Raw genomic sequence first — 72,089 nt, forward strand, 5'->3', positions numbered from 1 at the left:
GCAGTTTACCTTTTTTTGGCATTTATGTTTTGTAGGTAATTTTGAGCTGGAGAGTCTTGAAACCATTTGACTTGTGGAAGAAAATTGCTTGGAGCACTATGAAAATATCATTGAGACCATGTGGTTTTTAAACTCTTTTGCACTGGACTCTGTTTCCCAATTATTTCCAGCTGTGTCTAGCCACTAAGCATACCTTCACAGTCTGACTTTTTTTTTTTAAATAGTTGTGAAGTGCCATTATTCGTTTATTTGTTCAAGTGAATGTCTAACGTCGGGTAGAGGTGGATTCAGTTCTATGCAGAGCTATCACCACTCTTTCTCCTGGAGCTTCATGCCTCTCTGTTTTCCCTGATTTTCTATTTCTGACAAGAGTAGGAAGTAAAAATAGAAAGAAGTCTCATTAATTCTTACTCCACTTGTTTTACTCTTTGGAAATATTGATGGCGATAAAATGTCTCTTACACTACCTATGGAAAGGAAGGATGCATTTTACAAAGGAAAGGTCATAGCTAAATAAGTATATTAACCTCCTGTTGGGATCATTAGTTTTCTAAGTCATTAACAGCATCACCTTGCCCATGAGTCATATGCATGGATTCTTCACCTGACCTACTTATAAAATTGCTAATCAGTAATTTCTGTGGCTTGCCATTCTATTTTTCCTTAAAAGTATTCTGAAACGTATACCCCTCACCTATTTTGCAGTGCTTTGAACCATTCCCCACCCCACCCCCATCCTTGAATTGACTAGACATACCTTCACTCATTCAAATTCCGACAAAGATAAACTTCTTCGGTACATGAGCCAAATGTACAAGTATCAAGAGTACAGCTCGGTTACCTATTCCCAGGGCTGATGTTGAAGATACATAATGACCGGGAGAGCATGGGCAACAACCAATCAGAAACAGATGCCCTGTCCAATCAAAAGGAACACCAGCCATAACCACCAGCACAACCCAACAGGTGCTTACCAGCTGCCAGTCAGCATTGCCTGTTCCCAGGGGAGGTCCACAGCTGCTTTCAGACCAAGGAGATTAGCAAGGGACAGAGAATACAAGTAATAATGTGCCTTCTCTACGACTCGATTTTGTCAACATCTCTTTATACTTCACTTGGTCCTGTTTTAACTAACTATGGCATTCCCATAAAACCAAGACCTTTTTCTATTAACTTCCTAATCCTAAAAAGAATTTGAGTCATTATTTGATGCTGTGTAATATTTCCAAGGGAAAAAGATTCTCCCCATTCCCAACTTAGAGCATGCTGAGATATTTAGAGGCAGGGTGCAGGGAGTTTTATATGTATTAGCCTTACCTGGATGGAATGATGTCCTCAGTGTGACTTCAGCACTCTGTTTAAAATTGGTTTCAGAAGTAACACAAACATATAAAAACAAAGGCTTAAAAATGCATTCCAAAGAACATCATGGATTGTTTTTTTTTAATATTATTTATTTATTTATTCATGAGAGACACAGAGAGAGAGGCAGAGACACAGGCAGAGGGAGAAGCAGGCTCCGTGTGGGGAGCCCGACGTGGGACTCAATGCCAGGACCCCAGGATCACGATCTGGGATGAACAGATGCTCAACCACTGAGCCACCCAGGGATCCCCTCATGGATCGTTTTTAAATTATCTCCGCTTCTGCTCCATTAGTGAAAATAATAGAAGTCTATCCACATAAAAAAAAATCTGATATTAAGTACGTGACTATATGCACACATGATATTTATTTTTATACCCATATGAGTGAAGCCTACGCATAATCTGTATGTTATTTGTCTAAATTTAGTTTCAGTTCTCACAGAAAATTCTATATGGTGCAGAAAATAACATTTATCCCTTATGATAAATTTAGTAACCAAAAGTTGGCAGACTATTAATAGATGCTAGAGGTCATTGCTCTCTTGCAACCACTAAAAACATGTTCTCTGTTATAAACATTTGAACAAGGTTTAAATTTGGTAGATTATTTATAAAATGAGAGCTTTACAGACATTCCTCTCCGACATCCTAGGAGAACGGTCATCTCTTCCATCTTCTGTATTCTAAGAGATGTACGATGTGCTAGAGGCATGTCTCTCAAATGCCACATATGCTGGGAAAGCATAAGCAAATCTCGTTCCTAGTCAGGCATTCTGCAAGCCCATGCATTCCACAAATCACAGTGAAATGACCCATTTATTCATTCTTTTGCTTATTCCTTCCACATAATTTTATTGGGTGTCTTCCCAAATAAAATTTGGGATCCTGATGCTGTTTTGATGAATACAACCTCACCTCTGTCTTCTAGCATATACTCTAGATGCAAAGGCAAGACACATGTAAGTAGAAATTAATCTACATGGAAATGTATGCTAGGATCGCAATAAGGACTAGATGCTATTCAAGGACAAAGAAAGAAAAGTTAAATGTTTTAGGGAGATGGGGAGGACTGCAGTTGTCTGCTGAGGACTCCTGAACAGGTCATTCTGAAATAATAAAAAATAGCCAGGAGTGCCCAGGGGGCTTCAATTGGTTAAGCCTCTGATTCTTGGTTTCGGTCGTGAGGTCGTGATCTCAGGGTCATGGGATGGAACTCCACATCCAGCTCCCTGCTGAGTGGGGAGTCTGCTTGAGATCTTCTCTCTTCCTCTCCCTCTGCCCCTCCCCTCTCAAATAAATAAATAAATCTCTGATAAAGTGGCCAAGCCATTGGATGAGTGAGAGCCTGCAATGCACCTCAAACTGACATAATTTCATATTTTGTTATCCTTTAAGGTGAAAATAAAGCTTCTCTGAAGTGATTATGTACGTGAAGAAAAAGAGGATTTAATTCACAAAAAAATGTTAGCTTCAGGTCCAGGGATACATTATGTCCTGATACAGGATGCCATCAGTCACTTAGGTGGGACCAGCGCCCGCCAACATGTGCAGTCCATGGAGATTGTCCCTGGCTTTTGTGCCCTACCTTACCCACCCTTTGGTCCCTTTCTCCTTCCTAACCTTCTCCTTCCTCTTCTTCAGCTTCCATTTTAGTCTTAGACGTGAAGATGCAAATTTAATCCATGGAGTTTTCTTCGTTTATATTTAGTTTGCATGAAAATATGCTCCAGGGAAAGCTTCACGTTTATCATTTCAATATTTTAATAAGAATCTGATGGCCTAGGAGTGCCTGGGTGGCTCAGTGGTTGAGCATCTGCCTTTGGCTCAGGTCATGATCCCAGGGTCCTGGGATCGAATCTCACCTCGGGTCCCTTGCAGGAAGCCTGCTTCTCCCTCTGCCTGTGTCTCTGCCTCTCTCTCTTTGTCTCTCGTGAATAAATACATAAAATCTTAAAAAAAAAAAAAAGAATCTGATGGACAGAAAATGTATTCCCAATCCTGGGATTCCAGGTGCTAATAGCATGGCTTTTAAGGAAAGAAGTAAGAGAATAAATTATGATAGTTTAGTTATTATCAATGAACGTGTTTGTGCTCAGGCACGTAATATGTTTATAAGGTACATATAAGGTGTATATAAGGCATAGAACACACCCATGTATATGATCGACTAATAGAAGGCTGCTGTTTTAATTATTACACCCCTCAGAACTTAACATCATGCAAAATGACTTGCAAGTGATTGTTTTTCACATAGAAAAAGTCCATTTCTTCCATTTTGTTTCAGAGCTCCCCACTGTTTAAAAGAAAATTAAACACAGCAAAAATTTCTGTCAAATACTCCAGAGGGGCCTCCAATTCTTTTCTCTTCTGGCTATGCTGCACAATTTCAGCGAGCACTTTTTGGAAAATGGTGTGTGTGTTGGGGGGGCGGGTGGGAGCGGAAACTTTGAACTCAGTGGAAGACAGACACAAAATGTCTCAAGCACTCTAATTGTTTTTCTGGGAAATTTAGTAATTATAGAGAAGTTCTGTTTATTTTAATGGCTTCTTATCACCACATGCAACTCACTTAATGACCACATTTTCTCAAGGGACCTCCATGACATCATCGAGTAGCTCCCGAGCTTTCTGATTCTTTAAAATACTGTCACAGCCAATTTTCAGCTTTGCAGAGGATTGTGGGATTCCTGGAAAGGCTCACAAAGCTCCCTTACAGACATACATGTGCATGCATGTCCATACCTGCACCATGCATGGTATTTCATCACACCCCATACAACCGGTAAAAATAAAGCATTTAATTGGTTCACAATTCACAGGGCAGGGAGATGAAGACTGGGATCCCTTTAAATCACTGCTGTATCTGGAGGGCCTGAGGGGGTGGCTGCAGACCAGGCCCTGAATGAGAACATTGCGCAGAGAAATGATACCAGCCACGTGCTTTGTCCTGTGCATGGCACAAGTTTGGCACACGAGAGTGAGTACGTGAATGGAGGCCTGATTGAGTGAGGGTTGATTTATCAGAGGATGGGGATTGGGGAAGATGTACAAAGAGCATCCCAATCTCTGGGGCTGCCCTGCTTGAGGACTGCTCTTCATAATGGTTCATCATATTTCTCTGGAGGTGGTTCCATTTTTCACCAATCATCTCTGCCATTCAAAGTTTTATGCCAAGAGCATGGCATCTCTCACGATGGCCTTCTAGCACTGGGACACCATGGCTTGGAGAGATTAGATGGTTTGGGGGAAGGAATAAAAAACATTTCACCACATTTAAATCACATAACACCTTTGGCCTCTTATTTCTCAGCTTTGAAAGAATAACCCCAGATTCTCTCTAAGTAGATGACAATTACTCTGTGCAAAACAAATCAATTCCCTTTCCCACGGAGATCTCAGTCTCCCTGTGGCTCTTCATTGGCTCTCCCTGGGCTCATGCCCGCAAGTGTGTGCTTCTCATAAAACGAGGAGATAAGGGACCCAGCCAGAGGCAGCCTGGGGCAGGGTTGGGGGGGAGGCTGTTGGGCTGAGGGGTCAGTGAAGGTTGTGGCTTTGGAACCCTGACCCCCCGCACAATGTACAGCATAGCGTTAGTGATTTTCTCATTTCCACTGAAAGCACTGGCCCGCTTGCGACGGGAATATCAAGTGTTACCACGGGTTGCTGCAGCTGTGAGCCATTATTTCCAGTGGCAGTGGAAATCCATTGAGAGATCTCCTGGGAGATTGTGCAAAATGGTGTGGTGGGTTTAATATTAACCCTTGCCACCGCTGTAGCTAAGACTTCCGGCAAAGCCCAAATTTTACTGGTCAGCTGCTGCCAAGTTTTAGAAAAAACAGACTTCATCACATGCACGCTTGAGTTTGAGATGGAAAGCAAGTGCCTTCTAATGCAACACTAGCCCCTTGGAAGCCTTTTGTCTCCGTTTGACAGTTTCACACCCCACAATGTCTGTTTCAGAGAGGTCTAGAAAGCTCTCGAGGAGGGGAGAGCCTGTGATGAGGAATACAGCACAATTCGGACGAACCCAATGCCTTTTTCTTTTATAGTTCAATATGTGCCTTACAAAAATACAACACTTTATTACATTACCAGGCACACTTACTTTTTATTTCTACAGCTTTTTCTCTTGTTTTTTTTTTTTTTTCCTCCTCCCTTACTTAATTTGAAAGGTCTCTATTATTTTGTTTCATTTATTGTTTAGGGCCATTTGCATTCTAGACCCTCTAGATGACAGTTTTCTCTTTGAGGCGCACATTTTAAGTGAATAATAAAATCGTGAAAACCACACGAATATGACCAACGCAGGAATCGGTGTGCCAGTACAGCATGTTGATTGGAGGCCACATAGTTCCATTTAGACGTAATTTTTAAGATCGATTAGCTGCATTTCATTAGTAGACACGGTCCTATGATCTGATGTCAAAAGACATCAGTCCTGTGATCTACAGCAGGATTTCTCAACTTTGGTACAGTGACATCTGGGGTGGGATAATTCTTTGTTACGAAGGGCTGTCCCGTTCATTGCAGGCTGCTTTGGAGCAATCCTTTTGGCCTCCACCCTCTAGATACCAGGAGCATCCTTTCTCCTGGATGTGACAACCAAAACGTCTCCCAACATTTCCAGCTGTCACTTGGGAGCAAACTCACCCCGGTTTGAGAACCACTGCTTTAGAACCAACGCTCAGAAGGAAAGAACATAACACATTTGTTTAAACTATGAACAACATCCTCATAGTGTAGGATATTTTATACCAGGGATCTAAATCCCTGATCACAAATCCTTAATTGTTCTGATTCCTATCCAGTCTTCACGCTCTTTTTCGTCTCCCTTTGGTGGACTTCAAAGAAAAATATCCTGAGCTCTTTCCTTACCCATGGACTGTTGAAATCTTCAGGTGGTTCCCAGCTTAGCTTTTCATTTTCACTTAGAATTAAAGCCTTCAACACTGGAACTTAGCTCCCAGCTGCGGGCTGACTCTATCTCAGCCCGGGACTCTATCTTACTCGCTGCTATCCAGGGAAGCACCAGGTGGGGGCAGATGGAGAGCCCAGGCTACCCAGAAGTCACCAGAAAGTTTTGCTACCCCTTCCTCAGCATGGAAAGGGGTCCTGAGCATCAGCTGGTGTACCCCGCGATCAGCAGCAGGAGACCTGGTCCCTGTCACTGTCCACCAGTAAAGCATTTCCATACACCAATTCTTATTCTTGAGAGATCTTCATTCCAGTGTATCCTTGTGTCTTTAAACATCGATGGCCCTTCAAGTTGGAGGTCCTGCCACCAGCTACCATTGCTTACACCCAGGTTGAGATTTAGATTGCTCTGGGACTAGAGTTCCTCAACACTGTTTTTTGTAAGATCCTGTATTCCCACAAGGACATAACATTGTTAAACAGCAATTTCAGCTGAAAGTTAACAAGGTTTTAAGGTAGTTAAAAAACTGTGAAAGCCTGACTCCCAGTGTGAAATACAAAACCTGCGAAATTCAAACATGCAGGAACGCTTTCATTTACTCAGAGTATGATTAAGGCTGAAAATGTTTCTTTGTTTAAAAAAATAAAAATTAAAAAAAAAATCCATAGGCCGGAGTGTAAAGAAATGTAGGATTCTTCAACTTGCTATTTCTTTTTTCCTTTTCAAATTATGAGCTGAAAATAGTTCAGTGCATATATAATCAGGTGTTTTTATTTGTATACACTCTCTGTATACTCTCCTTGTACTCTAAATTTCTCTCTAAATGTATGTATATGTATATATTATACTTTTATATTAAGCATAGTTATGCAATTGCACATATGAGAAGACCTCAGCAGGTTAAAGGAACACATTATTATTTTTAAGAGAACATATGATTATGTTCTGATGGAATGGACATTCGAATTTGCATCAAAAAACAATATTCGGTTCTCAGCTTGCTCTGGAATAGAATAACTACATTATTTTATCAGCATTTCAGCTAATTCTAAGTTTTCTCATACCTAATGCTAGAATCCAAATTCCCTCAACATTCTCTGCATGCTCCCCAAATCATAAAAGGCCTCTTAAAACTGCAAGGTATAGAAAACATACAGAAAATAGATCTTTATATAGATATACACCTCCATGAACTAAGTATTCTAAAAATTTGTAACGGCAACTACTACATGAAATGAATTCTGTATTCATTCTGCAGAGGGTGAAGTATACAGTTATTTTACAAGCAGTACAAAAGTTTTTATATTATTGTGATAAAGTGATTCAGCACACAGTTTTTGAAAACTAGGATTTCTGGAAAGTGAGGTGGGGGGGAAACAGCTCTTTTCACCAACAACACTTTCTCTTAATATGAGCTTCCCCCAACTTCGTTAAGATTTTAAGTATTATGTACATAGCATTCAAATTTAGTTATTAGGAGTATGATTTTGAATAACATAATGAAATATCTGATCTCTCACTTGAGCTTTGTACCGTCACAGAAATAGTATTTCAGGATAGTTGCGGGTAATGAATATTGATAAAAATGGCATGTATTCTATCTTTCCTTAACAAAAAGGGTCAAAATAATTTCATTATGCACAAAAATGCATTCATCTGTAGCAAATATTTATATGAAGGGAAAGATACAAACTTCACTTTTCTTTATTCGTGTTTTTAAAATAGTCTTTAAAGTATTTATTTCATCCCTAAAAACATGCAAAATTTTCCTTATCTTTTAGTTTTTTATTGCAGTCACTATTTATTTGGACTTGTAATGAATCTAATTTAAAAGATACAGAACTAAAAAAAAAAGATACAGAACTTTCAATTCAAAAGACTTGGAATTGTAAAATCTTTTTTGACTTTGGAATCAATATACTGAAGTGTCAGATAAATCAATGATCTACAAAGAAAAGGAGGTAAATAAGCTAAGTCCATATGATGTGATAGTAGTTATTTAAAATCACAGCCAGAAAGTAAAGATCTGGGGAAGTCTTCGAAGCATATTAGGTGAAGTAGGAAACTTAAAAAATTCTATAGTTGGTATAATCCAATGTTATTAAATATATTTCCACAGATGATAGTTCTAAACGTAAAAGCACATGTATGTGTGTATATATGCACAAACGTATGTGAAATATATATTGATATATATGTGAAAAATACACATCACATCATGTGAAATGTGTATTTTAGGTCCACGTGTGTGAAAAAAATGGGATAGGAAAACATTATCACTCTGATGGCATATCCCTGGGAGATAGAAGTATGGGCAATTTTAATTTGATTTTATATTGGTGTCTATATTCTCTAAATGCTCTGCAATTATTGTTGACTATTTTATAATCAGAACTTAATGGATGTTTTAGGTAAAATGCTATAATCTTAAAAATTATGAAGAAAAAAACCCCAATCTATTTATAACAGAATTAAAACCTGGAAAAATCTAGATTTGAGATGTTAATTCAGGAACAAATTGATATGTTAAAGTAATATGTGCTTCTACATCTAAGCGTGTGTGCTATGAAGAGTATAAAGTAAAAACTCAATTTGATCACAAGAAAAGTGATCTGACGAAGAGACTAGAGAAGAGGAAGTCTTAAAAACGCTTTGAAAATCGGATGCTTTGGTATATTCTCTGTTTTCAAAGAGTTTAGGTTGGATTAATTTTTTAATTGGTGTCCAAGTCATAACAAAAAGGTTTCATTTTCAACAGGAATGACTGTATTCTCCTCAAAGATCAAGGAATTTCAGGTATACGGAGAATCAGACAGGTAAAATGGTTATGTCTATTTCTATTTACATGGAGTAGAATATTCAAATTTTTATATTCAGTATATGGGCAAAAATACTGGGAGCTTTTCTGTGTTTTGAAATTAATATATTACAGAAGAACATACAAATGGTCATTAAAAGAACAATATTTTAAAAGCAGCCCAGTGAAGTTTCTCCGAGTTACAGAGATAATGAACATAAATTGTCTCATCTGAAAGGCTTCTGTTTGCTAACTAGCTTTTTGTTTAAGCCTAATTTTTATAGGATTAATGTTTTAGGGGTTAAGTCACAGACGCTGCAGGAATACTGGCCTTACTAGGGTCTGATTTTTTTTTTTTTTAATCATTAATGAATCCAAAAAGTAGAGGTGGAGAGGTGGGGCCACATATGGTGTCAATACACTTTAATTAAGTGCAATAATTCCCCTTTTCCTGAGGTAGCTGTGTTAAAACAGATTTCTCTTCAGAGATTTACATTCTGGGGATCTATTTTTCAGCACAGGGCCATCAGATTCTTCTGTGGAATTCCACTGCCCTCTGTTGGATCACTGTGAAACTTCAAATGCCTTCCCATCCTGAGAATCAGAAAATTTGGGGTTCAGTTTCTTCGTTTTTGGTATTTTCAGCTCTTGCTATAAATCCTCTGAGGACAACATAGTGTGAAGAATCTTGAGGTTCAAGGAAGACCGCCTCACCTCCTAAAAGGCAAATTTCATTCAGAAACACAGCTTTATGTCTTGAAAATAAGCTTAGACTTGTATCACCATCTATTTATATGTAAATAAAATTGATAACATTTATCAAAAGCTTTTGCTTGCTGGGACAGAATGAAAGACTGTTAGACAAATGCCGTTGAAGTGTGGCAACATCACTTTCTTTTTTCCTCTCTGAGGAACCAGATAGAAAATATGGTAATCTAGGCTGATTGATTATAATCTCAGGGTATTACTGTATTTTCCTTTCTTTAGCTAACTATCCTAGAGACCAGATTCTTTTAAGAATTAAAACTCATCAGTGTCTGCAATTCATTTTTTGAGTGGTTTTCAGGGAATGAAGTTTCGCAACATTGACCCTTGTTTCGATGAGGAACTTTGGAGATGGATGCCTTTGATCTGCGGAGCAGACGGTGGTCTGCACGCTTCTAGCACAAATCCTCCACAAATATACAAGAAGAAGTGACCTGGAAAAGTCACCTCACTGAGGAGAAAAGAAGTGACCAGAGGTGGACTCTGAAGGCTCAATGCTATCTGGCTGGAGGCATTGTTACCGATTGGCTGTCAGTTTTTAATTCTTTGGATGGTGCTTTTCGGCTAGAATTTGAAAATCTCTCCTCCCTGCTCAACATCTGGTTTAGCAATTCTTTGAGAGACAAAACAGCCCTTTCTCTCTCATCCCATCTATTAAAATGTACCTAGGTCCTGAGACAGGAATGAATGACCATGTCAGAACTGAATAGTTCTCCTCCAGCATTCTGCTAGAAATAAGTCCTAATGCCCTAAAACCAAAATATTACAGTAGGACAATCTTCGACAGTGCAATTGATGGGAAATTAGCTTGGTTTCCTGCTTGATCCCATGAAGTCATTTGTTACATCAAAACACATGAAATATTATAATCAGTTCAATTTATTTCTTTATTTAAAGAACAGCATGATCATGTAAGTCCCTATATTGGATCCCTTAGTGGCTGTTAATATTTTAATTTATAATCAACTCTTCGAAACAGTTTTTTTATAAAGTGTTTCTTAATGGTACTTAACGTATTAAATATGCAGGAAGACCTGAACCTGGATGTATTCGTCATGCTTCAATGTTACAACACAGGGGTGGCCATTTATGAGGACACTTGTATTTTAACAGTAAAGAATTTTAAAAGTTAGTTATAATGTGCCTCTTGCATCAGTGCAAAATTTCTTAAACTAATCCAAACTCTTTCAGTAATACGAAATCTTGGGCTGAGGGACTAATTTTTACATCTCTTTTTATTTTTTGATCCCCCCACTTAACTGACATGCAACGAAACAGAACAAACTGAGAATAACAAAAATCTATTTATGTCTGTAAGTTGTTTATCTGCCATATGATCAATGTTTACTCATGTTTCTTTCATTTACCAAGACAGATATGCTTGAAGCTATACCTAATTACCATATCATATATAAGTATCATCATTGTTAGAGGAAAGAGATACTGATATATTTAGGGTTTTTATTTTAAGACTAAAAAATCAGTTGCGAATTACGATGTAGATTATTTCTTGGGTCTCCACAAGCATAAGTCAAAAATGTGGATTGAGATGTTGTCAATAGTCTTATATAAGTCATAAAAATTTAAATCCTATGTGCAATTTTAAATAAAGTTATTATTATTATAGAGATTAATCATTACTGTAAAGGTGATCAAATTGTTTTAAATACAAAAGTGTTATTGTTGAAAAACGCGTGAGATCAGAATTCATGAATATTCTAAAAAAATTTTTATGCAGACCCTGAAATTTATCTAAATCTTCTTTGTTTAAAATCAAACTTACTGCCATCTGTAGTTGAAGCATATTATTTGGTGATCTATGAAGCCGAGTAGGAAAAATGCATTCATACAAGGTTTATAAGATCTCTTACAGTTATTGAGAAGAGAAGAATAATCATATATTTCTTTAATCTAAAGGTTGTCTTACTAAATTGTCTTGGCAAGGGGTATTCTCTATATAAAAAATAATATTCTCTTACAACTGTATAGTCAAGATTTATGGGACCAGAGTGGAGCAGAGATGCCTGTCTTTCTAACTGTTCACCACCTTTTAAGACATATGCTTCATGTAACAATTCATTCAATGTATCAATTCATTTTTTTAAAGATTTTATTTATTTATTCATGGGAGACACACACACACACACACACACACAAGGGGGTGGGCAGAGAGAGAAGCAGGCTCCATGCAGGGAACCTGACACGGGACTCGATCACTGGTCTCCAGGATCACGCCCTGGGTTGAAGGTGGCTTCAACCGCTGAGCCACCTGGGATGCCCTCATTCATGGAAAGTTTTGATCAATGTTAAATGCAGAAAGCTAGATCCCGTTCTAAGAGTTTTACCTATGTCCCCACCCTCTCGTTCTTCTGTTCTAAAGAACTGTCTAAACATCTTCCTATTGCTATGACCTCCATCCTATGTACTGAAGGCACTGGATAATAACTCATCGACTAGAGTGCTTATTTGTTCCTTTGACTGGATTTACAGATACAGAGTGCCACCAGTTCTTGCAAACTCTGGGAATTTCCAATGGCAGGAAGATTGTTTTCTCTCTAGAGCTGATCTGGGCCATTTTCTGTTTCCCCTTCTTTGTTCTTCTTAGTCTTTTGAGCACAGAATTCCTGATATCACAACTACATTACCGCCACCTAAGTCCATGCTGTTTCCTACTTAAATTTTAACCAAAATAGACAGTGAGAAAGTAATGCAAAAATTCCTCTTCCTTCATTTTATTCCAGACATATGGGGAGTTTTCTGAAGGAACTTTATGGAACAAATTTTTCAGTTTACTGTGCTCCAGACATTGCATTTGGCCCTTTAGAGACATTATCTCCTATGATCCTGTCAATAGTTCTATGAGTCATTATCATTCCTTCCATCTCATACATGAGATGCAATTCGCATAGAGGAAGTGATATGCCAAAAAAAATCATGTAGCAGTCTTCAGACATAGAGTTTCCACAGAAACTTCTCACTGCATTGTCTTCTACTTTCCATACCTTCCTAGCAAAATCTCTTCTCCCCTCCAAATCAGAAACACTTAACGTTTGTTAGGCAAACTTTTGAAGGAAGGAATATATTCCTTATATTCCTTAGAAGGGATATATTTCCTTAGTAGGAAACTAGTTTTTATAAGTAGAATTTCAAGAAAGAATTTCTGTCTAGCCAGGTTGAACATGGCGCCTTCCAACTTTACGTCTTACCTCAGGTCTGTATATTGACACCAGTGTCTCTGGACTATAAAGAAGTTATCCTGAGTCTTGGTATCTTTCCTACCTTGTGACTAGTCTACTCCTCTGTTTCAAAAGATCTTACAAGTCACCATATTCACCTTTATAGCTCTGGCATCCTTAGAAATCTTAACATTGCCCGGAATCATATCTGGTAGAGCATGTAGATGAGTTACATTACTACTCCATTTTGTATGAGCTACATTTAACCACTAGTGAATTCATGACTCATTCTGCTAGCTTTTACTAGAACCCTGGGTAGAGTGAGGCTGTGGACACAGAAATCTGATGAAAGGCATCCTCTTGAACCGGTTGGTTTGGAAACAATTCTGCTTTCTGTTTCTAAGACAACCTCTCTTGTTCTTTTATGCTACCTGATAAATTTCTGTTTCCTGTTGGAGAGATAATGCTAATAGTTCAACGGAAGAACAGCCATGACTTGGTTCACTAAGCAATTAAATGCCTTCATTCCAATCCTAACTACTTCCCTCAGTTCTTTGATACCTTCTCCTGAGGCAGAGATGAAGGATGACGCTTTTCCCCAGGTTCATTCATGACACACTCTATTTAAACAATTAAAATATGCATAACATGTAATTACCCACAGTAGCAGAATATTATTTTACAGACTTTAAGGTAATTTCATAGTTGGTTGGTGTCAGAAGGGACAAACACCTATGTTTACGGGGGCTGATTTCAAACAACAAATTTACTCCAATTTTCAAGAGTTGGATATAGCTACTCCTAATATTCTCACCTCCATTTTTTTACATTGGATAATATTAGAGGCCTTTTAAAAACTTTTTAACTTAAAAATTGTTACAAAATATCTCCTTACTTGGTAATATATCAAAGGTGCTTATAATTTAATAATGCATTGTGCAATTGTAAAGCCTTAACTCGTATAGCCAGCCCTCTGAGTGTCACATGAGGGGTTCGAAGCTACCTTTTCTGATTCCCGATAGCCTTTTTTAAATTGTCCTATTGCTTATAAACACTATGAATCCATATAAAGAAAAGATAAAAATGAAGCTGAAAACACAGTTTTCAGGCTCATAATTGAGGCAAAAAAATAACTATTCTAACGTTACTATAAATGCTAATGAAACACATATGTGTATTGCTAATAGATTTTTCAGGCAAATATATCTTATGCCTAATATTACTGAGTCCGATTCAGTAGACAAATTCCCATGATGGCAGACTCTACCCTTTGCCGAGGAGATTTCCTATTAATTTATATCATTGGTCATACATAGGATAAAGAAATGAGCAGAGAGAGAAGGATATGGTATCAGTCCTTACAAACAGGAGAGGTTGTTACTTGTTAAAAAGCTCTCCTATTGTACTGACAACTTATTTTACATATTCTAACATTGGCAGCTCAGTAGCAGCACATTTGTGGGCAAGATATAGTCAATTATAGTAAATACAAAAAATATTGAGGTGATTTTATGAACTCTCAGGGAAATCAGGAGTAGCATGCTTAATAAAAGATAGCTGTTTATTTCCTCACGATTGCCAAGCGTGCATTAGTACTTACAAGAGAGATTTTTTTTTAAAGGTGGGGGGATCTCATTTTCTAAATGGTTTCCATGGTTGTATTTTGTTTGTTTTATATTTTCTTGGTACATAAAGGAAATTATCTGAGAGTAGAGAAAATGAAGATGTAACAATACAATAATCCTCTTCCAGCAAAGAGTATTTTAAATTCAGAAACCATCTAAGTTTAATTTGTCTCTCATTAGAACCAGGAGAGCAGAGAGATGGGGCAAGGGGAGCTGATTTAGGAACGTTGCAGCTCATTCTTAAACATCGTGGTATTTTTCTTGAAACAGAAGGTAGTAATCAATGAGAAGTTTTTCAATGTGGTTCAGCTCATATAATACTTTCCTGGTGTTAGTCTAACCACTATTGCTTTGCACCTTTTTTTTTTAAAAACCTTAGTAGACTCTTCAAGGTCACATCTGTTAGGGCACATAATGGTTTTTAATCACACTTTTCTAAATGACTAGAACACAAGTATGTGAGGGGAGCAGCACTTAAACCGAAGCCTGATCCCTGTTGTAGGATATTTGGGTGGTGATTTTCTGGAGGATTGAATGCAGAATGGCAGAGACCCCTGCTGAACCCACGCCAGTTGATATACAGCTGAACAATCAAATGCAGGCAAACTCCCACTCTGAATAAGTCTCCTTTCCCTAAGGAGGATCATGGAGAATGCACTTTCAATTTTCGGGAAGCAATGAAGGCTAGAATAATATATTATCTTTACAGACTCTTGTCTTCGATTCCAAACACCTCTAATGCACCTTAAGTCCACATCAGATCAGTTTCAACCAAATTATAATAAGTATTCACAGTGCAGTGCTTTTTTTCTTAAATTTGAATTAGGTGCTAAAAACAAATTTTTCCTCTTTTTCAACCTATATTTAAACAGATCATTAATGATGTGCTACTGACTTCTGCAGTCTGACTTGGAACAAAATCATGTACTATATTACACATCGTATACTATAGACATACGTAATACCTGAGTGTACCACATACATTCTCAGTAGTCACTTATATCCTGGAGGCATAGACAAAAAGAGCTGACACTTATTTCAAAATCCATTTCATTCAATAAATTAACACTGTTTCAGGCAGTGAGAAAACCACAGCTGCAAGGAATAAGGACCCTGTTCTCAAAGACCCTCTTATCTATCTATCTATCGCCTATCTATCATCTATCTATCTATCTATCTATCTATCTATCTATCTATCTATCATCTATTCCATTGGACCAGAAAACAAAAACAAACTAGATAATTTTTTGGATGGTAAATGTGATGAGACAAGTAACACTGAGTGATGGAATAGAGCAAGACAGAAGGAAGCTACTTATGTTTATCATTAGGGAAGATATTTTGAAGACACATTCACACTGGGAGTTGGATGACAGGAAACCAAATCAGCTTTGAGAAGGTTTGACAGCAAAAGTAAGAACAAAAACTTTAGGGCAGAAACAACCATGCTAGAGAAACTATGCAAAAGGCTACTGGGGCTGCACCCTGATGAATAAGAGAAAGGATATTAACTGGTGAACTATAATATTTTGCAGAGTCTTGAAGGCCAGAGTGAGTTTTTCACATGGGCCGCTAGCACAGTTAAACAGGGCTTTACTTACTATTCAATATTCTAGATTGTAATAGTAGTTTCTGTTTTAACCAAGACAACTTGACGTCCCTATAGCCAAACCCATTCTTAGTTGACAGTATATCACATATCTAAATAATCCAGTCCCCAGGAGCACCAGACCCACCAACTATGGGGTGGCTCAGTGGTGGAGCATCTGCCTTTGGCTCAGATCATTGTGATCCCGGGGTCCTGTGATTGAGACCTGCATCAGGCTCCCTATAGGGAGCCTGCTTCTCCTTCTGCCTATGTCTCTGCCTCTCTCTCTCTGTTTCTCATGAATAAATAAATAAAATAAAATAAATAATAATCCAGATCCCAGTTTCAAAGAGGCAGGAAGATCTGCTTCTAATGAAGAAATACATCACTAGTGACAGTAGTAATCTTGAAAAGTCATGCTACTTGCTTATTAATTCAATACGGATTTCAATCACAGTAACAGTGCACTGCCACTAGAATACAGAAACGAAGAAAATATTTTCAGTCCTTAACGGAGTTTATAATAAACATATGTTATTTTCACTATGTAATGTCAAGGTCAAAAGAATATAAAACTTGGTTTGATCTTTTTATTTCCTCATTCTCAAGATGAGGCCTTTGAATTACTGACTGGACAAATGACCACAATTATAACATGTGACATTTGAAGCTCTGAGAAGGAAACACTGATTTCCTGGCTGCATGTGTCTATGGCAACTACACCAAGAGTATCCATAGGCCAACCTAGCCATGCCAAGGAAAGAAAGCCTGGATTACTATAGCCATAAACTCAGATTTAAATTTTGAAAGATTGTCCAAATGATTGGGTGCCAATTCAATGCAATGAGTATTTATTTATGATCTATCATATGAAAGTCAGATAGTATTCTGGGTGGAATGATTCTAAGATAAAAACTATTCTTAAGAACTTTCTCAGGGGAGAAAGACAAGTTAGCTGTTAGAAGGCAGTGTTAAAAAATGCTTTAGTAAAATAAGAGTATATGAGGCTAAATAAATTAACAGAAAAAGGAGAAGAAATTTATTTTTCTTTTTTTTTTTTCGAAGATTTTACTTATCTATTTGAGAGAGAGAGCAGACAGAGAGGGAGCAGAAGGAGAGGGAGAAGCAGACTTCCTGCCAAGCAGGGAACCCCTCCAGGGGCTCAATCTCAGGACCCCAGGATCGTGACCTGAGCTGAAGGCAGACGCTTAACCCACTGAGCCACCCAGGCACCCCTCAGAAAAGGAATTTCTAACATCCTGGCAGGAGGTGGAAAGAATGCAGGAAGGCCTCCCTGGAAGGAATTGACTTGAGCCTTAGACCAGAGAACTGTGAGTCAGAAAGGCAGGCTTGGTGAGAACAGAGTGAACATGGGTAGCAAAAAAGTATCACAGGCAGAGGGAACAGCAGATGCAGTCATAAAGATAAGATGGTAGAGCATTCAAGGGAATGTATATAGATTAATATGAGTTTAGATATTTCCATTTTTACCTATTGAAGCAACAAATGGGACAATTTGTTATTCTCTTTGAATGCACATACTCAAAATCAATCATTTTTCAAGATTTTTTACATATGTAGTATATACGTAGACGTTTGTTTATTTATTTATTTTAGAGAGACAGAGTGCTTGAGTGAACACGTGAGCAGAGGGAGAATGAGAGAATCTCAAGCAGACTCCTTGTTGAGTGTGGAGCCCCACCAGGGGCTCGATCTCACAACCCCAAGATCATGACCAGAGCTGAAAACAAGAGTTGGATGCTTAACCGACTGAGCCACCCAGACGCTCCCAAGATAATGTATTTTCCCACTTGGGTCAGCTTTTTCCACAGTGCCAAGATGTATGGCTACGGCAAGATTCTCTTACCATTATTTACTTCAATGTCCATTTGCACTTGCAGCAAACGTTAAACAGGAGAAACAAAGGAAATGAAACTTAGATCCATTTTCCTGATTCCTAGTTAATAGATTGACCTGGTAGGGATTTTGATCAACAGTTTAAATCCCATTATAAAGTAGCATGATAGATATTCAAATCCTCTAAAATACTAAAGGTCCTAAACAATCTTTTAAAAAATTCTCTAAAGAGTAGTTTTGTTTTTGAGAAATAATAAGTTATCCAGCCAGAAAATGCAAAAACTCATATTCATTACCACAAAAGAACTTATTTTTGAAAGCTTAATATTTTACTAGTTGTGTAAAGTCTCATCCTTAGTTTTAATACTTCTTGTCTTCAAGGCCAATGCCTACTAGTTTTGGCGCCAAACTAATTCAATTGATCTGAAATACACTAATCCAGATTGTTTTATATAAATCGACTGCAAAAGTCCTTCCCTTGAGGGGTATCTTCAGTAACTAGCTGGCAGATCCTGGACCACCTATACAATGGGAACTTTACAATATATATATTTTTTAACTTTGAAGATAAAAATCACTAATAAAAGGAAGAGCCTGATCTCGACCATCAGTCAGTAAGGGGTTCTGTTTCTCATAAGATATGCAGCCTATTTGATTTGGCACTATAGACTAGTCTGGGCATATTCAAAATAATCGTGCATTTCACTTAATACATGGAAATATGTGCAAGAATCTAATTTATAAAAATCTAAAAAGGGAGAAATGGGATATATTTGTTTAAAAACTTGATTTGATTTTTGAGATGAAGCCACATAATTTGTATGAAGGAAGCAGAAAAGAAGACATGGTGCTTCTTACCCAGGAAATCAAAAGGTAGGTCCACTTGAATGGAGTTGCTTCAAGGGAAGGCAAGTGACAGATTAATGATGCTAGGAGCTGCCCTGGGAGCAGGATTTATTTCCAAAATCTTATGGGTGCCTTTTTCAACTGATACCCTTTAAATAACCTTTAATTTTTCTGTGTTAAAATCTCTATTATAACAGGGAAAATTGAGGAAGACACTTATTAAAAAGAAGCAGCAACACATGTGGTATTATTTTTACAGCCATTTGGTGTGTTGATATAAAGTAATGCATTTGAGTCAAACATCATCTGTGTGAGTAGTTAAAGTGAAAACCGATCTGACTTTGCACTGTGGCTCAACTGGCTGTCCAATTAGCAAAATGATTAGCCAGGCTAATATCAACAGACCCGTTCCTGTGTCGATGTGACAGTTATATCACCACACAGATTTCAGCTTTCCCTGGGGTCTCCGACCATGATCCATATATCCTTCAAAGAAGCACCATTCATTGGATTTCTATCAGAGGCACGAGTGTTTTCTCTACAACTCAAAAATACTTCAACATTTCCCCCCAAAAATTGCAACGTTTTGCTTTTAAAATATATCATTAATTCAGCCCATTTCCAAATTATCCTAGAAGAGTTTGTAATAGAAGAGTTGGTTGTATAACAAATGACTTTGAACATGAAGTATGTCTAACTTGCAGCTATAGTGAATTAGAATAGTTTAAATATAAACCGTTTAAATACTGCTGTTTGAATATACACCCTCACTTAAAACTCTTAAATCCCATAAATGTATTTTAAAATAAATACTTGCAAATCATTTCCATATTGATGTGATTGCCAAGGGTGAATTTCTTGACAAGAGTATTCTCTTGATTGTCCGTATGTTTTCCAGACAATTGATTGGCTCAGAGGCCACAAAGTTAGATAAAAACCCTCCTTTATTTTGCCAAAGAAAGTAGAATTAAAATATTCACGTGAGAAAAAAAATAAGATCCCTAAACGTTGTTAATATACAGTAGACATTCTTAACCTGGATCTTTGGATAGGCTCAAGCAGTTTCCTAAGGCTTGCTAAAAGTGCAAACCCCATTGTGGTATCTTTGTGTGTGTGTGTGTGTGTGCACATGTGCATGTGTATGTGTGTGCATGTTCATCTGTGTTTACAGGTATATTTGAGGGTATTGAGAGATTATAGTCTTCCTCAAGTTCTCAAAATTATCTGAGGCTCACAGAAATTTAAACAATTGCTTTAGAGTGTTTAGCAGACAAAAGTCAAACCTCAAAGGAGAGAGTGCTGGACATCATCCATTTGGTCCTACAGATCCTTTATCTGCTCTCCCCCTGCACTACCCCTGTGCTGGGGAAGCTGGCCTTTAGGGACTGTGTTAGCTGGCTTTCTTTCAGACTTATGTTATATTATATTAGAGGAAGAGAGGAGAGTGTATCCAGGTACAGGTCTAACATCCACTTGCTTACGGTAAGTGTGCCATCTCTTCCTTTCCATAATTGCAGCTGATAAATAGATGATAATTACAATCCCCTGCTTTTTTTATTGTGAGGTGGCTGGAGTGAGCAAGGAGAAAAGCAATGTGATAGGAGAGAAAAGATTATCATGTTGGAGGAATAGATGACTGTTACCTGAGGTGAAACACAGAAGTAGGTCTCAATGGACAGAACTTACTCTCTAAATTTAAAAGAGAAAAAAATATAGACCAATTTTCTCATGGCACAGAAGGACATAAACAAAATAATATTAATAAAGTGAAAATGATTATTAACTCCAAATAACCCCCCAAAAAGAATTTGCATGTCCTACAAAATTGTGTTGATTTAACATTTTTTTTACAATATTGAGACCTTGAATAATAATTATGAATGGGAAAATGTACTTTACAATGGATCCATCTGGCTGTCCAACTCTAACCAAGTTTCCTCAATTGTAGGCAACTTAACATTATATGGATCCTAATTGGATGTGATAAGAGATATACAAAAAAACATGTTTTGTTAGCCATAAGCCTGCTTCCAAGTATACCATCAGTATGTCTATATTTAATATTAAATATTTAAAAAACAGAAAAATGAAAGGAAAAAATAAATATTTCCTAATAGCATGCTATTTACAAATAAACACTTTTAATTCTATATCTATATACGTACACATATGCATATATACACAACCATATAAATATGTGAATGCATAAATTTGGAAAATAATTGTTTTTTAACACACAAATTGCTATATCTAACTCTTGTTAAATCAATGTGTGTATGAATTACATTTGATATTTAGTGGAGTTTTTCTAAATAATATGAAACTCACTAGAGTATTTCAAAATCATATTTTAATATAGAACCTGCTCTTAAAATGTTCTTTTTTATATCCTTAAAGAATCCTTTTATTAGGAATCTTCATTGAGTTGTATTGGCAAAACTTATTCTGGATTTTAGGGTTCTGAGGTATATACAGGTGAAAATGACAATGTTTCAATCTGTACATAATTTTTTAAAGATTTTATTCTTAAGGGGTACCTAGGTGGCTCAGTTACTTAAACTTCTGCCTTCGGCTCAGGTCATGATCCCAGAGTCACTGGATTGAGCCCCATGTAGGGCTCGCTGCTCAGCGGGGAGTCTGCTTCTACCTCTCCTTTTCTATTCCTTCCACTCATGCTCTCTCTTGCTCGCTTGCTTGCTCTCTTAAATAAATAAATAAATAAATAAATAAATAAATAAATAAATAAATAAATAATATTTTTGAAAAAGATTTTATTTTTAAATAATCTCTATACCCAAAGTGGGTCTCAAACTCAACCCTGAGATCAAGAGTCACATGTTCTACCAACTGAGCTAGCCAGGCATCCCCAACCCATATATTCTTTCTTGCATTGGTTCCTCATTGAGCCTGATAAATTAAACAGATTATATTTGGGGGGCTGGGGGGCTTAAAAGAACACATATTTATGATTTCACAGTTCTACGGATCAGGAGTCCAGTAAGGATCTCACCCTACTAAAATTGAGACGTCACCAGGGCTACCTTCCCTTCTGTGGAGTTTGAGAAACAAAATAGGGTCTTTAATAAGGATTTCTGCAAAGTGATTTATAAAATGTCTTCTAAGAAGAGTTTAAATCATAAGGATTTGGATATGTGAAGCAATTACTTTGAAAAATTGACCTTGTTCAATGGGAATTTATTATTATGGATCCATCAAGCCTATTTTTAGTGTCAGTTACTATTTTTTTCTTCCTAAGATTTTCTTAAGATGGAGATATATAGTTAACCACTTTGGTATCTGCATAATATTGATCCCAGCCAGCTTTTATTTCTAGAATTGCTTTTATGTCCTTGTTTTGTAATTGCTATTTGTTTTTCATAATGAACATCCCACGAGATAGGTACTGTGAAGTATTTTTGCCCTTTGAGTTGATATATTACCTTTTCATGTTACTTTAAGAAACATCAAGAGTACATTTCTATAGCATTTTGTCCCGACATTACACTTGATTGTTCCGTTCTACAAAATTTGCTGCCAAGTATATCTAAATTCAAGCTAAATAAGTAAGATGCTCCCTTGTTAAGCAAATAGAAAGGACAAGAGTTGTGATCTGTTCTGGTACAAATTCTATTTGTAATATCAGCCACTGGGTGGTCAGTAGCTGATTTTCTGTTAACGATCTGTGTGCAAACACATGGGCTCCTGTAAAGTTAGATATCCTATTAGATGCATATCAGTCCTTTTTAAATAATGTTTCCCCCTAAAGTAGTCCTTCTTGGGCTAGGTCAGCAAAGGTGATTCCTTATGCCTTGGCTTCCTAAGACAGGAATCAAAATGTACTCGAAGACAATGCACAGGATAGAAATTGTCCATAATTCACAGCCTTGGTCTTATTTAGAAAGCAGCACAATATAATTCATTGTTGGGTAACAAAAACCTGTATTGCTTAAAATGTCTGTGATTTGAGTCCCCTCCCCCCACCGCCCCCACCCACCCAACAAAGTGACATTGACTGAATCTCTCCATAAAGAGAATTAGGCTGTTGCTTCTAGCTCAAATGCATACCCCGTCATTTCCTCTAATTTTATACAATGTAAATAAATACTCTGTGGTATTCAGAGGCTACTGGAAAACTCTGAATGCCTATCATGTGTTCTAAATAAGGCCCTCTTGAATAAAGAATTACCTTTGAGCTAAGGAAAGTAATAGTTGCTAAGCAGAAAGGTCAACAAGAGCAAGTGGGCTTTTTCCTGTATTTGTCTGTGAGAATAAACATATGGAGGGAAATGTCCTTCTATAAAAGAATTCAAACAAAGCAAAAGTCTTCAGAAAATAGATTGCCATGGAAAGTTTATTTAAACTTAAGACTCCCGCATGGAATTAGCCATGTTAGACTGCATTGAAGTGAATGAGTAATTCCATTCCAATATGGTCTACCTTCCTTTAATTTCGGTGAGTAATGTTTGGAATATTTGTGCCCAGTAGAATATGAGACATTTCAACATCAGCAAATCGAGCACAAGAAATAAGACCCCAGAGGAATGGCCTCACAACTTCAGTGCTGGTACCTTCAGACAGGTACAAACTCCCATCAGTACAGAAGGTGAGTGATATCTGAGGTTAGGAAACAATCACAACAGCTAGATTTCAAATGTATAGCATCCATTAGAATCAAATGAATTCTATAATTTAAATTCACAGTTCAAGATTTGTTTCTGTAGGGAAACATTTTACCCAATTCCCACAGTATTTCACAGATACGTGGAAAATAACACAGAATAGCTACGTTATTAATCGATTGGGAATATCTAGATGTTTACCTCCAGGAGAGAATAGACAATTTCATTCCCGAAAGAGCAAGCTTTACCCTTCCTTCTATTGATACATTCTCAACCATCTGTCTTACATCTTTGTTCCTAACATATGATATGGTCCTTTGTGAGTTTTGACCAATCATTATAAAAAGCCAGGCAGGGCTCTCTGGGTAAATTTTCTCAATTTACCCCTAACAAATTAACCATAATTTACAAATGTTGAAAACTTCAAGTACTACTAAAAATTAAAACCAAAAGGTAACCTATTGCCAGAATCTGTATTGATTTTCATGTTTTTAGAAGAGTTGAGTTTTTTAAAGTGATATGCAGACACCATACCTAATGAGAAACATTGGGAAGGAAAGAAGGCAATTTAATTTTTTCCCTTCTCTTTTTCCAATCCTCTCTTTTCTTTAAAGACTGGGAATCTGGACTAGCTAGGATATGGGGAGCCATCACTCACTTCTGTGGCCATGAAGAATCTTCTGGGAAGTAGGGGTGACAAACCAATAACAGCACATCTAAAAAGTGTAGTGATCACAGTTACAAAGGGAGAGAGACCTATCAGAGGAGATATTAAAGCATCTTATTAAACTATATTAATTTTAAATGGGTGCTCCTCACACCAGAATATATAGACTGATCAATCATGCAGAAGAGAGATCTCATAAATAATTCATGTGGACACTTGAATTTACTTAATTTTTGGAGGTAGAGTAACAAAATCTGTAGTAAAAGAAAGGGTTAACCATAATTGTATTAGATTTGTAATATTTTGAACATGCTGTCAGAGCATCACCAGGTGCCATTTACCAAAATAAATTCTGCATTGATTCCACAATCAAATATATGAAAGAAGAGGAAGAACAACCAAAAAGAACCTCAAAAATATATAGCTAAATATCTACTTGCTGTTAGAATGAAGGAAGCTTTTGTCAGCATTAAAACAAAAGGAAAAACATAGTGAAGATATTTGCACACATGAAAGTTAAGGGTAGATGGTATAACTATCTTTTTTATTTAAAGATTTTATTTATTTATTCCTGAGAGACACACACACACACAGAGAGAGAGAGAGGCAGAGACACAGGCAGAGGGAGAAGCAGGCTCCATCCAGGAAGCCCGATGTGGAACTTGATCCCAGGACCCTGGGATCCTGACCTGAACCAAAGGCAGATGCTCAACCGCTCACTGGGCCACCTAGGCGTCGCGAGATGGTATAACTATCTTAATTAAATCAGAGGGTCAAACTATAGACTGGGGAAATATGTGCAATCTATAAAGCTTGCTAATAACTAAATAAGGGGAAATTACACCTCGAAGGAATGAATAATGCGAAAAAGACATACACAGATATTTACAGATAAAAATTCTCATTTGGAAAAAAGAAAGCATGAGGCACTAATGCCTCACACAATGCATTTCTTATCAATAAAATTGACAAATATTGAAAATAATTGAGATGAGAGGTACATTCTCCTATAATTTTGGAAATACACATTTAGGTTATCATTTTTTAAGTAATCAGGTAAATATTCAGATTTAAAGTTGACTAATCAACTCTCTTCTTAGGAAGCCATCCTAAAAAAATGAACAAAGATGTTGTCAAATACAAAGGGATGCTAGTAACACAACCTTCTTTGTGACAGTAATTTGTGAAAATAAAAATTAAAAACCTGGTTAAGCTTCAAAGAAACATTCGGTGAAAAATTATGTAGCTATTGTAATGAAATATCGGAGAATATTTGAATGCAAAGATTCAGGGGAGCGTTACTTTTTTACAATCTATATTAAGCATCAGGCATTTTGAATATGATCAAGGCATCTTCTGTCCTCCCCTCCCTTGCATTTGGAATTATTGGCTTATTACAACAAGGCAAAAGGTGAACTTCCCAGGGACAGGGTCTTGCCTTATTTATTTCTGTCGTTATTTTTGTTTGTTTTGTTCTCTACTGTCCTCTCACCCTTCCCCCACCATCCTCCACACAGAAACACAATATATTAACTCCAGCACCAGGGACTGGCATGTGGTAGGCACTTGATAATATCTGAGGATGAATGAAAAAAATATATTCAGCAGTAGAGGCAACATTTTGAACTTTAGTGGTGACATCAGATGATTTCAGTGTGCAAGATCAGACTTATGAGTGCTTGTATTTGACAGTTAAAAAAGAAAAACATCTTTCCAGGAAAATGCTTTTTAGATAAATAATGATAGGCTTTTATGTGCATGTTTGTTTATGGAACTGGGTTTATCTAATGAAATATATTTTCTACTGTCGTCTTATAAAACATCTTTTTTCTTTTAGCATAAAAAATGGAGACACACTTAAAAGTATGCTATTCCTATTACTTTCCTCACCTCTAGTGCTTCACTTTTTTAAAAATAAGAGACCACAATACATTTTATTTCTCTGTTTTATCTAATTCTAAAATATTTAAGAGGATGTAGTGGCCTCCTTTCCCAGATACTTATTCTGTGCAAATTCTGGCCTTTTCTTTTTTTCTTTTTAAAGTTTTATCCATTTATTTTAGAGAGGAGGGAACGGCAGGGGAAGAGGGAAAGAGAAGTGAATCCTCAAAGAGACTCCCTGGTGAGCATGGAGCCTGACACAGGGCTTGATCCCAGAACCCTGAGATCATGACCTCAGCTGAAATCAAGAGTCAACTGCCCAACCAAATGAGCCACCCAAGTGCCACTCTGGCCTTCTCTCAGTACAATCTTTTGTCAATAAACTGTGGAGAATGATTTTTAATCTTAAACAAGCAAGCAAACAAAGAAACAAAAAGGTCACCTTAGTATACAGTTGCATGGATTAATCTAGCCAAAAGATCCCGGTTCATTTTAGTCTAATAAATATGACTCATCAACTATGAATATGAATTTTATAAGACATTATACAGCAAAATAAAATAAATAAAAACACACTACTTCTGCCCACTAGGATTTTCAAGTCTAATAATAGTTCAACATTATTCATCATCAGGGAAATATAAATCAAAACCACAATGAGATACTACCTCACACTTGTCAGAATGGCTAAAATTAACAACACAGGAAACAACAGGTGTTGGTGAGAAGATGGAGAAAGGTGAACCCTTTTACACTGTTGGTGGGAATGCCAACAGGTGCAGTGCTGTGGAAAACAAGATGGAGATTCCTCAAAAAGTTAAAAATATAACAACTGAATGATCCGGCAATGACACTACTAGGTATTTACTCAAAGAATACAAGAATATTAATTCAAGGATCCCTGTGTGGCTCAGCAGTTTGGCACCTGCCTTCAGCCCAGGGCATGATCCTGGAGTCCCGGGATCGAGTCCTGCATTGGGCTCCCTGCATGGAGCCTGCTTTTCCTTTTCCTGTGTCTCTGCCCCTCTCCCTATGTGTGTGTGTGTGTGTGTGTGTGTGTGTGTCTTTCATGAATAAATAAAATATTTAAAACAGAATATTAATTCAAAGAAATATATGCACCCTGACATTCATAGCAGCATTATCAACAATAGCCAAATTATGGAAAGAGCCCAAATGTCCATCAACTGATGAATGAATAAAGAAAATGTGGTATATATTGCAATGGAAGATTACTCGGCCATCAAAAAGAATGAAATCTTGCTATTTGCAATGACATGGGTGGGGCTAGAGTGTATTATGGGGCTAAGTGGGGCCAAGTGAAATAAGTGGGGTGGGGCTAAGTGAAATAAGTCAATCAGGGAAAGAAAAATACCATATGATTTAACTTATGTATAGAATTCTTTAAAAGATTTTATTTATTTTTTCATGAGAGATACAGAGAGGCAGAGACATAGGCAGAAGGAGAAGCAGGCTCCTTGTGGGGTGTCCAATGCAGGCCTCGATCCCAGGACCCTGGGATCATGCCTTGAGCCGGAGGCAGATGCTCAACCACTGAGCCACCCAGGCATCCCTCCATATATAGAATTTAAGAAACAAAACAAATAAACCTCGGAAGGAAAAAAAAAAAAAAAGACTCTTAACTATGGAAACAAACTAATGGTTACCAGAGGGGAGGTGAGTGGGGAAATGGATAAAATAGGTGATGGGGATTAAGGAAGACACTTGTGATGAGCACTGGCTGCATGTAAGTGACAAATCATAAAATTCTAACACCTGAAACTAACATTACACTGTATATTAACTAAGTAGAATTTAAATAAAAACTAGAAAGAAAAAGAATTAACAGTAGAACTCAAACCTGAAAATGTACTACAATAACGAAAACAGTGAAGGATAAATGAATACAATAATAAAGTGCAGTTGGGATCCCTGGGTGGTGCAGCGGTTTGGCGCCTGCCTTTGGCCCAGGGCGCGATCCTGGAGACCCGGGATCGAGTCCCACGTCGGGCTCCTGGTGCATGGGGCCTGCTTCTCCCTCTGCCTGTGTCTCTGCCTCTCCCTCTGTGTGTGTGACTATCATAAATAAATAAAAATTAAAAAAAAATAAAGTGCAGTTAAGGTGCCAAAGTATTCTGAGGAGAGAGTAAAATAGAATGAGACAAATGGGGAGTGTCATGAAATCATGTATGTGGCCAGCTGTCTTACTCTTGAACCATATCTGTTACCCAAACATACAAAGGGGGCAGGTTGTTGAGGCAGGGGAACATAATTATTCTTAACCCAGGTGGGAAGAGTCAGCAGCGAAGACAAGTAGGTATTACATGAGCTTGTTGTCTGTAAGCGACCACAAGCAGTTTGGTGTTGTGAGATCATGGCATGCAGTGATCCAGGGAAGGTAAGTAGTACATGATAAAATTGGAAATCAGCAAAGCCATGTCGGTAAAGCCAAGATCTTAGATCAGACTTTATACTCCATGGGCTAGGAGGATCTATTAAGTTTTCAGCTGAGGACTGACATGTTCACATCTGACTTGTTTAAAGATATTAGTGGTAGGAATGTAGCTGAAGTTCTTTTCAGAGGTGCTACTAGGGGCAGGGGATGAGTTAGGAGGCAGTTGTCTGTAGGAGTGGATCCCTACAATCTGGACTAAGGATGCAAATAGAATGAAGGAAGTGGCCATCTCTAGGATAAGAGATGTGCTCATGAAATTTTTTGATCCTTGGTTTATATCCATCATACACTTTAGAGCTTACACAACCCTCAAATATGATTTTATATTACAAAGCAATTTACCACATCCTTAAGGCATTAAATTTTTTCTAGAGCTCCTCTTGTTGAATGGAAAAGTCAGTATCATTGAATAACTTTCTCTTTAAAGTGAAAATGACTTCAAGTTTTATACAAAGCATATTCGTTTGCACCTAGTGTGTTTTACCTTGTTTCCTAGGAGGGTGCATCTTTTTGACACATCTACACACTTTCGGTTATAAAAGTAAAAGCATTTGAAGCATCATTTATCATGGCTGAGTCTTTGGAGAGAGTTTTGCCCTGCTTATTAAGTTAGATATAAATCTATGGTGTGGATTATTTCTCTGTGACTTCCTTATGTGGTTTTGCCTATTAGTGTAAAACCAGGCTCAGCGTTGGTTATCTTAAATCCCTTCTTAATTTTTTCATGGTGTTGGATACCAGAGAGATTCCTATTGGCTTGAAGTATTGATGTTCCAAGTTGAAAATCAGAATCTTCAGAATCTTCAATAAATTTATCATTTCTCAATTTGATTGGGAGGTGATAGCCCTAATCTCTCCAGTGAAAATGAAAAACACTGAAATAATGTGGGTAACAGAGATAGGGCCCAAGAGTATTTGGCATTTATCTAAACTAAAACAGGATCTCTGTGTAGCTGGTAGAGGCTTCAGTAGCAATAGTTTTTTCTAAATTCTGTTTCTGTCCTAGGGCACCAGCCATGCAGCACTCCAACGATTGAAATAGAAAAGGCAATTAACTTAAGGTAGTTGCTTTTATAATAAGGAAAGAGTGAGTGCTCCAGAATTTTGCAGACATGTCACTTACAATGACCTGCATGGTAATTGGATGTGCATCGAAAGATATTTATAGTTAGTTTTGATAAAATACACAGTTGTCTGAACGTTTGCCCAGACCTAGAAACCAAATAGGACGTATGCCTTCCTTTGGAGAGCTCATTTATGCATTTCTGAATTTGAACTTTCCCCCATACTAATGGAACATTAAGGACTGTGGTTAACTCGAGATGAAAATTTGGAGGGGCTACTGCTTGGATAAAATGATTTTCTTGTGTTTTCATATAATCACTTAATGAGCTGTATCCCATGAGATCATATGTAAACCAAACATAAATAGCCACTTGAAGCCTATGCTTTTATCAAGAACATTATTATTATTATTATTATTATTATTATTATTATTATTATTTTAAAATGCTGCATTTGCTCGGTTTGCTTTCCCACCCACCCCAACTTGTTAGGCTAACATATTTGGCTCTAGGTTTAAAACCAGAAATGGAAAGTTGTTTTGGTTTTCCTTAATAAAATCTTCACAAATTTGATTTTTAACATACAGAACAGAGTTTTCCATTAAGCTCTTTTTCCATTTAAGGAAGGCAGTGAAGTTGGCTACGCAGAAATCTATAATTGAAAACAAAGCTTCTCTAGTTTCCCACTTGCTCATATACATGTTATGCTTCTTGATTCTTGTATTTTAAAGCTTTTCTCGATGAGTTGTACTTGTTGTAACGTGATACAATTAGGGGGATTGGCATGAAGGGGAAGTGCCTTCTGAAAAGTGGAGGCAGAGACATTTAAATGTGATGTGAGGTGTCTGCTAATTTATAGAATTATGAGTCTTGGACTTGGAAGTAAAACATCACATCTTTAATAAATTTTTCCTCCATTGTTGTTCTGTTTTCCTTCATCTATCTATAGAGGCAGATTTTGATGAGGAGTGAGTGGGATTTAGGAGAAAGCACTGGATTTGGGTTCAGAAATTATATGCCACAGCTAGCTGAAGACTTCTATACAAATTTGAGCTCCTTTAATATATTATTTCATTTAATCATTGACAAATATCCTCTATGGCACTTAATATTACCTCCATTTTATGAGTAGGAAAATTGAGGTGTAGAGAAGTAACCTACTGCAAGACCTTAGAACTTGCCAGTGGAGGACCAGCCAACCTAAGTGTGACCTCAGAGTCCATGCTCTTTTCCACTTACATAGAGTGGGGAAACTCCAACTGGCCTTGTCCAACTCTGCACACTTGGTTGATTTTTTTTTTAATTTCTCCGAGCCCTCTATTTATTCTTATATGCAAACTGGCAACAATGATCTTCCTTTCTCAGGTTGCTTTGCACATTGAATGACTTGACATGTGTGAAAATACTGCTATGGACTGAATGCTTACCCCCTCCCACCCCCACCAAGTTTCTGTGTTGACACCTAATCCCGGATATGATGATATTTGGAGATGGGGCCTTTGGAGGTGGTAGGATCATGAAGGCTGAGGGATTCATGCCCTGTAAGAGGCCCCAGCAATGCCTCTTGCTTCTTCAGCCATGTGAGGTTATAGTAAGACCACCATCGACAAGGAAGCTCTCATCACACCCTGAGTCTATGCCATGATCTCACACTTCCCAGCCTCCAGGACTGTGAGAATCCGCCTTTGCTATTTATGAGCTGCCCTTTTTACAGTATTTTTGTCATAGCAACCTGAGAAGATTAAGACAAGCGTGTAACAAAATGTTTTATAACACATGTAGGAAGTTAAGAAATGTTTGTTTAAGTTAAAGAAATATGTAACGTATCTATGACTTGAAAAGATTAAAACTTGCTGAAGGGAGACTATGAGTTTTACTGAATAGCTTAGGCAATTAATGGTGGGTCAATAAATAAAGGTACTTTGGGCCAGAAAATCTGAGAAATAAGAAGAATGTGTATTCTCTTTCCTTTTGGCCCAAGAAAGTGTTGATGTACCCTGCAGAGACGGGAAAAAGAAAAAAAAGAGGTCAACTGTTTTTCACAATATTCATTGATTTACTGGATGAGAAGGTGTCTTTCAACATACAAAATGAATAGTGTCAGCCTTTAAAATGTATTAGTGGCCCAGGAATTCAACAACTCGACACTATTTCATTCTGAAGAAGAAAATTAGAAATTCCCATTAATATACTCTTTGCAGACAGAAGAATATATAAAGAATACACACAGTAGAGTTTCATAATGAATTTATGATGTTTTCCTTTGCTGTGCATTTTGGCCCTCTCTGAAAGCCACAAATGTGAATGTGGGGTATAATGGAGCTTAGAAAAAGATGAAGCAGAAGGAACAGGGGAGGAGTGGAGAAAAATGATGCCAGCAAAATATGATACCATTGTAAAAGTAGATCATTTTAATGGCCAGACAGGGAAAATATAATCCAATAGCAAACTTTTTTTTTAAGATTTTATTTATTTATTCATGAGAGATACAGAGACAGAGAGGCAGAGACACAGGCAGAGGGAGAAGCAGGCTCCATGCAGGGAGCCCGATGTGGGACTCCATCCCGGGACTCCAGGATCACGCCCTGAGCTGAAGGCAGATGCTCAACCCCTGAGCCACCCAGGGATCCCAATAGCAAACTATTATACAAAACATCTAAAAACAAGTTAAGGAAGTTAAAAACATTAAAAAATAACTATGGAAATTGGTATTTGCACAACAAGAATGATTTTTTGTTAGGAATAAATTTTATATCACAATACTGGCAGAAGGAGGACTCTGTGTGTACATATATATGTGTATATATAAGGTTGTGTAATTATTAATTCTCATTAATTTTTATGCTAGAAAGGAACATCTTTTTTATTTTATTATTTTATTTTATTTTATTTTATTTTATTTTATTTTATTTTATTTTATTTTATTCAGATTTGTCTTTAAATTCTGGTTAGTTAATGCAGAGTGTAATATTAGTTCCAGGAGTAGAATTTAGTGATTCATCACTTAAATACAATGCCCAATGCTCATCATAACCAGGGCCCTCCTTAATGTCCATCCCCCACCCACCTCCAGCCATCAACCCTCAGTTTGTTCTCTATTCTTAAGAGTCTCATGGTTAGCTTCTCTCTCTCTCTCTCTCTTCTCTCCCTGTCTCTCTCTCTTTCTCTATTCTTTCTTCCCCAAAAGGAACATCTTTCTAAATAATTGAATGACTCATCTAAGCTATTATTTCTATTTGCTCTTATGCCTTGAGAATGTACTTGGGTTTCTTTTGTACCCTAAACTTAATATTGGAATCATTATCTCCTAACGCTTGGATATTATTAGATTGCTCATTTTCATGCCATTATTTGGGTTTAAAGTGTATTGCATTACCTCTTTCAAGATTTAAAATAAATAGCTGTATTACTTTTCACTGTGTAGTACAAAAGTTAAAGTAATATGTAAAATTTAGGTTACTTCCCAGCATCTTTTGGAATATAGAGAGCAAAATCTCTTCATTTCCCCCTAGAACTACCTTTTAGTCCATATTTTATGAAGCACATCACTGATTACTGCTTAACACAAATTATTAGGTGGGAATTGAGTCTCCGCTGGAGGGGAGTATGAGCTTAGGAACACTAACCTTTCACCGGGGGGCACAGCAGCCAGATTCTAGGCCAAGGTGAGGGGATCACAATTGGGCATCTAGCTAAGCTAAAGTGTTAAAGAAGATTCTGCACACCTTAGCAAGTCACAGAATTCACCTCAGCCAAGAGGAGACGTGGAGGAAGAGGTAAGTTCTAGTCAGGCAGAGAGAGAGAGGGGACCCAGGACAGCTGCCACCTGCCTTGTTTCTTATCTCTGTGTTGTAGATGATTCTGTGTCTACAAATGTGAATGATTGTACTAGGGTGCTAGATGACTCTATGTAAGCTTTTGGTCCAATTTGTGCAAATGCCACACAATTATAAATTTATAAAGTGTCTTACAAACAGACACAGATTTAGGTTTTGTAAAGCCTGAAGCTCACACACTTTTGCAGACTCTTTGTAAAAATATAATAAAAAAGACGAGTATAAAACGAGATGTGAATATTAATGTGTAGCTAGAATGACAGGATCCACAAATGACAGATTTTAAAAGGCTCAGAAATATTACAAAAACACGAAAAAATGAACATAAATATAGTTCTAAAATATTTTCACATACATTTTCAGCTACCTACTCTTTGATAACCTGTTCATAACACACCAAAATCTTTAAAAATATTTTCTGTATGGAGAATAAAAAGATAATTCAGTCAACTATCTAGTATGGCTGATTTATTTTTCTGACAAGTGATAAAAGTTTCTTTAAGTGTTATAACTTTTTGGTGACATCCTGTAATTTTTAGGAATGCTGTCAAATTGTGGAAATGAGGCTTCTTTCATATAAGGACCACACACTGTAGAAGAATTTTCCATAAAAAAAAAAGAATTTTCCATATATTAGCTTCTGTGGAAATAAGAAATATCATTTCTCTTCTATAAACATTGTTCTCCCATTGCTGGGCACCATAGGATGCATGCATATCTTCATAGACTGCTGGCTCTGTACTTTGTCACTGCCCCTGATGAGGTGGCACAATGGGTAATAGATACATTTGTGGAGGATTTTCAGACCCCAGCACCTAGAAACTTGTAAAAATGCATAAAAGTTATGTGCACTACAGAAATATATCCAATACACTAAAATTAAATGCATATGCATCTCAAATTCCCCTTCCCTTTAGCCAGGTCTCTGAAATGCTCTCTTGGTCACTCCAATGCTACTCATTAGGGGATCAGAATCTGTAATGGAAGGGATGTCAGAGTAGAGACAGATGATTGTCAAAAGCAAGTGCAGTTCAAGTAACTTATTTCTTCAAACTTTATAAATGCATATGACCATGCAAGGCACCATGTAAATAAGACCTAAACCCAAGCTTTAGCTTTAGCTCCAGGGTAAACCACCCATGGCACCAACAATGTTGAATAGCAACGATGGGAAGGTGAATGAGAAAATGTTTGGGGAGGGCAGGCACTGGGGTAGCTCAGTGGTTGAGTGTCTGTCTTTGGCTCAGGTTGTGATTCTGGGGTCCTGGGTCCTGCATTGGGCTCCCTGCATGGAGCCTGCTTCTCCCTCTGCCTGTGTCTCTGCCTCCCTCTCTCTCTGTGTGTTTCTCGTGAATGAAAAAATAAATAAAAATCTAAAAAAAGAAAAGAAAAGAAAATGTTTGGGGATAATATATTCACAATGACACCTACATTGTTATAAGGAATGAAAATTTTATTCTGATTATTTTATTGGGCAACAATTGAAAGGTGTTACTTTGAGAAGTGACATGACTGGAAAAGACAGATTATGGACCCATTTACCAATAGTCCTCTATTCCTTCTTATTGTTATATAAAAATGTAATTTTTTTAAAAATGTTCACTTCCTATTTTACATATTATCATTCATTAATCCTAACTTAAAAATATTCTTGATTTTATTTTTTATCTATTTATTTGAAAGTAGGCTCCATGCCCAGTGTGGAGCCCAATGTTGGGCTTGAACTCATGACCCTGAGATCAATACCTAAGCTGAGATCAAGAGTCAGTCACTCAATCAACTGAGCTGCCCAGGTGCCCCAAAATATCCTTAGTTTTAAAATTATGACTTGAACCGTAGGGGTTCCATCAGTCTGCTACTGTATCTACTGATAAATTGTATTTTCACGTTTTGGTGACATATATAGAAATTTTTTATAGAAATTAACAGAAAAAGGAGCTCTGGGTTGAATGAATAACCAAATAAACTTTCATTCACATTGGGTGATTTCCAAGAAGTGCCTCTGCCATAACAGTCTCAGTAATTTTTTTGAGGTCATAATAATTTAGATATCAAAAGATGAGAGAAGAGCAAGTGACCTAGAGATATCCTCTTCTTCTTCGTCTTCTTTTTTTTTTTTTTGGTAAAACTGTCCACGAAAGAGAAACATTAATTTTCTTGTATTCCATGTTCAAAGAGCTTTTGTTACCATTGTAAGTCTTCGGTAAACTTTCTTTTTTGGAGTAATTTTAGATTTACGGTATATTTGCAAGGATGATACAGAGTTCCAGTATACCCATGGCCTGTTTCAGACTCTCCTAATGTTAGCATCCGAGGCTGCCATTGCATATTTACCCAAATTCAGAAACCAACACTGGTATGTTGCTATTCACTAAGCCCCAGACTTTATTTGGAATTCACTCCTGCTTCCATAAGCATCATTTTTCTGTTCCAGAATCCAATTCACGGTATCACATGCATTTAGTTGCTGTCTCTCTCTTGTTTCCTTTGACGCTTGCTCAGTCTTTCTTCATTTTCCATGACATTGATATTTCAAGGAGTACTGATGAGAATTTATTTAGGTTGCCCAAAGACTTTGTTTTTAACCAGATCAAAAATTAGGGTCTAAGAAAATGGCTGCTGAGAAAACGGCCTCTGATCTATACATTCACCTACTTGAGACATTTGTGCAAAATAAATTCAGTGGATACAAGGCTGGGTGAAAATCCTCAAGCCAATTTAGGACCCTCTGGAGGGAGAGTTATTTGCAATGTTAAATGCTCCATAGAATCAGGGGATTTTGGATGATATTTATAACCAGAATACCAGGTACCTTGATGAAGGTAAAATTTTACATTTGAATTCCCTATTTTAGTTTCTTATATAATTTGTTTCTAAGCTGTAAGCTCTTGAATCTTTTCCAGTAGATTTCCCATTGTCTTGACACTGAGAGGCCTAAGTGTGAACACAAAAACACAATGAGCCCGGTAGAAAACTGAAAGTGTACGACTTGGAGTTGCATTGCTTGCAAAACTTCAGGAGTCCATGCTTGCCAAGAAAAGAATTTGAAGCATTGCACTTCCATTTCTAAAGAGAAGGGAAGCCAATACCTATAAGATATGTCTTTATTTACTCAAACATAAATCAAATGCTTCAGGAACTTGTGCAAGTAAATCGGATTCCATTTGTATGTTTTTCCTGACACATAAATCTAGCTGCATGCAGAATGGCATGAATAATGCAGGAACTGAGGTCCCAGAGTGAATAATCTTTCATTGAAAACCTGAGAGTGATGGCTTACCTTACAGAAATGGACCTGGCACCATGGAGATAAATGCAAGAAAATGCATAAGCAATCTGTGTGCATCTATTTTTCTCCGATTGGATTTTAATGTTCATGAAAGAAGTGGTATTATTACTGACTATTTTGTGCTGGGCACAGTCCTCACAATAATCTAGAGAGATGGACATTATTATTATTGCCATATTAAGATGAAGAAGAAGAAGAAGAAGAAGAAGAAGAAGAAGAAGAAGAAGAAGAAGAAGAAGAAGAAGAAGAAGAAGAAGGGATTTTTGTAACTTATCCCAGATCATACTCTTGGTCAAGTGCAGAGTCAGCTTTAGTGGGTCTGACTCCGGAGGCATGACCATTACTAAACACCATTCCTATCTTAAACTCAGGATAGTCTTTGATTGCTTATGGTGGTAAGATGAAATACTCTCACAGAAGGAAAAAAGAATAAAGAAAAAAAAAGTTACCACAAAACCCTGAGTATAATAAAAAGAACATATCTTGTGCTCAGGCTACAAAGCCTAAAGTACACCATGGGATCATTATTCCAGAAGCCTGAAGAACAAATCTACGTAAACCAATATTCAGATACCATTTATCACTTACTTGTTTGAACAGTTCAGGGGAGGGAGAGACTTGACTTGAAACCATAACTGAAGTTATGAAAGCCTTCATTCATTTATTAAAAATCTACCCACTAATTAGCTCAGAACTAGGCAAATAGTAGGTTCTCAGCAGACTGTATTGAAGACAAGCATCCATACATACGGCCAAAAATAGTTGGGGGCCATTTGGTATGTATATTGTGCACCAATTGATGGAGATTGATTATTACCAAACCTTCTCTCTTCTGGAACTTAATGCAAGTTCAGAGAGAAAAACCTAACTTAATTTTTTATTGATGAGATTCATATTCTATCAGAGAGCCAAATGAGAGTTTGAAATAACAATCAGAATGACTGACAGATAAATACATTTTATTATCTATTAGTTGTAAACAGTTCTGTGAAACTTATACCTGCATATAAATTTTATGTTCTGATATCACAGATCAGATATGAATAAGCTCCTAAACTCAAGGAATTCATTTTCTACCAAAGAATTACCATACACTTGGATTAGAGGGTTAGACAAAAGTAGTGGGAATTATCTAGAAAATTATGCAGAGCCAAATAATTGAGACTAGCTGAAAAAAAAAATCGGTGATCTACATCAAGTAATCACCTGGCCTCCTTTCACTAAAAATCAGAGATACTTTTGAAAAATCTATGTCTTGGATAAAAGTGAACAGTAGAGATTTAATCTGGAAAAGGTGAATAGGATTTCTCACCAGGAGATGTAAGCAAAGCACCAGGAACAGTTTGGGTGATGGGATTAATCCTCCTGAATGGTACTGAGAGTCTGACACTGGCTGGTAAGGGGTAGGAGTGGGGTGGGAGGAAGATAAGGAGATGCGGTGCATATAACCCACAGTGTGTGTAATGTGATGTAAGCTTGAAGCATCTTAGCACTGTGTCAGTTCCTGGGAAAAATGCAGAGAGAAAATGGGATACACACACACATATACACGTAATGGAGTATAATGCAGCCCTAAAAAAGAAGGAAATCTTGTCACTTGTGACAACATGGATGTGCCCTGAGACATTATGTCAAGTGAAATAAGTCAGAGAGGGAAGAAACCATTTGCTTTCACTTACAAGTGGAATCTAAAAAAAAAAAAAAAAAATACATGTGGTATTTGTCTTTTTATTTCCGTTTATATGTTCGTATTAATGGAGTAATATAGAAATATATGCACATAAATTATGAATAAATAAATATCATCAGGTATGTGTGGTGTGTACTCATTTTTTAAAATCTGATACGGTTATAACAGCAAAGATGGGTGACACTAATTTGCACCATCCGGTAGTCACGATACTTATCAGTGACCACCTACTTTCATTTGGGTTTTATTTTTTTTTCTTTTAAGATTTTATTTATTTATTCATGAGAGACACAGAGAGAGGCAGAAACACAGGCAGAGGGAGAAGCAGGCTCCTTGTAGGGAGCCCAATGCAGGACTCGAGCCCAGGGCCCTGGGGTCACAAACTGAGCCGAACGCAGATGCTTAATCACGGAGCCTCCCAGGTGCCCCTACTTCGATGACTTTAAAAACGATCACTTGTCATTGTGTCTCTAAAGTATCTTTTGCTCCCTCAGAATCTTTGTTATTATGCCAACCAGACCGTTACTTGTGGTGCTTTTTGCAAGACACTACAAAATAAATGTGTAATCAATAAATGCAAAACTGTGCGGAGAAACGTTGAGGTATCCTTTGGCTGCAACCTCTTTGTAGGAGCAGAAATGCACAGAGATAACCTATTTTAATATTTCAACATCTGGTTGGTTATCTCTGTAAACCAAGTTAAATTAGCGCAGCAAGGGAATAAAATTAGTGTGCTAAAACCATCCTGGGATGATGTCACACTAAAAAGCCAATTCTCTTTATAGAGTTTAAGAGGTAATTAAAAGGTTATTTTGGGAGGCTTTAGTAACATTTTATCTAATGTGAAGCCAATGTGCTCCAGGTCATAGGCAGGCCAGGCTCGAATGAAGTCACAGAGACGAAAATGAAGATGGAGGTGAAGATTAAGTTAATTAGGATTTCTTAAGATAATATTTAATTTAATGAAGGATTTTAAGGCTGTAAGATTGTTTCCTCACATCACAAGCTACATCAAACATGCACATTTTCAGATTCGGCACAGGCGCTGTTGGCCAACAGGATCTTAGAGAATTCACAATATCCCAAAGACAGAATTAAGACCAGTTACAATAAGAATCTAGAGAATATTAGTGGCATGCAAATGGATTTGATTAATGATGAAATGCGGGGTGGTATTTCTGTAAGTATACAAGCCAATGATTTTTGGAAAGTCTCTGGTCTTGATCTCATTTTGCCTGGAAATTGTGATTTGGTGCCGAACTGCATTTGATAAGAAACTAATACTTAAGGCGTAGAAGAAAAGAAGCGTGTGTCTTGGTGTGTGGGCATGTGAGAACTTGGAGGAAGAAAAATAAGGATTAGGGAACCAATCTCTGAAACAATATAGGCCACAGTGCACATAAAAGTAGGATTTATTTATGACTTTGAAATATTGAAAAAAAGAAAAGTGAACGTTCTGGAAGCTGGTAGCTTACTGCGCGAGATCTGGGGATTTTCTTTCAGGCTGTTATAAATATTTTGAAATGCAATGTTACATTTTTAAAGGGTAGTTGTGAGCGGCAGGGATAGTTCTAGCATGGAAGGAACCAGGTTTTAGATGTGAAGGGTCCTTGTGAACCTCTTTCAGAATTTATTGTTGTTCCATTCACACAATGGTAAAACTGAGACACAGGGCAGGCTACCTGCCTGTTACACAGCTATCCGTGGCAGAAACAGAATTCAAATCCCATTTAATCGAATTCCAGGATCAACACCAGACTATTTCCCAATTTCAGGCCTCAGTACACTTTTTATTGTACCCTGCCCTGAATTTGTTGCTTATTGGAGGCTGAGCAAGTGAAGAGAGCAGTAGTGTGCATTGCCCTTGGGTAAAACTGTATCCCCACCCCTCCACTGTCCCTGCACACACATGCACCCTGTTTCTCTGCCCTGTCCTATGGCCTGGGAGGCTTGTGCCCTAGGTGATGAATCCCCAGCACCTCCTCGCCTTCTGGCTTCTGATTTGGTGGGTCTAGAATTACCTGAGCATTTCTTCCCTGCTGCATCTGTACATCAGCACCCATGACTCTGTTTCCCTAAACGCTGGTTTTTGTTGGCTGGCTTCTCTTTCACCTCTCCTTCCCACTATTTTCACTAGATCCTGCTGAACCCCTTTACCCTATGGTCCTTGAGACCCCCAGGAGTTGTAAACCAACCCAATGTCGCTAGTTCTGGAAGTCTCAGCATCACTCAAGAGTTAACTTATCCCTACCCACACTTCTGGAAATAACTCTTTCATTAAAATTCCCCGGAAAATCCCCATTGTGTGCACCTGCCCATTCCTTTTGGAACCCTGAATGATATAAGAACTACCAGAAGATTTAAAATCTCCATAAATACTGGCCCTTATATGTGATCCTTTGTTTTGGTCATTGATTAAATTAGTACAAGCAGACACCTATGCATATCGAATTTTCTTAAATCTGAGGATCTGCTGAGTGGTTCTTTGAGTCTGGGCTGGTTTGCCTGGGGCTGCTCGGGGAGGCCCTCCCTAATACTCAGATGCTTAGCTCAAGGCCAAGTGATGTGATGAGTGACTAGGTCACATATCTCTCATCTTCTAGCAGGATGGCCAAGACTCTGTCACATGATAGTGGTCATAGGCTTCCTGGATCTGAAGGTACAAACGCTTTTCATGTCTCAAGTACATCAAGTTTATTATTGTTCCTTTGTCTAAATTCAGAGTCATTGTGAGAGGGAACAAACCCATGGTGCGAACATAGGGAGAACCATGATCTTGGCCACTTTTGCAAACAATCTACCATGGATATCTAGATTTGCAATCATTGCCTATTTTAAAAACCATTTCATTTTCAATTTTCTTTCAGGCTTTGACTATAGGTTCTGTCTCCCTGTGTGAGTCTGTGAAACTTCCCTGCTGTATAATGCTCTTAGAAGTCTCAGATGAAAGGTGAGGTATTTATTTATTATTTTTTTCTTAACTCTAATTAATAGCATATTTTACCAATGTAGAAATATTAGATTTTGGAATCTGAAACCTTTTCACAACAGGAAAGGATGTTATTTTTCTTTCCTTCTTTCTTGAGAAGAAATATTTTAAATTAGTAAGAATGTTCTGTGAGGAGAAATTCTCAGCCCCCAAACTTCAGAGCCAGTCTAGGAAATTTGCAATCTGTTTCTGTAGTCTTCTAAGAGGCCTGACAAGAGTTAACATTTAATAAAACTTTTAAAAAAGAAAGATTCTTCCCAAATCGGGGATCTCGGAAAACCTAGATTGGGAACCAGCAGCACAAAATGTCTCCAGTAGGAAAATCCTTTATGTTTTACTTACAAGTGGTGACAAACATCTTGAAAACAAATATCTTTCCAAGAAATCTGATGAAACAAAAAGTATTTTGTTTCAACTATATAGAATAAATCTTACACATTTTAAGTGGTTTCCTGAACAAGAAGAGTATGCAAAATGCCAAAGATGGTTTTTCTAGGCATTTCCTTCAAGAGCAAAATTTTAAAGACTTGAAAGATTTTGTTCTGATTTTATTTTACTTTTTAAACTACTAGCTCAAATATTGATGACAGGTATTTTTTTCTTAGAGTCACCTTGAGGTGTATTGAGGATGCATTATGTTAGCATCCCTGGCTACATTTACAGATACAGTACATAGGAAGATGATTATTCAGTGCAAGCATGCACACGCGAATGCACACCCACAGATTCTTTGCTCCAAGATAGCTAGAATTGTGAATATTTTTTTCTTTCAGAACCGTCTTTAATCTTAAGTCCATTTTGTGCTTTATATGAGGATTTCTGAATGATAGGACTACAAAACCAAGGCTGCTGTCTGATAGAAGAATGATAATACATTCATGGATTATAATCATTAACAAGTACAACATTTTTAAAAAATGATTTCTTCTTATTGGTTGTGAGTGAGTGGTTTAATCGTGAGCCTCCCATTCCTTAAGGAGCAGTAGCCTGGTACCATTAATTGGTGACAAATGCCTGAACTTGAATACTGGCCCCATCATTTCCAGGAGAATAGCTCTAGGGAAATCTGGTTTTTGTTTTTGTTTTTGTTTTTGTTTTTGTTTTTGTGTGAGTTTATGTTTCCTAATCTGTTCAATAGGAATAAACAATATTTATCTCTGTTTTCCAGGTTGGAATTTTGAATACTAGAGCTCAGTTAGTTTTTTTTTAATATTAAAAGGAAATACATTTTTATCTGTTTATTCATTTGTAATTTTACACTACATATGAAAATGTGTAAAAAAATTGTATGGATATTCAAGTGAGACCATTGTAGACATCAGAAACCTTTAGTTGGATAGAAATCCAGAAAAAAGGGATTGAGCCCAATCTTTATGGTTAAATCTAAAATTGATAAATTAACTGCTGGATATATCATTTTAGCATTCAATTCAGCTCTACAAATCAATTAATTACTAACCAAAGGAGTTTTAACTAATTGGTATATGAGTTAGATGCTCTGCTGTAGGCATTCACAGAAGGTAAATATTGAGTTTGCAGATGAATTCACGACACGCATATCCACGTTTTTCCATTGCTACTGGACAGTGCCACTTCTTTCCACAGTTTAACTAGTCTTTTTTTTTTTTTAACTAGTCTTTGTTTCATGGTTGCACCAATTAATCCAGTCATTGGCTTTCCACAATACAGGCAGACTTATTATTTTGATTTTAAACCTAAACCAGGTCTTACCAATTCCCAGTTAAAACCCTTCAATGTCTTTGTATTGCTCTTAGAATAAAGAAAAAAAAAAAAAACAGATCCCTGGGTGGTCTGATCCATATTAAACTCTTAACCTCTACACTGTTGAGAGGTTTAAACCCTCAGCTCCAGCAGTGGAACCCCCCCCCCTACTCTGCCAGTTACTAGCTGAGAGTAGACCCTGTGTAAGTTAATCTTTCTGAACCTGGATAGCCTCATCTATAAAACTGCATTATGGATGGTATCTACCTCACAGGAATCTTTGAGGAACAACATGAAGTGGCATATTTAGAATGTGGAAACCAAACAGTTATGTACTGTGGAAATGATTACCTCTTCCTATGTGCTCCTTCTCCCTCTACCCTCTGGTCCCATGACCTTCATTCAGTTTCCAGCTTTGTTCATGCCACATGCTCCACTTGCAGGAGCCATGAGTGCTGTTACCTATCTGTGATGCACTATCCCCACCTCTGAACCCTGATTCCATCTGCAGCACCCAGTCCACACATTCCCACAGAAACTTTTATACCTGACATCGCTTACCTGTGCTCCATGTCAGTCACCAAAACAGCCCATTTTCAATCATGTGTGTAGTTTGTACTACCATGTGAATGGCATCTGGTTCCCCTTGTAGACCTCAGGCTTCTTGAGAGCAGAGACTAAATGCTATTGGTTGTCTTTGTATTTCTAGTAGCCAGCACTGTGCTCAAAAATATTTGTTGAATGAATAGATAAAAGAATTAATAGGGGCCCCTGGGTGGTGCAGTTGACTAAGCCTCAGACTCGTGGTCTAGGCTGGCGTTGTCATCTCGGGGTGGTGGGATAGAGCCCCTCCTTGGACTCCTGCTGAGCATGGAGACTGCTTGGGATTCCCTCTCTCCCTCTGCTCATCCACTGTCTCTAAAATAAAATAAATAAATCTTTAAAAAAGTAATGAAATGGGACACCTGGGTTGCTCAGTGGTTGAGTGTCTGCCTTTGGCTTAGATCATGATCCCGGGGTCCTAGGACCAAGTCCCATATCAGGGTCTCCTCAGGGAGCCTGCTTCTCCCTCTGCCTCTCTGCCTCTCTTTCTGTCTCTCATGGATAAATAAAATCTTTAAAAATAATAAAAATTTTAAAAAATCCTTCAGTCAAGTGATTTTAAATGGGTAAATTTGGAGATTTTAAAAAAAAATGTATCTCTATGCCTTGGTTAATATTTCAAATATATATGTTTTTCAAACATATAAATATAAATATAAATATATATAAATATGAAAACCTTTGTGTTGCAGGTATTATCCTCATTTTAAAAATGAGACTAAGGTAAAAAAAAAAAAAAACAAAGCAAAACAAAAACAAAAACGTGGTCAAGATCAGAGTTAATCATGACATAGTTGGTGGGCTATCGGTCAAGATCTTCACTCTGGAAGTCCAGAGATATTGCCCTTTTGTCTCAACTAAGGAGAAACTTAAGGAAATGAAGAGAGAGAAATAAGGAGAAGAAAATTGCAACGTAATCCTTTTACGGGGATCCCAGTACCTCTATATAGCCTTTTTCTTTTGAGGGGACACCTAGGTTCTATATAGTCTTTAACTCAGCAGAGTACATCTTAGCCTGGTTAGAAAATTATCTTTACAATCTAGTCAAGGAAATTAGACAGAATTGTTCTTCAGTCTCTAGGTTTTCAAGGCTACAATGGTGGAATGTGAAGAAAAATGTGAGCACAGTAATCTGAATACCTTGGCATTTGTTTGCTTGCTGTTAAGCAGAAACATTTTTAAATGTGAAGTATTTCAACCAGATGATTGACTACTTAGGAGAATTATGTGGATCTTCAATTAGGTATTTTCATTCTTTGTATTTGTTATCTGTTGCATTGGAAAGCTGAGGATATATATGTGTGTGTGTGTTATATATATATATATTATATATATATGTATTTGTATTTAAGAATATATGTATGTATGTAAGTATATGTATACACACACACACACACACACACACACACATATATATATATATATATATATATATATTCCCAAGCCAAAATGTTCAAAAAGAACTAAGTGAGCTCACAGTTTCTACAAGCTAAATTAAAACAGTATTTCTTGAATCATGGCATTTATAATTGTGCCCTAAATTTCTATATGTAATATATTGTAATTATATTTAATGAATGTGATCTAAAACATATGAAAACTTAAAAGCATATCAGAAAACTGTTTTTCTGAAATAAAAAGTTCGTTGTGATAAGTTGAATTGAATATAATTAAACCCAAGCTATAATTTCATTTGAATTGATCTTATGGGAATGGGAATCCATTTTTGTCATCAGGTCATTTGAGGGGAAGAGCTTGAGAATGTTTTCAAGATTTCTCTGTCTCGATCTTGTTATTTTAGGCGATATTATTTATTGTTGTGAGGTCTGTCTTGTGCATTGTAGAATATTTAGCAATATCCATGGATTCTGTCCACTTGATGCCAGTGGCACCTGCGCTCCCTTTCCCTTTGTGATAACCAAAAATGTCTCCAGACATTGCCAAATATCTCCTGAAAAGCTAAGTACCCCTCAGTAGGGAACTGAGGATTGCCGTATTCATTTGTTTGTTCTGTGACAATTCGTAATAGACTTCAGACTTTTTTAGCCCCAATATAAACAATGTGGCATAGCATTAGAATGATAACATTAGAATTTTTGGTTGGAGGAAGAATAAAATACATCATAATTTTATATTTTCTTTTTTTTTTTTTTTGAGGGGAAATACACTGTACCATTTTATTCCCGTAGTGCCTCATACATATTTAATGTTCAGGGATTTCTTATAGTCTGTAAAATCATTTTCAAGCTTTCCTTAAACTACACCTGAAGAGTAATCTATGTGTTCTCTTAATGCTTTCTGCTAAAATAGGTTTTTGTGATTATTTCTACAAAATCACTTTTTCTTTTTTTTTTACTCCTACTCTGCCACTGGCTTTCTTTTTTTTTTTTTTTTTAATTTATTTTTTATTGGTGTTCAATTTACTAACATACAGAATAACACCCAGTGCCCGTCACCCATTCACTCCCACCCCCCGCCCTCCTCCCCTTCTACCACCCCTAGTTCGTTTCCCAGAGTTAGCAGTCTTTACGTTCTGTCTCCCTTTCTGATATTTCCCACACATTTCTTCTCCCTTCCCTTATTTTCCCTTTCACTATTATTTATATTCCCCAAATGAATGAGAACATATAATGTTTGTCCTTCTCCGACTGACTTACTTCACTCAGCATAATACCCTGCAGTTCCATCCACGTTGAAGCAAATGGTGGGTATTTGTCATTTCTAATAGCTGAGTAATATTCCATTGTATACATAAACCACATCTTCTTTATCCATTCATCTTTCGTTGGACACCGAGGCTCCTTCCACAGTTTGGCTATCGTGGCCATTGCTGTTAGAAACATCGGGGTGCAGGTGTCCCGGCGTTTCATTGCATTTGTATCTTTGGGGTAAATCCCCAACAGTGCAATTGCTGGGTCGTAGGGCAGGTCTATTTTTAACTGTTTGAGGAACCTCCACACAGTTTTCCAGAGTGGCTGCACCACTTCACATTCCCACCAACAGTGTAAGAGGGTTCCCTTTTCTCCGCATCCTCTCCAACATTTGTTGTTTCCTGCCTTGTTAATTTTCCCCATTCTCACTGGTGTGAGGTGGTATCTCATTGTAGTTTTGATTTGTATTTCCCTGATGGCCAGTGATGCAGAACATTTTCTCATATGCATGTTGGCCATGTCTATGTCTTCCTCTGTGAGATTTCTGTTCATGTCTTTTGCCCATTTCATGATTGGATTGTTTGTTTCTTTGGTGTTGAGTTTAATAAGTTCTTTATAGATCTTGGAAACTAGCCCTTTATCTGATATGTCATTTGCAAATATAATCTCCCATTCTGTAGGTTGTCTTTGAGTTTTGTTGACTGTATCCTTTGCTGTGCAAAAGCTTCTTATCTTGATGAAGTCCCAATAGTTCATTTTTGCTTTTGTTTCTTTTGCCTTCGTGGATGTATCTTGCAAGAAGTTACTATGGCCGAGTTCAAAAAGGGTGTTGCCTGTGTTCTTCTCTAGGATTTTGATGGAATCTTGTCTCACATTTAGATCTTTCATCCATTTTGAGTTTATCTTTCTGTATGGTGAAAGAGAGTGGTCTAGTTTCATTCTTCTGCATGTGGATGTCCAATTTTCCCAGCACCATTTATTGAAGAGACTGTCTTTCTTCCAATGGATAGTCTTTCCTCCTTTATCGAATATTAGTTGCCCATAAAGTTCAGGGTCCACTTCTGGATTCTCTATTCTGTTCCACTGATCTATGTGTCTGTTTTTGTGCCAGTACCACACTGTCTTGATGACCACAGCTTTATAGTACAACCTGAAATCTGGCATTGTGATGCCCCCAGATATGGTTTTCTTTTTTAAAATTCCCCTGGCTATTCGGGGTCTTTTCTGATTCCACACAAATCTTAAAATAATTTGTTCTAACTCTCTGAAGAAAGTCCATGGTATTTTGATAGGGATTGCATTAAACGTGTATATTGCCCTGGGTAACATTGACATTTTCACAATATTAATTCTGCCAATCCATGAGCATGGAATATTTTTCCATCTCTTTGTGTCTTCCTCAATTTCTTTCAGAAGTGTTCTATAGTTTTGAGGGTATAGATCCTTTACATCTTTGGTGAGGTTTATTCCTAGGTATCTTATGCTTTTGGGTACAATTGTAAATGGGATTGACTCCTTAATTTCTCTTTCTTCAGTCTCATTGTTAGTGTATAGAAATGCCACTGACTTCTGGGCATTGATTTTGTATCCTGCCATGCTACCGAATTGCTGTATGAGTTCTAGCAATCTTGGGGTGGAGACTTTTGGGTTTTCTATGTAGAGTATCATGTCATCGACGAAGAGGGAGAGTTTGACTTCTTCTTTGCCAATTTGAATGCCTTTAATGTCTTTTTGTTGTCTGATTGCTGAGGCTAGGACTTCCAGTACTATGTTGAACAGCAGTGGTGAGAGTGGACATCCCTGTCTTGTTCCTGATCTTAGGGGAAAGGCTCCTAGTGCTTCCCCATTGAGAATGATATTTGCTGTGGGCTTTTCATAGATGGCTTTTAAGATGTCGAGGAATGTTCCCTCGATCCCTACACTCTGAAGAGTTTTGATCAGGAATGGATGCTGTATTTTGTCAAATGCTTTCTCTGCATCTAATGAGAGGATCATATGGTTCTTGGTTTTTCTCTTGCTGATATGATGAATCACATTGATTGTTTTACGGGTGTTGAACCAGCCTTGTGTCCCAGGGATAAATCCTCCTTGGTCATGGTGGATAATTTTCTTAATGTACTGTTGGATCCTATTGGCCAGTATCTTGTTGAGAATTTTTGCATCCATGTTCATCAGGGATATTGGTCTGTAATTCTCCTTTTTGGTGGGGTCTTTGTCTGGCTTTGGAATTAAGGTGATGCTGGCTTCATAGAACGAATTTGGAAGTACTCCATCTCTTTCTATCTTTCCAAACAGCTTTAGGAGCATAGGTATGATTTCTTCTTTAAACGTTTGATAAAATTCCCCTGGGAAGCCATCTGGCCCTGGACTCTTGTGTCTTGGGAGGTTTTTGATGACTGCTTCAATTTCCTCCCTGGTTATTGGCCTGTTCCGGTTTTCTATTTCTTCCTGTTCCAGTTTTGGTAGTTTGTGGCTTTCCAGGAATGCGTCCATTTCTTCTAGATTGCCTAATTTATTGGCGTATAGCTGTTCATAATATGTTTTTAAAATCGTTTGTATTTCCTTGGTGTTGGTAGTGATCTCTCCTTTCTCATTCATGATTTTATTAATTTGAGTCTTCTCTCTCTTCTTTTTAATAAGGCTGGCTAATGGTTTATCTATCTTATTAATTCTTTCAAAGAACCAACTCCTGGTTCTGTTGATCTGTTCCACAGTTCTTCTGGTCTCGATTTCGTTGAGTTCTGCTCGAATCTTTATTAACTCCCTTCTTCTCTAAGGTGTAGGATCTATTTGCTGTTTTTTCTCTAGCTCCTTTATGTGTAAGGTTAGCTTTTGTATTTGAGTTCTTTCCAGTTTTTGAATGGATGCTTGTATTGCGATGTATTTTCCCCTTAGGACTGCTTTTGCTGCATCCCAAAGATTTTGAACGGTTGTATCTTCATTCTCATTAGTTTCCATGAATCTTTTTAATTCTTCCTTAATTTCCTGGTTGACCCTTTTATCTTTTAGCAGGATGGTCCTTAACCTCCACGTGTTTGAGGTCCTTCCAAAATTCTTGTTGTGATTTAGTTCTAATTTCAAGGCATTATGGTCTGAGAATATGCAGGGGACAATCCCAATCCTTTGGTATCGGTTCAGACCCGATTTGTGTCCCAATATGTGGTCTATTCTGGAGAAAGTTCCATGTGCGCTTGAGAAGAATGTGTATTCAGTTGAGTTTGGATGTAAAGTTCTGTAGATATCTGTGAAATCCATCTGGTCCAGTGTATCATTTAAAGCTCTCGTTTCTTTGGAGATGTTGTGCTTAGAAGACCTATCGAGTATAGAAAGAGCTAGATTGAAGTCACCAAGTATAAGTGTATTATTATCTAAGTATTTCTTCACTTTGGTTAATAATTGATTTATATATTTGGCAGCTCCCACATTCGGAGCATATATATTGAGGATTGTTAAGTCCTCTTGTTGAATAGATCCTTTAAGTATGATATAGTGTCCCTCTTCATCTCTCACTACAGTCTTTGGGGTAAATTTTAGTTTATCTGATATAAGGATGGCTACCCCTGCTTTCTTTTGAGGACCATTCGAATGGTAAATGGTTCTCCAACCTTTTATTTTCAGGCTGTAGGTGTCCTTCTGTCTAAAATGAGTCTCTTGTAGACAGCAAATAGATGGGTCCTGCTTTTTTATCCAGTCTGAAACCCTGCGCCTTTTGATGGGGTCATTAAGCCCGTTCACATTCAGAGTTACTATTGAGAGATATGAGTTTAGTGTCATCATGATATCTATTCAGTCTTTGTTTTTGTGGACCGTTCCACTGAACTTCTTCTTAAAGGGGAATTTTAAGAGTCCCCCTTAAAATTTCTTGCAGAGCTGGTTTGGAGGTCACATATTCTTTTAGTTGCTGCCTGTCTTGGAAGCTCTTTATCTCTCCTTCCATTTTGAATGAGAGCCTTGCTGGATAAAGTATTCTTGGTTGCATGTTCTTCTCATTTAGGACCCTGAATATATCCTGCCAGCCCTTTCTGGCCTGCCAGGTCTCTGTGGAGAGGTCTGCTGTTACCCTAATACTCCTCCCCATAAAAGTCAGGGATTTCTTGTCTCTTGCTGCTTTACGGATCTTCTCCTTATCTTTGGAATTTGCAAGCTTCACAATTAAATGTCGAGGTGTTGAACGGTTTTTATTGATTTTAGGGGGGGATCTCTCTATTTCCTGGATCTGAATGCCTGTTTCCCTTCCCAGATTAGGAAAGTTTTCAGCTAGAATTTGTTCAAATACATATTCTGGCCCTCTGTTCCTTTCGGCGCCCTCGGGAACCCCAATTAAACGTAGGTTTTTCTTCCTCAGGCTGTCGTTTATTTCCCTTAATCTATCTTCATGGTCTTTTAATTGTTTGTCTCTTTTTTCCTCAGTTTCCCTCTTTGCTATCAACTTGTCTTCTACGTCACTCACTCGTTCTTCTACCTCGTTAACCCTTGTCGTTAGGACTTCTAGTTTGGATTGCATCTCATTCAATTGATTTTTAATTTCTGCCTGATTAGCTCTAAATTCTGCAGTCATGAAGTCTCTTGAGTCCTTTATACTTTTTTCTAGAGCCACCAGTAGCTGTATAATAGTGCTTCTGAATTGGCTTTCTGACATTGAATTGTAATCCAGATTTTGTAACTCTGTGGGAGAGAGGACTGTTTCTGATTCTTTCTTTTGAGGTGAGGTTTTCCTTCTAGTCATTTTGCTCAGTGCAGAGTGGCCAAAAGCAAGTTGTATTGGGAAAAAGAGAAAAAGAGAGGAGAGAAAGAAGGAAAGAAAAGAGAAAGAGAAAAAAAAGGGAAGAGAAAAAAAAAACGAAAGAAAAAAAAAGAAGAAAAAGAGAAAGAAAAAGAAAGGAGAAAAAAAAAGGGGGGGGAAGGAAACAAATCAAAAAGCAAAAAAAAAAAAAACAAAAAACAAAAAACAAAACAAAAAAAAGGAACCACAGGGGAGTATCTTCTGATTCTGTATACTTTAAGTCCCTTGGCTTCTCCTGGAAGTTGTCAGTCTAGCTGGTGTTCTGGGGGAGGGGCCTGTTGTGCTGATTTTCAGGTGTTAGCAGTTGGGGGAGCTGCTGTGCCCCTGCCTGGTGCAGGGCTCAGTGGGGGTTGTTTACCCCGTGAGGCCGCAGGAGGAACAGCCCCAGTGGCGGGGCAGCTCTGGAAACCTGGATTCAGCTCCGGCAGGAACTCGGTCTGCAGGGCCTGGAGGCTCCGGGGCGGGGCCGCTGATCTGCTCAGCTGGGGCAGGAGCGTCCTCGCTGTCCTGGGCCCTCCCGGCCTCTGCCTGTCCCGGGGGAGGCGGGATCCTGGGCTGTGTCCCGGCGCCCTGTGCTCCGGAGCCTGCGCTGTTGGATTCGCGCTCCCGGGCCGCGCAACCCCCTCCGCGGAGCTGCCGCCCGAGCCCCTCCGAGCTGCTCCTGGAACCGCGCAGCCCCCTCTGCACGGAGCCTCTTCCTCTGCCCGAGCCCCTCCGAGCTGCTCCCGGGGCCGCGCAGCCCCCTCCGCGGAGCCGCCGCCCGAACCCCTTCAGCTGCTCCGGGTCCCGCCGGGTCCCGCCGTGCGCGCTGCAGCCCTTAGGGAGCTCGGCGCACTCTCCTGGGCGCGCAGTTGCTGTTACTGTCCCGGGGAGCCCGAGGGCATCCCCTCCCTCCTGGGTCCTGCTCCACCTCCCTGGAGCCCCTTTCTGCCCGGGAAGGTCGGTGCAGCTCCTGCGTCTCCGGGACGGGGCTCTCCTGTCCTGGGGACACTCGCCCCGGCCTCAGCCCGGCTCCTCGCGGGGCCCCTCCCCCTTGGAGGCCTTTGTTTCTTTATTTCTTTTTCCCCGTCTTCCTACCTTGATAGAAGCGCGAACTCTTCTCACTGTAGCATTCCAGCTGGTCTCTCTTTAAATCTCAGGCCGAATTCATAGATTTTCAGGATAATTTGAAGGTTTTCTAGGTAGTTTGGTGGAGACAGGTGATTTGGGGACCCTGCTCTTCCGCCGTCTTGCTCCTCCCCCCTCTATATTTTCTATAACTATATATATACATATATATATGTATATATATATATACACACACACACACACTCACGTACTGCATGTTTACCATATGGCAGGAACTTTACTGTTATTACATTATTTAATAATTAGACTGTTGCTACTCCATTTTACAAGAGGGTAAATAAAGCATAGCTAGCCCCAAGTCACAAAGCTCGTCAAATGATATTTGACTTGAGTTCTTTCTGACTCTGAAACCCTGGTCTCCAACTATACTAGCTAGAAGAATAAGGATCTTTGGGGTATGAATACAGCTGATTATTTTCCTTTACTCCTTTATAAGTCTATCAGCTTTAAATTAAATGACGCTATCTCTGCTGAGCTCTTGAGGAGGACTCAAGATGCCTTGTCCTAACCAGTTCTATTCCTCACTAGCTAGGTGAACAGAGACAATTCACTTAGACTACATTACTTGCAAAGTCTCAATGATCTCAAAAGAGATAAATCAGAGCCATTACCTATTCTATAAAACAAAAAATCATGATGATACCTTGATATATAAGTAAATAAATATACATTTTGATAGTCCAACAGCATAGTTTAGTTTACGGAGAATAAAAGACATAAACAGACGCCCCACAAATGTAAGCAACATCCGAATCCAAACTGAATATGGGTGGGAGACTTAGTAGCAATCACCAAGCTGTCCTTAAAAGGCAATATCCTTAATTTTGCAAAAATATTTTCAGAGTAAATTTTGGGCCAGCACGGCATTGTCTGTATATTTCCAAAACCAATAAAATTATAACCATAGGAACATTTTTAAAGATTTATTTATTAATTTTAGAGAAAGAAAGAGGCAGAGAGAGAGGGAGAGAGAAACTGAAGCAGACTCTGTACTGAGCTCAAGCCTAATGTTGGACTCGATTCCATGACCCTAAGATCATGACCTGAGCTCACCACCTGAGTTAAAACCAAGAGTCAAATGCTCAACCTACTGGGCCACCAGGTGCCCCTAACAAAAAGAATGTTAAATGTCTATAACAACTTAGTGGTTTGGGAAATAAAACTATGTAATTAAAAATTCCAAAGAAAGTAGTTTTTTTCCTAATTAAAAAATATATTGGAGTTGAGCAATATGTGTTTTCCCCCAAATACTATATCTATTTACAAAAAGAAAAAAAGTAGGCTTGAGGATAGAGTGTGAAACTCATATTAAAAATAACAGGCCAGAGAGGTGAGTCTGTTTACAGATATACTTCACTGATTTGGAATAGAACGTAGACAGCTCTACAACTTTAGAAACTTTTTACTTCTACTTGAAAGTATAAAATAATCTACCATCACCATAAAAGGCTTATTATGGAGATATTAAAAGTGAAAAACAAAATACCTGCCTCTTTGTTCATTAATCAACAAATCAGGTAGAGGCAAGAACATCCTGATTCCATAATTCTCTACATAATTCCAGAAGAATTCCTTCATTTCTCCATATTCCTCAGAGTAAGTGATGGTCGTGATTGAGCTCACACACTTTTGGCTTTGTTGTAAAGGCACTCATAAAAGCCATAGGATGTGTTTGTTAGTTCTGAACATAAAACATAGAACATTGGCTTGTTTGAGATTCTGTTGTGATCATCCAACCAGTACCACTTAGAAACATGCTTGGCTTTGAAGGCAAGGAAAAAAAAATGAATTCAAAAGATGGATTTGGAGCCAAATCATCAAGAATAAATGTGAGGAAGTCATCTGAGGGCTATATGTAAACCTATAAACAATGTGCATGTGTACAGTCTTATGTTCCTTGGGTTTAAATAAAATAATAAACAGATGTTGGTAAAACATTCTGATCCTGGGTTGGCATTCAATGGAAAGATAAAAGAAAAGAAACAAACAACAAAAAAAGAATATTAAGAATTGAACAATGCTATCTTTAGTCTAAAATGGGGCTAGGCTAAAAGAACATTGTGCAGCCTATTCCAATTTCCCACTAAACACTTAAGAAAATAGTCAAACCAACAACAACAAAAAAGTAAATAAAAGTGCCTATCATTAAAAATTAAGACTGACAGCAAGACTATTATGAGGATTTAAGAGGAATTTCCACGAAATTCAAAATCTGTGTTGCTACATGGAGAATTACAACCAAGTCTAACAAAACAGTGCAAATCTGTAGGCTTGAAAGGATGGAATCGACTTTGTCCCCCCACACTGTTCTTTTTGATTCAGATATCTTCAATTCATGAATAAGTAATTACACTAATATTTTTTAACAAAGTTTTACGTAGAGATGTCATCATTACTAAAGAGTTTGTTATTTCAAGCAAAAGAAAATGTTATAGAGAAAGTATTTTTTCTTAGATTTGTTGTTAATATTTGGAGTAGAAATCCAAATGTTTTGCAAGGATTTGTGTGATAGAGAAGGATATGTGTATGTCGCTATTATAGCTGGTGGCCAAGTATTCACTGAGGGTTTACAAAAACATTTATCTGAGTATACTCATGGAGTCCTTCAGTTTTGTCATGCCCAACTGTACTCAATTAGAAGATGGTGGATGAAAAAAAAAAGGTAATAAGCTATCCTGAGTTGGAATACCTTCAGTGTAGCCTGTAATGTATTAAAAGATCCATGGGAAAAAAAAAAAAAAAGATCCATGGGAAAGTTTCAAGATCATTTTGTACAACACTGTCTTCTACCCCTGCCAGGTGAGCAGGAAAATCATCACTTGCAGCAGAGTGGGAATAATCAGACAGCACCATCAGAAAAGAGTTTGAGCATTCTCAACTTCTACCCCTTTATCCCTCCATAAAAAATTAATAATATTAATAATAATAATAATTAATAATTAATAACAAAGCAAAGAAAGAGGAAATCTGGCATTCCATTGGAGTTGTCAGCATGAATGAGCTAGACAAAGAAGGGAGACTCCAAATAAGAAAGAGAGAAGAAGCAACATTAACAACTATGTTGCACACAGGCACGCGTGCACATGCACATGAGAACACACACACCTACACTCACACCCACATCCCCAGAAGAACACATTTCGCAGGAAGTACAATGGAGACATAGAGAACTTCAGAGCATAGGAGTTGTTCCTGGAGTGAGTAAGTGTGAAAGAGATTTTAAGCCTAGACAGACAAAAAAATTTCCTTGCTCCTTTGACTTATCTTTATCTCTTTTATCTCTTTGACAAAACTTTATCTCGATGACAAACATAGCTTCTGAAAACTAGAGACAGCTAATTAGGCTTCACCGTTAGAATTTACTGTTGGCAATTGGAAACATTTGACTACTTACTCCCTTCTCCTTCCCACTTTCTACTTTGAACATAGCTTTTGCAATTCTATTTAGTTCTTTCCTTCTGATTATCTCTTCTCCATTCACAGGTCTCTTAATAGAAAATGTAGATTTTCTTCTATAAAATGAAGACTCCCAGTTCTTGGTATTTCTCTGCTGTGTTTACAATGGCTTGGTAATTTGAGTCACTACTTCCTAATGTAATATTAGATCTTTCAATAGTAGTTTAAAAATCCTCAGAAACTTTTTTATGAGCTTCCTTTCTGGATTGTAATATTCTTGGAACTGTGCTTTATATGAAATTATATCTGTATTGGAAGCTTCTCCACAGTAGAATTTACACTCCATTGATTTCAGTTGTCTATGTTTCTTACCAAACACAACAGTTCTCATTGATTGTGATTAAAACACAATCTAAGTACTTTTGGCTTCTTTTTCCAACTTTTTCAGATAGTTGGAATGTTTGTTCTTGTTAAGAATCATTTCAGGTTGTGACTCTGTGGTACAGCTGGTAATTTTCAGCAGAGATGCTTCTTTTTGTTTGTTTTTTTGTTGAACGTAGAGAAATCCTTCCTGCTATTAGAATACACATGGAAGTAACAGCTCTTTTCTTTCTCAAATTCAGTGTTATGTTTCCAATTTTCTCTAAACATAGAGTTACTTAATTTGGTGCACAGTAATCTGATACAAATAACTGGTATACTAAAATCTTCTTCAGAAAAGCTAGTTGTTCTATCAAGTCAACACAACTCAAGTTGCTATGGATACTTGAAGTTATGTGGAGGAGAATATGCTGGTATTCCTTGAGATGAGGTACGTTACTGACTTTCTGATTGAAATTCTCCACATGAACTAGGCAGTTATCCAGAAAGTTGTTCTATTTATGGTCCTGCTTTACATTAAAATACCACATATCTATTTGTATACCCATATTATCCATATTAAACACAATAATTTCCATAGCTCAGAATTCTTTAAGGAGCTATAAGACATGCCGTGAAGAAACGTGTTTAACACCTTAGAATCATAGTGTCCCAAAGGAAATCCACCTTGATGTCACTCTCAGTGGTTTAGGCAGCACACGGTTTCCCTTAAAATTGGGTCAACACCATATTAAACATATGGGTATGGAATTGCACTAAGGACTCTTCATATGAATGTTGTTGAGATATTGCTGTTGCATTCAAGATGCTACCCCACATTAAACTACCTTTTCAATTTTCTTTGCCACTCTCCTTCTTCACACAGCCTTTTCTCGGACTCACCACATTGTCCTATTTTTATGTTTCTGCTGAGCTATCCTGGCTACCTAAAATATCTTCATTCATTCAAAAAATATTTACTGAGGTCCCAGTGTGGGCTGGGCAGTGTTCTAGTTTGAGAACAAACTGTGAAGAAGATAATCAATGTTCCTGCTCTTAAGGATTTTTCTTTTGAGGAAAGGATATCAAAGAGCTATATGCACTGCCATGATTATTAAAACATTATTCATAGTAGCCAAGATATGAAAACAACCTAAGTGCCATCAACAGATGAATGGATAAAGGAGATATTATATCTATCTATCTATCTATCTATCTATCTATCTATCTATCTCTATCCATTCATACGCATAGACAGATAGATGTGGAAATACATGTATAATATATATATATATGACTTCTATATATAGATACCATGTAAGCATATAAATAGATAGATATGGATATACATATATAATATATATAACTATACACACACAATGGAGTATTACTCAGCCATGAGAAAGAAGGAAAACCTCCCAGTTGTAACAACATGGATGGACTTCAAGGACATTGTGCTAAGTGAGATAGGTCAGAGAAAGACAAATATTGTTTGATATCACTGATATGTGGAATATTAAAAAAACCAAACTCATAAAAAAGGAGAGTAAAATGGTGCTTCCCAGGGCTGGTGGGGTGGGGGATAAGAGAGATGTTGTTTAAGGGTACAAATTTGCCACTGGAGATGTAATGGAGATGTAATGCACAGTAGAGAAAATACAGACAACACTGTATTATGTCTTCAAACTTGCTAAGAGACTAGATCTTAATTATTCCTGAGACAAAAGAAAATGGTAATTAGGTGATATGATGGAGGTGCCAACTATGGCTACAATTACAATCATATTATAAATACATAAATGTGTCAATCAACGTGTTGTATGATTTAAATTTATACAACGTTATATGTCAAATATATTTCAATTAAAAAGAAATCGGTTTCATCATGGTCTTGGAGAGTTCCTAAAAGGAAAATTCTGGACCCCAAAGCACGAAGGTATTCATATACATCACAAATTTGCATCCTGCTCCTGCTCCCCTCTCCCTTCTCTCTTGAATTCCTAGGTTTCTTTTGTGGCAGCTGAAGAGAGGAAAGTGTAAATTTGCATAAGTGTGGTTTTCTTCTTGATTTGATGATTCCCAGAACTGTCTGTCTCTTCACTGACATTCTCTTGCCATCCTAATCCATTTTACCCCAACATGATGTGTTTTTTGTTTTGTTCTTGAAATGTATGCAAATCTTAAACCAATTTAAAACATCTTTCCTGTCATTTAGTGAAGAACATTTAGCATTTTAGTGTTCTACAGCTTACCAAGTCATTTTTTATGTGATCTAATTTAAGCCTCCTAAGCAGGCTTTACAAGAAGATTAAGATGGTAATTGTTCACATCTTCACAAGGCAAAGAAGAGAGATAGGTTCAAATCCTTCCTTCTGGTTCTGAAACCGATACATAACACAATTTATAATTTGGATCTCTACCTTTTGTCTTCATTTTCTCTCTCTGTCTCTCTCACTCTCTGCAATTGCAAGACACAGTAGTTCATGGAAAATCAAGTTGTTTAGCTTCTGTAATAAAATGCAACTCTGGTCCTTGCATTCAAAAGAAATACTGACATTACATCAGAAGGCATGTTTTAAATGTAATAAAATTTGCTTGACTTGTAAGGCAGGAGCAATGTGGTATATTTTCTACTGGCTTTCTGCTTCTAAAAGCTAACCTACACTAGCTTCTTCTTGCACTGTGTCTGTGATTCCCGAGGAAAATTTGGAATCAGCATCCCCCCGCCGCCACTGCTGAGTGCTCTTTTCTTCATGTTCTAGAGATTTTCTTTTAAATTGTGAAAAGAAAATCCTTTTAACATAACTATAAACAAAACTTGCTTTTGTCACTAGCACCCCGTAGAAACCAAAGATGAACATTAAATTACTCTAGGCACATGGCTACTTGCCAGTAATTATTCACTATGAGGTTTAACCAAGTTTATCTAGAAGACGAGGACCATGTATACACAGCTAAAGGGAAAGATATGGTTAAAGTAATTATCTGGCCTATTCCCACAGTGTAGACAGTCAGTCTGGCTCATTTGGACCAAAGAGTAATAACCCAGCACACTCTTTTTGCCAAAAAGAGTTATTTGGCAGGTCACCTCAATGTGCCTCAATGGATGAACGTGAAATCTACAAGATGCCAAAAGAGAAAGAAAACAGAACCACCCTTGGGTATCAGAAAACCTACAGACAGGAAGGCACAAGGGAAGCTTCGAAGAGGATGGGCTGGGAATGGAGACAAATGCCTCAAAATTCTATGACCCTTCCTGGGGCTTGTGAGGTACTGAGTCTAGAATTTCTTCATCTTCATTATCCATGCACAATGATTGCTTCATTAGTTCTTCCCATGAAACTTCTTATCTTTTCTTAGATGTCTTTTCTTTTCCCCCCTAGGATATGAATATCAGACTTCTTCCTATAATCCAAGCCCTATGGTTTATTTGGTGATTAATCCAATGCACCAGTTAATCTCACTCTGAACTTTTCCTCTGTGTTGAATATTGGGTTAGGAAGAAAAAGAGACATTGGTTGAGAAGCACCAGCCTTGTTCCCTTGTTAAGCATAGTTGAGATCTCACTCTCCTATGCAGATAGTCGATGCCCTTTTTTGTTTTCCCCTTTGCTTTAATTTCTTTGTGGTGGTTTCTTAAATGAAATGACCTTGACCCACTACCACATTGAGGTCCCCTGTATAGAGAATATAGAATTATTCATTCTAAACATTTGAGTTTTTAATTTCTAATACCGAAGTAGAAGTGATGAATATTCTTTTCTTTTTTTTGCCTTACTGATGTAGACAAAATTTCTGAAAAATTCAATTAGGTTTTCTTATGCTGTTTATTCTGGTGTAGCAGATTGAGCAAGGTCACAGAGTCTGGAAGCAGTTTGACCAAGTTCAAATATCTCCTTCGCTTCTTACTAGCTGTGTGACCTCACTTAACTGTCTTGGCCTCAATATCCTCATTTTCACAGAGAGGCAATAACACCCTTTACTATCTAGGATTCCCATGAGGAATAAATAGGATGATGTACACAAAAGCGAATTGAGCCTGATTGCATGGAAATCTGTCAATATTTATTAACCATTAGAGACAGTGGCATGCGGTGGTCAAATATGCATATCCCTTGGACTTAGATTTATTGTGAAGCCTTAGGCAAATTACTTACTTACTTGAGATGTAGTACTGACCTCATAGGTAGTTAGGTGTCATAAAGATTGAATGAGTTGATTCACGTAAGGTGTGATTAGAACATTGTGTGGCCTAGGATATGCACTCAATAAAATTAACTATTAAACATATTACTTATCCACACAGGATGAAAGGATTAAGATGTAAGGAACATGAAATTCTACATTTGAAAGAGTTGTTTAATTATAGATGATTTAAAACCAGTAGTGCACTTGAGTGTATAGTAAAATAAAACATAAATATAAACATTTCAACAAGGAAAACATTATCAGCAAACATATTGTGGGGCTCCTCTCTGGAGTGAAATGTAGAAGGCTATAGATGCTGATTAGCCACAGTCTGCACATTCTACTCCCAGAAGCCAATTTTCTCTTGGGGATGTAGAAATACACAAATGTAGAAATGCGCCAAAGCCCATTTTTCTCATTTACATTAACAGTGAAGTACGTGCCAACCCATATCCTGAAACATAGGGTTTGTGTTTGTATCAGATGAATTGGAACCCAGGAACCCAAAATTGCTTGGTTCAAAACCTAAACTATTGCCGAGCATGCATTCTTTTTTCTTCAAAATAATTGTTTTCTGAATTTCCTTAACTGTCTACTCATCTTTGTTTATTAACCATAGATATTGTTGGAGCCTGGAACACACATAACATAAAAAATTAAAATGGACTATTGAGAAAATTCAAGCAGAAAGATCATCTAGCAATGTTTGTTACACAGTAAGCACTTAATAAATGTTGAACAAAAGAATGAATGCAAGCAGGCTTTCAACTGTTCTTGAGAAAGTAGGGAAACATGGCAGGTTGGATGAATAAAACTGGGTTGATGTGATTAATTTGCTGATAAACAAGATCTCCAATTTCCTCTTTTGCTATAGACCAAGCTACAGAATGAATGCTATTAGCATTTCACAAACCAGGGCAAAGAAGAGCAACAGCTAATTTCAGTTTCTGAGTTAAGGAAGCAAAGAGCCTTTAATTAAAGTTACCAAAAGTGTATGGGGAATAAACATGCATGTCTTTTTTTTTTTTAATTTTTTTTTTATTTATTTATGATAGTCACAGAGAGAGAGAGAGAGAGGCAGAGACATAGGCAGAGGGAGAAGCAGGCTCCATGCACTGGGAGCCCAACATGGGATTCGATCCCGGGTCTCCAGGATCGCGCCCTGGGCCAAAGGCAGGCGCCAAACCGCTGCGCCACCCAGGGATCCCCATGCATGTCTTAAATAAAACAAACATTTAAGAATGTATTAACACATATATTACCTCTTTTGGAGGGATTACAATGTCTAACAAAAATGTGTGTCTCCAGTTGGGTCAATACATTTGGGTATGGGTGAATGTTGACTAGAAAATATTCTGTTAGGGGTGGCTGGGTGGCTCAGTGGTTAAGTGTCTGCTTTTGGCTCAGGCCATGATCTCAGAGTCCTGGGATGGAGCCCCACATGGGGCTCCCTGCTTCTCCTTCTCCTGTTGCCCCCCACTCATGCTTGCTCTGTCTCTCTCTCTCACATGTAAACAAACAAAATCTTTAAAAAAGAAAAGATAAGAAAAGAAAATGTTCTGTCCCTTCAACTCTGTACTAACTTTCACAAGTATAAGGATCATCCTGCATGGATGGGCAAGCATCTATCCAATTATTTGACATATGAGCTTCACATTTTTAATATTATTTTAGTTTTCTTTTAAAATTTGTCTTAGAAGATTTCTTTCTGCTGCTTTGTAGCCACCACGAAAGGTTAGTTAGCACTGTATAAACAAAAGTCAACCAACTTACCCTGTTGAAATTCTGCTGATTCCCTTAGCTGTACCTTTGGTCAGTGGTGTGGGCATGAGGACATCCAGTGGCAGCCTGCCATAGCCACACACCCAGAACCCTCAGTTCTTTTTAAGCACATGGGTAGAACTAGTCAGTTTTATATTCTTGGCATCACTATGATATGACTATCTACCTAAATGCTTAAGCAAGCCTACTATACACAAAGTCCTTTAAAAAAAAAAAAAAGGAATTACTCTAGCTTTAAAAAAAAAAAAAATATTGTGTGCAGGGTGCCTGAGTGGCTCAGTTGGTTGGTTGAGCACTGTCCTTTCCTCTGTAGTTTGATTCCCAGTGCCAGGTCCCCTCTGCCATTTGAAAACATTTGATGATTTTTCCCCCTTTTTTTCTCCTCTTGCCCACGATGCCCCAACATTCTCCTCAGCTTGACTGAACTTTAGACAACTTTCTTCCTGACCACAGATCTCTGACCTTCTTTTTTCTTAGAACATTAACTTTGGAAAACTTGTGATTACAAATTCTTTGTTCTGCCCCTCTGAGATGGAATTCTTCTCCAGATCTTTTGCCAATTTTGCAACTCAGGAATGTCTTTCTCAAGGACCTGGGATCCATCCTTGGTGATGTAACCAACAAGGATGTAACCAACAAGGAAGTTAGTCCCTCTCAGTCTCTGTCTCTGTTGGAGGCTGGGAGACTAACCTGGGTTAAGTGACAATTTAGCAAACATGGATGGCCTGATGACATTGACCAATGTCCAGCACTCTTCCCTAGCTGACTCTAGCACTTAGAAACTCTCCCACCTTTTGACTGCTGTGGAGCTGTGCTCAATTCTGACCCAAAGCCTCTCTCCAGCAATCCGAATTAAATCTGCCTCGCCAATTTTAACAAGTGTCTGGTGTGATTTTACTTCCACCACATTTTCTCATACTGTTACCGCAATGCTCCCCATTTTCCCTTTTGAGCTCCCAATCCCTCTTAATCTATTCCTTCTATTAAACCCTCCCATTGGAATAATCAATTTTCCTGATTGTAACCTGTTTGACCCACTGTGCCATCCCTTTCTGTGTGACCAAAAAACACTCAGTACTTTTCACTTATTTCTACAGAAGTCAAAGGACCCCTCTCCCCCCCCCCAGAAATAGAAAACCAAATTGATACCGAAAAGCATTTATTATTTATGTTATATTATATTACATTATATTAAATTGGCTTTTGAAATAATTGGGTAAAGAGATTTATATCATAGTGATGCTAAGAATATAAAATTCAGTGGTTCTGCCTCTGTGCTTTCAAAATCCCATGACCATTTCAACAAACCTGAGCTCCAGAATCTAATGAGGATGCCCAGCTTGTTCCTCCTCTCCTCTTAGGAGGACAACTGAACATACAGATCATATTGCAGTTCAACTCTTGGATTTGTTTGTCCCTCACTTTCTATGTTTCCACACCAAAATGACTAACCACTCTATTTGACTAAAGGAAGACGGATGCCTTAGAGGAACTTGGGTACCAGCTTTTAAGACTATGAACCCACACAATAAATTCTCACTAACAAATTCACAGAACTGTTTATTTTATTTTATTTTATTTCATTTTATTTCATTTTATTTTACTTCATTTCATTTCATTTGCTTCATTGTGATTTCACTATCTTTACTTTCCAGCCATCTGTAACAGGAGTGATGGACCAACCATTGTAGTTGTAAGGGGAGATGTGGGGGAGGATGTTCAGCTGATTCATATAGATAGATAGATAGATAGATAGATAGATAGATAGATAGATGATACCTAGCATTATATTTCTAAATTTTGCCACAGTAGAGTTTTGAAACGGTTGGTGTACAACAAAGATTTAAATGTTAAAAAAACAACCAGTAATCTTTTTTTAATGTAATTTATGTATTTTTTAGCTCCTCTGATTCTTTGCTGTGATTTGAAACCTCTATAATTGATTTGGAATCATCCTGGTGCACTTGAAAAGCAACACTCTGCAGTTACAGAATACAAAAAGAAAGAAAGAGGGATTGAAAAGGAGTGTATTTCTAACCTTGGTCATAGGTATCTTCAGAGTGTTTCTGTTTTAATAATTAATTAGCTTATCAGTTCAGAAATGTTGAAATGACTTTTGGAATCCCGTGCTCTAAGGCTGTTGGCACCATACGTGTTTCCTGAGTGCAGTTTCCTTAACTTTCCATTTAAATTTTTTTCCCCCTTGAAACTAAAATCATTTAATGAAATCAGACACTTCAAGGCCACTGACTGATCTTCTGAGCAGAAGGTATGCAAAGGTGGCCAATTCCATTAAATTACAGCCCCCGCCCAGGTGGTAAGACATCACTTTAAGACAGAGAAGGGTAATGAAGTCAGGAATGCTAAGAGACATAACTAATAACAAGAGAAAAAAAAGAATAATATGAAAAAATCTGAAGGAAAAATAAGTTCAATGCGCAGAAGAGAGAAGATTAGGAGTTAGGGGAAGGGAAATGGCACATGTGCAATTTTTTTCCCACTTATTCTATTTCCTTTATGTTCTCTAGTTCAGGGCCGCTAGTAGAAGATTGATACATTTATTAATTCTCCATGCAGAAAGACAAACAGTGGACTCAGTCCAGTGGGATACAAACGTCTGGCCCCAGGTGTCCCTATGGAATCTTCCAAAGTTGCCTAATGGTCTTTGACCACACAGATCCAGTTAAGGAATACGGTATCCATTCTCTAAAATCTCATTTAGACTCATACATAAAATAAAATCATCCTGTCATCTTGCACTGGTTTTCTCTGGTTCTTCTTTTAATTTCTCTTGGTTAATTTAAAATGCAGGGCTAAAGGGGAAAAAAAAAACAATTTAAAGGATGTTCAAGATAGTCTCTGTAATATGAATTTTCTTTTTAAATTGCAAGAGCATAGTAAAATAAACCATTTCTTTCTGCATACAGTGGTATTTAGAAACTACTTAAGCAAATATCCATGGAGAGACATTTTCGTCTAATTTACATGTTTATTGACTTAAGATTTGACTTTGAGGAAATGACAGATTATGAGATCTATTTTATTAGGGTTGATACTGCATTTTTTTAAAAGCAGAGTTCAAATTATTGTTTATTGGTATAATCTGTTCTTTCTCTTTTTTCTCTCCTTTATTTTGGAGTAGAGCCTTGCTGTTTTCCATTTTTAGGATACATGCTGGATCTTAGATGCTTAACAAATATGAACAACTTTCTACATATTAGGTTAAGTATAAGTGGAATCATATTCATGTAGCAGAATTTCTCTTCTCTCTCCATCCTAGTATGCTACAAACAGCAGCAGCTAAAAAAGAGAAAAATCATATGATCTAAGGTTGTTTCGATTTTAATTTTGGTTTTCAAGGTAAGTAAACTTGGGTCGATTTGAGGCTCCTTTACATGCATTTCTGAAATTTTCTCAGCACAAGATGAAATTAACTGTCATCTTTGTATTAAAGAGCACCCAGAAAAAAAAATTTAAAAAAAAGAGCACCCAGGTTTTTTGAAAGTATATATATTAGGAAATTATTAGAAATGAAAAAAAAAAGCCACCACTTGAAAATCAATTTACTTATAAACTGACTCAAGTTTGTGTTCTGGATAATGAACTGGAAAGGGTATTATTTTACAAAAGTCTTCAGTCATGTCTGTTTATGTTATTAAGTAGGATGAGATAAAGTATATATTCAAATTTTTTTAAAGGACAGAATACATCATTTTAAGTAATTAGGTCCATTTATCTTAAGTTTATATTTCTTAGGGTTGCTTCCTGAAAAGACCGTAAAAGCAGCCTATTTGAAAGATTTGTTAAAAAAAAAAATTTTTCAGAATTTGCTGAACTCAGAATATCTAACATAAGTTTTCAGTGAACTACATTAAATACAAAATTATAAAACTCTAATTTAATGTGTAAATTTATTTTACTGTTTGTAATATTCTAAGATTCGTATTTTGGTAAAAAAAAACAGTTCAAAACAAATTAAAATATTTGGTGTACAGATAAGATTATTTTTACATATATACATAATCCTAATATTAAATATAATTATGTGTATGCTCATACATATATACTTTTATATGTATAGTTTTATGTGTATATACACTTACCTACATAGTTATATTTGCTAGATGTGAAATACTTATTCATAAAAATGCTTCGTGATGTTATCCACCCTAAAATACAGCTCTGTGAGAGACTACTGTACCGGTTGTAAGCCCTTAGACTTTAAGGATAACTATTTTTAAAGTAAATAAATACAAAAATGTTTTAAAGTTTGAATTCCAACCTTGCTCTATGTACCAAGTAGTTAAATGTAAATATAGAGATTTTAATGGAATAAAAGCAAATATAGGTAATGTTTTAAAATAAACTGTAAGTGGAAAGTTCTTTTTAAGGATATCATTAAGTCAAATAACAGAAAAAAGAATATTTGTTATTCTAATTGAATTAAAACGTAACATTTTGTGTAACAAAAAACAAGCAAATAAACAAAGACCAAAAGTCAGGATGACTCTTGAAAGAGAACCCAGCAAAAATATTTCCAACAGATGTGGTAATAAATTAATGCCTGTAAGTGTATAAAAATCAACCAGAAAGACATTTAGAAATCAGTCTGCATTCCAATAATAAAATTACATTAAGATATGAATGGGCAATTCACAGAAAAATACAAATTTCTAATACAGTCTTTCAAAAGAATCAAACTTGCAGTAAGGGATATATTTGCATTTAACAATGAGATGCTTTCTTTATCCAAATGGAAAGATCAAAAAGAGTCATACCCCAGTTGGACAATTAAAAAAAAAAAAAAACAGTCATTTACTTTTAACTATCAGTAGAAATTTAAAGTATCACAATTTTGGTGAACAACCAACCTATATCTAATTATATAATGTACCTACAAAGCAGTCCTTTCTAACTCTAATAACATTTAGAAATATAAAAACAAAAAGATATGTATACAAATGTTTATTCCACCTTTTTTTAGAAACAGTAAACTTGAAATGTTGCAGTGATAACTAAATAATACAGTACAAGGTAGTCATTAAAAAGAATGAGCTAGTTCCATCTACGATAAAATAGAAAGTTGTATACAGTATGTTATAACATGCAATATGGTAAGCCGAAATGTATTATATATGTTATATTTTTCAAATGTAGGATTTAAAATTTTGGTAAAACATGTGTTAACTTGTTTACATATGTTACTTATTATTAATGGGCTTATGGATGGAAATTCTGTATATTTTTTTAAATATTTATTTTAAAATATTTATTTTACAGAGAGAGACAGAGACAGAGACAGGGGCAGGGACAGAGCATGTGCTGGGGGAGGGGCAGAGTCAGAGAAAGAGAGAAAATCTCCATCAGAAACTTCCCACTCAGCTGGGACCCCGACAATGTGGGGCTGGATCCCAGGGCCCTGAGATCATGACCAGAGCTCTAAGAGTCCTATGTTTAACCAACTGAGGCACTCAGGGGTCCCTAGAATGTCTGTATATTTTTAATAGTATACAATTAGCATGTTTTGCATTTATAATGATATTCATAAATGAAAACAAATTTTGCATAGAGATTTTCACGTATATTCTCTTCTTGGTAATATGGGATGGCCACAAATGCTGAGAAGGTGCCCTGTGTGAACCAATCCGTCTGCCAGTGTCCCCAGAGTCTTGAAGAAGTCCCTGGACTTCTCAGTTCAATTGTTATTCACAGTTCAACCCTGTTCAAAGGGCAGGGGATGGGATTGAGGTCTATGAGTGACACTGAATATCTAATTCACTTTTTTATTTTTGTTTTTTTCTGTGTGTATCTCTTTAAGTCTGCATGCTCATAAAATGGGGATACTTCTGTAAATAATTTGATACATTCTGCTCTTACCTTTACTGCAGGTGGTAATTAGGTTCTGTGGTGTTAGATGCTGAGATGCTCCAACTATACTGCTTAAGAATGCCAACCTGGGCGCTGGATGGTTCATCTGCCTTCTGCTCAGGTCATGATCCCAGGGTCCTGGGATAGAGCTCCAGGACAGCCTCCTTGCTCAGTGGGGAGCCTGCTTCTCCCTCTCCCTCTGCTGTTCCCCCTGTTTGAGCTCTCCTTTCTCTCTTAAATAAATAAATAAATAAATAAATAAATAAATAAATAAGATCTTAAATAAAAAAGACACCCAGGGTTCCCAGCCATATTCAAAAAGAATATGCTCTGCTATCAGAGAGCTTTGTCTGTTGCAATTAATAACATTACAAATATCAAACTTTTTGGAAAAGTGGGAGAATCTAGACAGAAAAATAATGTAAGAAAGACAGTAACAGTGAAAAAATAGATTTCAAAGACTTGGAGGACATATGGACAGCTGTCCAATCTCAGCTCTGCTAGTTATCAGCTCTAACACAACTAAATGAAGAGATGTTATTACCTCTTGTCCTCAAAAATAATTTATGAAGATCACCATGTTATTTAATATGCAAGTTTGTAAAGGTGACCTAGTATGGTGGATATAAGGTCCCTAGCATAGCCTACATCTGAGTGGGAGGAATTGAACCCATCTCAGTGTCCCACTGTTCCTCGCCTCGGGTTTTTGCTTTGTGCTAAACACGCAGAGAAGGTTTTTAATTTGGAATATCACAGAGGTAGTGGTGTATATGTAAGGAAAGAATCAGACAAAACCCTCATTAATCCATCCGCCAACATAGAGTTAACTCAGCTTTGAGAGCATGGATGTATTGTAGGGGAAACAGCACGAATTTTCAAATCAGCTCAATCTGATTATGTATGATAAGCAATGTGGTCTTGACTTGCTTCAAAGTCATTCTCTTCATTTGTAAAAGAACTTGCCTCCAAGAGCAGTGATGAATGATAACTAAGGTAGTGTTGCTTTATTTTTGAAGCAGCAGAATCTTCGAAATACTTGTTTCTATCCTCTCTTTTTATGCATGATGTGTGATCAAGGGGACAAGCGTTGGTACACTTTTTGGCCCATCAGATTGGTATGGATATGCTAACAGACAAAAACAAACGAACAAAAAAACTCCGGACAAAACAAAAAGCAAGTTTCTAGGTCAAGTCAGTCTATAGTCTGCCAAAATCTTATCAGGCAAGACAGGATCGAGATGGATCATGGACTTCTAAAACTAAGGAAAAAAAGAAAAACTAACGGATGCTGCCAATTTGGCAAAGTGTTCATTCTCAACAGAGAGCTTTTGTCCAGAGCTGCTGAGAGAAGCTTAGACAAGATGGGTTTGGTCGTAGTGTGGAACTCGGTGCCTCCAAGAACTTTCCTTAGGTATGGCATAAACCTGCAATTAATTCAATAGACATTTATGGACATCGGCTGTGAAGGACGGATGAGACTGTGACACAACCTCTCTCTTGGCCAAGGGAAAGTGTTGCTACCGAATTAAGATAGTGTGATTTGCTCCCTTTTAGTATCTGATTCCGAACTGAACTGTTATATGGAACATTTATTTTCTCCAGTTCTGAGGGCCACCAGGGCTCTCTGTCTCTGACATTTCCTTGAAGCCTTTTTGTTCTGCCAAGATGCTAACCTTGCTACCACTCACAACTTCAAATCTATCTCATTTCGGTCATGTACAGTAAACCAGCACCTTCCCTCCTTGTGCTTCAGACTATGAATATTCAAACGATGATGAAGACCTGAAAAAACATATTTTCCATCTGTTCTTAACCTGGCATCTTTGCATATATGAGCTTGCTTTAGATTAATTCATTAAATGTTTATTAAGCTCTCCTGTATTCATGGCACCCTTCCATCCACATGGATGGCACGGCTTGAGGGTCCCTTTTTGCTGTGACTCCCCTTTCTCTGCTGAGTGAAACACATAAAGCACCTTACCATGCTCCTTGCATGGCTTAATGAAATGGCTTAATGCCATTTTCTGAGCACATTGACTATCTTTCAGGTACGTTCAGCATCAGCATGGTCACCTACCTGCTGTGCCCACGTGGCTGCCGCACTAGTCCCTTCATACTCCTCAGACACTGTGGTCTTTTCACGGGCTATTCAAATGCTATTTCTACAGGTGATTTCCCCCGACCAGAGAGTTCTTTCCCCAGATGTCACAGCCATCATCGCTCACATTCTTCAAGTCCATGTGTTAAAGTCATGTTGGAAGTAAGACCTTCATAACCACCTCATTTAAAGTTACAAACCCATTTCCCTCCTTCTTGTGTGTTTTCCCCCACCTCAGTTATCGTATTGTAACCGGCTCTCTACTTTGGTTGTTTTATTAATTTTCTGCCTCTCCTACTGGAATGGAAGCTGTGGGCAGGCAGGATTTTTGTCTTTATTGTACAATTGTGTTTCCAATGCCTAGAGGTGTGCTCGGTACACAGGTAGTCCATTAAGTATCCGTTGACTAATGACTAAACTATCATCAACCTCAGCTCAGAAACATCATAATCCTCTGGATATGTAAGCTGGGTCCTGTAGTTCTAATATAAGTTGAAATAATATTTATGAGGTTTGACAGTAACTATCAAAGTTATCAAAAAATCTGAAGATACTTTTCTAATTTTTGGCATCAGGATGAAATCTCCATTTGAAAAGAATAGGTAAATCCTAGAGATAAAATTCTCTGGGATTGGTCATTGATATTCAGAAGAACAGTCATAAAGCAACAGCAAAATTATCTAAATAAAGAAAAAAATAGAGGGATAGTATCTTGACATCTTTAGACCTCAAGATTTAGCAAAGGGATAAAAATAATATTTTGAAAAGTTGAAAATCATGGCCATTTTAAATTTCCAAAAATGTTGAGAAGCAGAAATCAATGAAGACCCTCAAACACTGTGTGCTGTCTCAAGCATGCTAATGCAAGTTTCCATGTTTTAGAACTTGGCAGGGAAATCCTTATAAAAATAAAAGTGACTCACTGTATGTTCACTGCAACTGGAGCCTCTATAAGTTATGTTCTTGTCTCTAGGCCAGATCAGGGTGGCAATGAAAATATTTGGAGCTAGTCCTGGCACACAACTTTTGACATTTAGGTAAAATTCACTGGGAAAAGAGTCATTTTAGGTTAACCTGAATCTGAAGCCTCATTATACTAGAGACATAAGCATTCATTTTCGCAGTCCTGCGTTTGGTCTTCCAGCCAAATGTAGTGGTGACTGTGGTCCTCCATTGGAGTGGTAGGATGTGCTGAAGAGAAAATGAGAGGTCTCGTGCTGACTTTAAGCATCATTCCTAGAATGATGGTCTTCTTTTGCTGCTCTAAACCCTTGACTCAAGAAAAAAATATATATACATGTATAATTTATATAGTCCAATGCTTTTCTATTTTTTCTACCAAAGGGCTTCAATTCACACGGCATTTAAAAACGTGAGGATGTGTATGTACCTTTGTGTGTGTGTTTTTCTGGAATGGACAATTGTTCTGTCACATTTTTCAAACTACAGATATCCCATCAAGGGGGAGGCAGAGCGGATACATGGCTGTATCCTTTTGGCAGCCAAGAGGTGGGCAAATGTCCTTAGCTCAGCCAGTTGGAGGTCCCTACCATGGACTTTGCACATTTGGTGGTTCTCTTGAGATGGAGATGCAGTTTTAGGCAAAGCTTATTCCCAAGGGTGGCAGGGTAATTAAGACCCCACAGCTGGTCATGGCATGAAGAGCAGTGGTGCCAACCACGTTGGCAAGGGCGCTGGGATGATGGTTCTGGTAAAAGCATACAAATCATGTTCTCATTCAGGATTCTGGTTGTGATTTGCCTTCCTCTGTCTCTGCCTGAACCTCTTTCTTCAAACTCCCTGTCCATTACGAGAGAGCTGCCTAAAGCCCTTGCCATGAATCCCTTGTCTACTTAAGTTCATCAGAGCTGGATTTTGTTTGTAAGCAAATATTCAGGTGAGTACCATAGAATATGAGTGTAGTTTCTCTGTGCTTGATGCGGATAAAGCCACTAATATTGTCTCTATTATGAAAAAAATATGAATTTTTGTAAGCCCTTACTTTCTCTTTCTTCCTGACAACCTTCCAATTTTCATATTCTTTGACTAACTACTTGTACATTTTCTTGGTGTCCCAATGACTTT

This window comes from Canis lupus, chromosome 9 (genome assembly GCF_011100685.1).
Source record: "Canis lupus familiaris isolate Mischka breed German Shepherd chromosome 9, alternate assembly UU_Cfam_GSD_1.0, whole genome shotgun sequence".
In the NCBI taxonomy this organism is placed as follows: Eukaryota; Metazoa; Chordata; class Mammalia; order Carnivora; family Canidae; genus Canis; species Canis lupus.